Source organism: Scyliorhinus torazame, chromosome X, assembly GCF_047496885.1.
Source record: "Scyliorhinus torazame isolate Kashiwa2021f chromosome X, sScyTor2.1, whole genome shotgun sequence".
NCBI lineage: Eukaryota > Metazoa > Chordata > Chondrichthyes > Carcharhiniformes > Scyliorhinidae > Scyliorhinus > Scyliorhinus torazame.
In genome coordinates this window covers 3985883-4056811 of record NC_092738.1, presented here as the reverse complement: position 1 = coordinate 4056811, position 70929 = coordinate 3985883, and the positions used below count along the sequence as shown (strand labels likewise).

Sequence of the window (70929 nt, the reverse complement as noted above, 5' to 3'; positions counted from 1 at the left end):
CCTCCCTCCGAGTCACCTCCCCTCCCTCCGTGTCACCCCCCTCCCTCCGTGTCACACCTCACTCCGAGTCGCCCCCCCCTCCCTCCGTGTCACACCTTCCTCCCAGTCACACCTCCCCCTCCCTCCGTGTCACCCCCCCCTCCCTCCGTGTCACCCCCCCCCCTCCGTGTCACCCCCCCTCCCTCCGTGTCACACCTCCCTCCGAGTCACACCTCCCTCCGAGTCACACCTCCCCCCTCCGAGTCGCCCCCTTCCTCTGTGTCACCCCTCCCCTCCCCCCTCCGTGTCGCCCCTCCCCCTCCATCCGTGTCACTCCTCCCCCTCCGTCCGTGTCACCCCCCCCTCCCTCCGTGTCACCCCCCCCTCCCTCCGAGTCACATCTCCCCCTCCCTCCGAGTCACACCTCCCCCTCCCTCCGAGTCACACCTCCCCCTCCCTCCGCGTCAACCCCCCTCCCTCCGAGTCACACCTCCCCTCCCTCCGAGTCACACCTCCCCTCCCTCCGTGTCACCCCTCCCCCTCCCTCCGAGTCACACCTCCCTCCCTCCGTGTCACCCCTCCCCTCCCTCCGTGTCACCCCTCCCCCTCCCTCCGAGTCACACCTCCCCTCCCTCCGAGTCACACCTCCCCTCCCTCCGTGTCACCCCTCCCCCTCCCTCCGAGTCACACCTCCCCTCCCTCCGAGTCACACCTCCCCCTCCCTCCGTGTCACCCCTCCCCCTCCCTCCGAGTCACACCTCCCCCTCCCTCCGAGTCACACCTCCCCTCCCTCCGTGTCACCCTCCACTCCCTCCGAGTCACACCTCCTCTCCCTCCGTGTCACCCCTCCCCCTCCCTCCGAGTCACCCCCCCTCCCTCCGAGTCACACCTCCTCTCCCTCCGTGTCACCCCTCCCTCCGTGTCACCCCCCCTCCCTCCGTGTCACCCCCCTCCCTCCGTGTCACCCCTCCCCCTCCCTCCGTGTCACCCCTCCCCCTCCCTCCGAGTCACCCCCCCCCCTCCGTGTCATACCTCCCCTCCCTCCGAGTCACACCTCCCTCCGCATCACCCCTCCCTCTCCCTCCGAGTCACCCCCCCTCCCTCCGTGTCACCCCTCCCCCTCCCTCCGAGTCGCCCCCCTCCCTCCGTGTCACCCCTTCTCCCCTCCCTCCGAGTCACACCTCCCCTGCCTCCGAGTCGCCCCCTCCCTCCGAGTCACCCCTCCCTCCGAGTCACCCCTCCCTCCGTGTCGCCCCCTCCCTCCGTGTCGCCCCCTCCCTCCGTGTCGCCCGTCCCCTCCCCCCTCCGTGTCACACCTCCCCCTCCGTCCGTGTCACCCCTCCCCCTCCGTCCGTGTCACCCCTCCCCCTCCGTCCGTGTCACCCCTCCCCTCCGTCCGTGTCACCCCACCCCTCCATCCGTGTCACCCCTCCCTCCGTGTCACCCCTCCCCCTCCCTCCGAGTCACCCCTCCCCTCCTTCCGGGTCACCCCTCCCCTTCCGCCACTCCCCCTTCCCCCACACTCCCCCCTCCCCCCACTCCCCCTTCCCCCCACGCCCCCTCCCCCCTCTCCCCCCCACTTTCTCCCCCACTCCCTCATCCCCCCCACACCCCCTTCCCCCCACTCCCCCTTCCTCCCCACTTTCCGCTCCCTCCACTCCCGTCTCCCCCCTCCCCTTCCCCCGACTCCCGTCTCCCCCTCCCTTCCCCCCACTCCCGTCTCCCCCCTCCCCTTCCCCCCACTCCCCCTTCGCCCTCACTCCCTCTTCGCCCTCACCCCCTTCCCCACACTCCCCCTTCCCCCACACTCCCCCTTCCCCCCCACTCCCCCTTCCCCCACACTCCCCCTTCCCCCACACTCCCCCTTCCCCCCCACTCCCCCTCCCCACTCCCCCGTCCCCCACTCCCCCCCACTCCCCCTTCCCCCCCACTCCCCCTTCACCCACACTCCCCCTTCCCCACACACTCCCACTTCCCCCACACTCCCCCTTCCCCCACACTCCCACTCCCCCCCCACTCCCCCTTCCCCCCCACTCCCCCTTCCCCCCCACTCCCCCTTCACCCACACTCCCCCTTCCCCACACACTCCCACTTCCCCCCACTCCCCCTTCCCCCCCACTTCCGCCTCCCTCCCCTTTCCTCTCCCCTTCCCCATCCCCATCCCCTTACCCCTCCCCATCCCCCTCCCCTTACCCCCCACCTCCCCCCCACTCCCCCTTCCCCCCCACTCCCCCTTCCCCCCACTCCCCCTTCCCCCCCCACTCCCCCTTCCCCCCCACTCCCCCTTCCCCCCCCACTCCCCCTTCCCCCCCACTCCCCCTTCCCCTCACTTCCTCCTCCCCCACTCCCCCTTCCCCTTTCCCCCTCCCCTTTCCCCCTCCCCTTTACCCTCCCCTTCCCCACCCCCTTCTCTACCACTCCCCCTTCCCCCCACTCCCCCTTTACCCCCGCTCCCCCATCCCCCCCACTCCCCCTTCCCCCAAACTCCCCCTTCCCCCACACTCCCCCTTCCCCACCCACTCCCCCTTCCCCCCCACTCCCCCCCCACTCCCCCTTCCCCCACCCTTCCCCCACCCTCCCCCTTCCCCACCCACTCCCCCTTCCCCCCACTTCCTCCTCCCCCTCCCCTTTCCCTTCCCCCTCCCCTTCCCCCCCACTCCCCCACCCCCCTTCCCCCCACTCCCCCACCCCCCCTTCCCCCCACTCCCCCTTCCCCCCCAACTTCCTCCTCCCCCACTCCCCCTTCCCCTTTCCTTTCCCCCTCCCCTTTCCCCCTCCCCTTCCCCATCCACTCCCCCTTCCCCACCACTCCCCTTCCCCCCACTCCCCCTTCCCCCCCACTCCCCCTTCCCCCCCACTCCCCCTTCCCCCCCACTCCCCCTTCCCCCCCACTCCCTCTTCCCCCCCACTCCCCCTCCCCCCATTCCCCCTCCCCCCATTCCCCCTCACCCCATTCCCCCACTCCCCCCCCACTCCCCTCCCCCCACTCCACCTCCCCCCCACTCCCCCTTCCCCCCTTCTCTCCCTTCCCACCCAACTCCCCCTTCACCCACTCACCCTTCCCCCACTCCCCCTTACCCACCCACTTCCCCCTTCCTCACACTCCCCCTTCCCCCACTCCCCACACTCCCCCTTCCCCCACTCCCCCTACTCCTCCCCAATCCCCCATCGCCCCACTCCCCCTTCCCCCCACTCCCCCTCCCCCCACTCCCCCTTCCCCATACCCCCCACCTCCCCCTTCCACCTCACTCCCCCCCCACTCCCCCTTCCCCCCACTCCCCCTTCCCCCACTCCCCCTTCCCCCCCACTCCCCTCCCCCTTCCCCCACTCCCCCTTCCTCCCACTTCCACCCCACTCCCCCTTCCCCCCCACTCCACATTCCCCCCACTCCCCCTTCCCCCCCACTCCCCCTTTCCCCCACTCCCGCTTTCCCCCACTCCCCCTTCCCCCCCCACTCCCCCTTCCCCCCCCACTCCCCCTTCCCCCCACTCCTCCCCACTCCCCCTTCCCTCACACTCCCCCATCCCCCCCACTCCCCCTCCCGCCCCCACTCCCCCTTCCCCCCCACACCCCCATCCCCCCCACTCCCCCTCCCGCCCCCACTCCCCCCCACTCCCCCTTCCCCCCCACTCCCCCTCCCCCACTCCCCCTTCCCCCCACTCCCCCTCCCCCCCACTCCCCCTCCCCCCCACTCCCCCTTCCCCCCCCACTCCCCCTTCCCCACTCCCCCTCCCCCCACTCCCCCTCCCCCACTCCCCCTTCCCCTCACTCCCCCTTCCCCACACTCCCCCTTCACCCACTCCCCCTTCTCCCACTTCCCCCAGCCCCCACTTCCCCGCCACCCCCTTCCCCCCACCCCCCATACCCCCCACACACCCCTTACCCCCCACTCCCCCTTCCCCCCACTCCCCCTTCCCCCCTCCCCTCCCCTTCCCACCCCCACTCCCCCTTTCCCCCCCACTCCCTTCTCCCCCCCACTCCCGCTCCCCCTTCCCCCCCCACTCCCCCTCCCCCCCCACTCCCCCTCCCCCCCCACTCCCCCTCCCCCCCCACTCCCCCCTTCCCCCCCACTCCCCCTTCCCCCCACTCCCCCTTCCCCCACTCCCCCTTTCCCCCACTCCCCCTTCCCCCCCACTCCCCCTTCCTCCCACTGCCACCCCACTCCCCCTTCCTCCCACTGCCACCCCACTCCCCCTTCCTCCCACTGCCACCCCACTCCCCCTTCCCCCCCCACTCTCCATCTCCCCCCCCTTCCCCCCCACTCCCCCTTCCCCCCCACTCCCCCTTCCTCCCCCTCCCCCCACTCCCCCCCCCCACTCCCCCTTCCCCTCACTCCCCCTCCCCCCCACTCCCCCCCCCACTCCCCCTTCCCCTCACTCCCCCTTCCCCACACTCCCCCTTCACCCACTCCCCCTTCTCCCACTTCCCCAGCCCCCCCTTCCCCCCACCCCCCCCCCACTCCCCCCCACTCCCCCTTCCCCCCCACACCCCCTCCCCCACTCCCCCTTCCCCCCCACTCCCCCTCCCCCCCACTCCCCCTCCCCCCCACTCCCCTCCCCCCCACTCCCCCTCCCCCCCACTCCCCCTTCCCCACTCCCCCTCCCCCCACTCCCCCTTCCCCCCCCACTCCCCCTTCCCCCCCCACTCCCCCTTCCCCCCCTCACTCCCCCTTCACCCACTCCCCCTTCTCCCACTTCCCCCAGCCCCCACTTCCCCCTTCCCCCCACCCCCCATACCCCCCACACACCCCTTACCCCCCACTCCCCCTTACCCCCACTCCCCCTTCCCCCCACCTCCCCTTCCCCCCACCTCCCCCTCGCCCCGCCCCCCCCTCCCCCACCTCCCCTCCCCCACCTCCCCTCCCCCCTCCCCTCCCCCTCCCCCACCTCCCCCTCCCCTTGCCCTCTCCCCTCCCCCTCCCCTTCCCCCCCACTCCCCCTTTCCCCACACTCACCCCCCCACACTCCCCCTTCCCCCCCACTCCCCCTCCCTCCCACTACCCCTCCCCCCACTCCCCCCTTCACCCCCACTCCCCCTTCCCCCAACTCCCCCTCCCCACTCCCCCTTTCCCCCTCACTCCCCCTTCCCCATACCCCCCACCTCCCCCTTCCACCTCACTCCCCCTTCCCCCCCATTCCCCCTCCCCCCACTCCCCCTTCCCCCCCACTCCCCCTTCCCCCCCCACTCCCCCTTCCCCCCCACTCCCCCTTCCCCCCCACTCCCCTCCCCCACTCCCACTTCCCCCCACTCCCCCTTCCACCCCACTCCCCCTTCCCCCACTCCCCTCCCCCACTCCCACTTCCCCCCACTCCCCCTTCCACCCCACTCCCCCTTCCCCCCCACTCCCCTCCCCCACTCCCACTTCCCCCCACTCCCCCTTCCACCCCACTCCCCCTTCCCCCCCACTCCGCCTTCCCCCCCACTCCCCCTTTCCCCCACTCCCCTTTCCCCCACTCCCCCTTTCCCCCACTCCCCCTTCCCCCCACTCCCCCTTTCCCCCACTCCCCCTTCCCCCCACTCCCCCTTCCCCCCAATTCCCCCACTCCCCCTTCCCCCCACTCCCCCTTCCCCACAATTCCCCCTCCCCCACTTCCCCCTCCCCCCCACTTCCCCCTCCCCCACTCCACCCCTTCCCACTCCCCCACTCCCCCCTTCCTCACTCCACCCTTTCCCTTCCCCCACTCCTCCTCCCCCACTCCCCCTCCCCCACTCCCCCTACCCCACTCCCCCTCCCCTACTCCCCCTTCCCTACTCCCCCTTCCCTTTCCCCCCACTCCCCTTCCCCCCCACTCCCCCTCCCCCTCCCCCACTCCCGCTCCCCCTCCCCCACCCCCACTCCCCCTCCCCCACTCCCCCTCCCCACTCCCCCTCCCCCTCCCCTTCCCCCCACTCCCACTTCCCCCCCCACTCCCCCTTCCCCCCCACTCCCCCTTCCCCCCCACTCCCCCTTCCCCCCCACTCCCCCTTCCCCCCCACTCCCACCTCCCCCCACTCCCCCTTCCCCCCACTCCCCCTCCCCCACTCCCACTCCCCCTTCCCTTTCCCCCCACTCCCCCTTCCCCCCACTCCCCCTTCCCCCCACTCCCCCTTCCCCCCCACTCCCCATTCCCCCCACTCCCCCTTCCCCCCACTTCCTCCTCCCCCACTCCCCCTTCCCCCTCCCCTTTCCCCCTCCCCTTCCCCATCCACTCCCCCTTCACCCACTCCCCCTTCCCCCACTCCCCCTTACCCACCCACTTCCCCCTTCCTCACACTCCCCCTTCCCCATACCCCCCACCTCCCCCTTCCACCTCACTCCCCTTCCCCCCCACTCCCCCTTCCCCCCCACTCCCCCTTCCCCCCACTCCTCCTTCCCCCCCACTCCCCCTTCCCCCCACTCCTCCTTCCCCCCCACTCCTCTCCCCTTCCCCCACTCCCCCTTCCTCCCACTTCCACCCCACTCCCCCCCCACTCCACATTCCCCCCACTCCCCCTTTCCCCCCACTCCCCCTTTCCCCCACTCCCGCTTCTCCCCACTCCCCCTTCCCCCCCACTCCCCCTTCCCCCCCACTCCCCCTTCCCCCCACTCCTCCCCACTCCCCCTTCCCTCACACTCCCCCATCCCCCCCACTCCCCCTCCCGCCCCCACTCTCCCCCACTCCCCCTTCCCCCCCACTCCCCCTCCCCCACTCCCCCTTCCCCCCCACTCCCCCTCCCCCCCACTCCCTCTTCCCCCCCCCACTCCCCCTTCGCCTCACTCCCCCTTCCCCACACTCCCCCTTCACCCACTCCCCCTTCTCCCACTTCCCCCAGCCCCCACTTCCCGCCACCCCCCTTCCCCCCACCCCCCATACCCCCCACACACCCCTTACCCCCCACTCCCCCTTCCCCCACTCCCCTTCCCCCCGCCCCCTCCCCCTCCCCCTCCCCTCCCCCTCCCACCCCCACTCCCCCTTTCCCCCCACTCCCCATTCCCCCACTCCCCCTTCCACCCCACTCCCCCTTCCCCCCACTCCCCCTTCCCCCCACTCCCCCTTCCCCCCCACTTCCCCTTGCCCCCTCCCCCTTCCCCCCACTCCCCCTCCCCCTTCCCCCCCACTCCCCCTTCCCCCCACTCCCCCCCCACTCCCCCTTCTCCCCCACTCCCCCTTCCCCCCTACTCCCCCTTCCCCCCCCTACTCCCCCTTCTCCCCCTTCCCCCCCACTCCCCCTTCCCCCCCACTCCCCCTTCCTCTTTCCCCCTCCCCTTTCCCCTCCCCTTCCCCACGCACTCCCTTCTCTACCACTCCCCCTTCCCCCCCACTCCCCCCTTTACCCCCACTCCACCTCCCCCCGCTCCCCCCTTTACCCCCACTCCACCTCCCCCCCGCTCCCCCATCCCCCACACTCCCCCTTCCCCCACACTCCCCCTCCCCCTTCCCCCCCACTTCCCCTTCTCCCCCTTCCCCTCCACTCCCCTTTACCCCCTACTCCCCCTTCCCCCCCCACTCCCCCTTCCCCCACTCCCCCTTCCCCCCCACTCCCCCTTCCCCCCCACTCCCCCTTCCCCCCCCACTCCCCCTTCCCCCCCACTCCCCCTTCCCCCCCACTACCGCCTTCCCCCCCACTCCCCCTTCCCCCCCCACTCCCCCTTCCCCCCACTCCCCCTTCCCCCCACTCCCCCTTCCCCCCCCACTCCCCCTTCCCCCCACTCCCCCTTCCCCCCACTCCCCCTTCCCCCCCCACTCCCCCTTCCCCCCCACTCCCCCTTCCCCCCCACTCCCCCTTCCCCCCCACTCCCCCTTCCCCCGCACTCCCCCTTCCCCCCACTCCCCCTCATTCCCCTTCCCCCTCCCCCCCACTCCCCCCTTCCCCCCACTCCCCCACTCCCCCTTCCCCCCCACTCCCCCTTCCCCCCCACTCCCCCTTCCCCCCACTCCCCCTTCCCCCCCACTCCCCCTTCCCCCCACTCCCCCTTCCCCCCCCACTCCCCCTTCACCCCCCACTCCCCCTTCACCCCCACTTCCCCCCCTTCCCCTCACTCCCCCCTCCCCTTCCCCCCACTCCCCCCTCCCCTTCCCCCCACTCCCCCCTCCCCTTCCCCCCACTCCCCCCTCCCCTTCCCCCCACTCCCCCCTCCCCTTCCCCCCACTCCCCCCTCCCCTTCCCCCCACTCCCCCCTCCCCTTCCCCCCACTCCCCCTCCCCTTCCCCCCACTCCCCCTCCCCTTCCCCCCACTCCCCCCTCCCCTTCCCCCCACTCCCCCCTCCCCTTCCCCCCACTCCCCCCTCCCCTTCCCCCCACTCCCCCCTCCCCTTCCCCCCACTCCCCCCTCCCCTTCCCCCCACTCCCCCCTCCCCTTCCCCCCACTCCCCCCTCCCCTTCCCCCCACTCCCCCCTCCCCTTCCCCCCACTCCCCCGTCCCCTTACCCCCCACTACCCCCTCCCCTTACCCCCCACTCCCCCCTCCCCTTACCCCCCACTCCCCCCTCCCCTCCCCCCCCACTCCCCCCTCCCCTTACCCCCCACTCCCCCCTCCCCTCCCCCCCACTCCCCCCTCCCCTCCCCCTTCCCCTCCCACTCCCCCCTCCCCTCCCCCCTTCCCCTCCCCCCCACTCCCCCTTCCCCCACTCCCCCTTCCCCCACTCCCCCTTCCCCCACTCCCCCTTCCCCCACTCCCCCTTCCCCCACTCCCCCTTCCCCCCTACTCCCCCTTTCACCCCTACTCCCCCATTCCCCCCTACTCCCCCTTTCCCCCCTACTCCCCCTCTCCCCCCTACTCCCCCTTCCCCCCCACTCCCCCTTCCCCCCCTTCCCCCCCCACTCCCCCTTCCCCCCCACTCCCCCTTCCCCCCCCACTCCCCCTTCCCCCCCCACTCCCCCTTCCCCCCCACTCCCCCTTCCCCCCCACTCCCCCTTCCCCCCCACTCCCCCTTCCCCCCCACTTCCCCTTCCCCCCCACTCCCCCTTCCCCCCACTCCCCCTTCCCCCCACTTCCCCTTCCCCCCCACTTCCCCTCACTTCCCCTTCCCCCCCACTTCCCCTCACTTCCCCTACCCCCCCACTCCCCCTCCCCCCACTCCCTCTTCCCCCAAACTCCCCCTCCCCCCACTCCCACTTCCCCCCACTCCCTCTTCCCCCCACTCCCCCTTCCCCCCACTCCCCCCCACTCCCCCTTCCCCCCACTCCCCCTTCCCCCCACTCCCCCCCACTCCCCCTTCCCCCCACTCCCCCCCACTCCCCCTTCCCCCCCACTCCCCCTTCCCCCCCACTCCCCCTTCCCCCCCACGCCCCCTTCCCCCCCACGCCCCCTTCCCCCCCACTCCCCCTTCCCCCCCACTCCCCCTTCCCCCCCACTCCCCCTTCTCCCCCACTCCCCTTTACCCCCCACTCCCCCTTCCCCCCACTCCCCCTTCCCCCCACTCCCCCTTCCCCCACTCCCCCCTCCCCCACTCCCCCTTACCCCACTCCCCCCTCCCCCCACTCCCCCTTCCCCCCCACTCCCCCTTCCCCCCACTCCCCTTTACCCCCTACTCCCCCTTCCCCCCCACTCCCCCTTCCCCCCCACTCCCCCTTCCCCCCACTCCCCCTTCCCCCCCACTCCCCCTTCCCCCCCACTCCCCCTTCCCCCCCCACTCCCCCTTCCCCCCCACTCCCCCTTCCCCCCCACTACCCCCTTCCCCCCCCACTCCCCCTTCCCCCCCCCACTCCCCCTTCCCCCCCCCACTCCCCCTTCCCCCCCCACTCCCCCTTCCCCCCCCACTCCCCCTTCCCCCCCCACTCCCCCTTCCCCCCCCACTCCCCCTTCCCCCCACTCCCCCTTCCCCCCACTCCCCCTTCCCCCCCCCCACTCCCCCTTCCCCCCCCACTCCCCCTTCCCCCCACTCCCCCTTCCCCCCACTCCCCCTTCCCCCCCACTCCCCTTCCCCCCCACTCCCCCTTCCCCCGCACTCCCCCTTCCCCCCACTCCCCCTCATTTCCCCTTCCCCCTCCCCCCCACTCCCCCTTCCCCCCACTCCCCCTTCCCCCCCACTCCCCCTTCCCCCCCACTCCCCCTTCCCCCCCACTCCCCCTTCCCCCCCACTCCCCCTTCCCCCCCACTCCCCCTTCCCCCCCCACTCCCCCTTCCCCCCCCACTCCCCCTTCCCCCCCCACTCCCCCTTCACCCCCACTTCCCCCCCTTCCCCTCACTCCCCCCTCCCCTTCCCCCCACTCCCCCCTCCCCTTCCCCCCACTCCCCCTCCCCTTCCCCCCACTCCCCCCTCCCCTTCCCCCCACTCCCCCCTCCCCTTCCCCCACTCCCCCCTCCCCTTCCCCCCACTCCCCCCTCCCCTTCCCCCCACTCCCCCCTCCCCTTCCCCCCACTCCCCCCTCCCCTTCCCCCCACTCCCCCCTCCCCTTCCCCCCACTCCCCCCTCCCCTTCCCCCCACTCCCCCTCCCCCCACTCCCCCGTCCCCTTACCCCCCACTCCCCCCTCCCCTTACCCCCCACTCCCCCTCCCCTTACCCCCCACTCCCCCTCCCCTTACCCCCCACTCCCCCTCCCCTTACCCCCCACTCCCCCTCCCCTCCCCCCCACTCCCCCCTCCCTTCCCCCCCCACTCCCCCCTCCCCTCCCCCCCCACTCCCCCCTCCCCTCCCCTCCCCCCCCACTCCCCCCTCCCCTTACCCCCCACTCCCCCCTCCCCTCCCCCCCACTCCCCCCTCCCCCCCCTCCCCTCCCCCTTCCCCTCCCACTCCCCCTCCCCTCCCCCCCACTCCCCCTTCCCCCACTTCCCCTTCCCCCACTCCCCCTTCCCCCCCACTCCCCCTTCCCCCCCACTCCCCCTTCCCCCCCACTCCCCCTTCCCCCCCACTCCCCCTTCCCCCCCACTCCCCCTTCCCCCGTCCCCCCACTCCCCCCCTTCCCCCCCACTCTCCCTTTCCCCCCACTCCCCCTACTCCCCCTTCCTCCCCACTCCCCCCCCTTCCCAGTCGTATTATTGCCTCACCCACTCCCACGCAATCCCACTTCCCCCATATCCTTCCCACCCCTCTCCCCCATGAGGGTGTGGACGTAGGGTGGAGGGATGGGGAAATAAGGTGGGGTGTGGGGGTACAGAGTGGAGGAGGGGTGCCTTGGGGAGGAGTTTGGGAGATTGCGGGAGGGGTGTTGATACAGTCCCTCAAGGGGTTAATGCAAGGATTTCTTTTGCTGTCGTTCCCGGGAATGACTGTGCTGGTCAAGAAAAGGTTTTTAAATTTACATTTAGAGGGCCCAGTTTTTCCCAATTCAGGGGCAATTTAGCGTTGCCAATCCACCTGCCCTGCACATCTTTGGGTTGTGGGGGCGAAACCCACGCAGACACGGGGAGAATGTGCAAACTCCACACGGACAGTGACCCAGGGCCGGGATGGGGTCAGGTCGCACCGAGACGCCGTGTCTCACCCGTTTCCCGATCTCCCACCAGGTCCCCTACGCCAGATCGGAAGTGTTCCTGATCGAGCTGCTGGAACGGGTGTGTGAGCACATGACGGAGTACGGCGAGCTGGTCGACCGGGATACACATCGCAGCACTTACGTCCGGGTGCTGACGCGATCGGGAGCCCCGGCCCGCCTCCCCGACACGCTGGTCACCGGGGACATTACCTCCAATCTGAAACGGGCGGTAAGTGTCCACCTCTTGAGTGGATTGGGAAAACCGGGAGCAAGACCCAACTCTGGTAATCAGCTAATGTTTTATATCTTCGCTTCATCATTAAACATACACCCCCTGTACAGAGTCAACACAGCTCCCTCAGCACTGACCCTCCCTCAGCACTGACCCTCCCTCAGCACTGACCCTCCCTCAGCACTGACCCTCCCTCAGCACTGACCCTCCCTCAGCACTGACCCTCCCACAGCACTGACCCTCCCACAGCACTGACCCTCCCACAGTGCAGTGGTCCCTCAGCACTGACCCTCCCACAGTGCGGCGCTCCCTCAGCACTGACCCTCCCACAGTGCGGAGCTCCCTCAGCACTGACCCTCCCACAGTGCGGAGCTCCCTCAGCACTGACCCTCACACAGTGCAGTGGTCCCTCAGCACTGACCCTCCCTCAGCACTGACCCTCCCTCAGCACCGACCCTCCCTCAGCACTGACCCTCCCTCAGCACTGACCCTCCCTCAGCACTGACCCTCCCTCAGCACTGACCCTCCCACAGTGCGGCGATCCCTCAGCACTGACCCTCCCACAGTGCAGTGCTCCCTCAGCACTGACCCTCCCTCAGCACTGACCCTCACACAGTGCGGAGCTCCCTCAGCACTGACCCTCCCGCAGTGCCGCGCTCCCTCAGCACTGACCCTCCCTCAGTGCGGAGCTCCCTCAGCACTGACCCTCCCACAGTGCGGAGCTCCCTCAGCACTGACCCTCCCACAATGCGGAGCTCCCTCAGCACTGACCCTCCCACAGTGCGGAGCTCCCTCAGCACTGACCCTCCCACAGTGTGGTGCTCCCTCAGCACTGACCCTCCCTCAGCACTGACCCTCCCTCAGCCCTGACCCTCCCACAGTGCAGTGCTCCCTCAGCACTGACCCTCCCACAGTGCAGTGCTCCCTCAGCACTGACCCTCCCACAGTGCGGCGCTCCCTCAGCACTGACCCTCCCACAGTGCGGCGCTCCCTCAGCACCGACCCTCCCACAGTGCGGAGCTTCCTCAGCACTGACCCTCCCAAAGTGCGGCGCTCCCTCAGCACTGACCCTCCCACAGTGCGGAGCTCCCGCAGCACTGACCCTCCCACAGTGCGGCGCTCCCTCAGCACTGACCCTCCCACAGTGCGGCGCTCCCTCAGCACTGACCCTCCCACAGTGCGGCGCTCCCTCAGCACTGACCCTCCCACAGTGCGGCGCTCCCTCAGCACTGACCCTTTAACAGTGCGGAGCTCCCTCAGCACTGACCCTCCCACAGTGTGGAGCTCCCTCAGGACTGACCCTCCCACAGTGCGGAGCTCCCTCAGCACTGACCCTCCCACAGTGCGGAGTTCCCTCAGCACTGACCCTCCCACAGTGCGGCGCTCCCTCAGCACTGACCCTCCCACAGTGCGGCGCTCCCTCAGCACTGACCCTCCCACAGTGCGGAGCGCCCTCAGCACTGACCCTCCCACAGTGCGGAGCTCCCTCAGCACTGACCCTCCCACAGTGCGGCGCTCCCTCAGCACTGACCCTCCCACAGTGCGACGCTCCCCCAGCACTACACACAGACTGTCTCTCTTTCTCTCTCTCTGGCTCGCTCTGTCTGTGTCTCTCTGTTTCTGTCTGTGTCTCCCAATTAGTTTCTCTCTCCCCCCGTCTCTCTCTCTGTCTGTGTCTCTCTCTGTCTCTCTCTCTGCCTGTGTCTCTCTCTGGCTGTGTGTCTGTCTCTCAATCCGTCTCTCTCTCTCTCTCTGTCTGTCTCTCTCTCTGTCTGTGTCCCTGACTGTGTCTCTCTGGATCTGTGTCCCTGTCTGTGGGACTCGCTCTCGGTTTCTCTGTCTCCGTCTCTCTCTCTCTGTCTGTCTCTCTCTCTCTGTCTGTCTCTCTCTCTGTCTGTGTCTCTCTCTGTCTGTGTCTCTCTCTGTCTGTCTCTCTCTCTGTCTGTGTCTCTCTCTCTCTGTCTGTGTCCCTGACTGTGTGTCTCTCTCTCTGTCACTCTCTGTCCCGCTCCCTCGCTCTCCGTACCCCTCTCTCGGTGTTGGGGGGCGGGGGGGGGGGGGGGGGGGGGAATCTCCGTGTACTGTTCCAGAAGGCTGACTCTTCCCCTGACCCCCTCTCTCCCAGTGTGAGAAACTCGCCGAGGAGTACGAAGACGAATTCATCGAGTATTTGTCCCGCGACTCCGACAACGTGAAGAACGAGCTGTGCAGCCGGAGGACAGGTGAATAGCCGACTCGTTCAGACAGGGCAGGCGGAGAGCGGGGTGGTGTTACTGTGGCGGGGGGGGGGGGGGGGGGGGGCGGGATGCTCCGGAGAGCCAGGAACCCGGGGAGAGCGAGAGGGTCAGGATCCCGGGGTTGAGGGAGTGACGCCCTGGGCCCCCCCCGGCTCCTCTCTCTGCTAACTCTCCTCTGTCACTCTCTCTCGTCCGCAGACCTGTGCGACCACGCCCTCCACACGCCGCATCACGACGAACTGTGAACGCCCTTCCCGTCTCCCCGGAGCGAGCGAGGGATTGCGTCCGGGAGCATCGGATCTCCACCATCGTAATCCCGCTGCGACCCCCCCCCCCCCCCCCCCCCTCTCTCTCCGGCCCGGAGGGGACAACACGGAGCCAGAACAGAAAGACACTTCCCCGGCTACAAGAACCTCGGACCAACTCAGGAAGCAAATCTTCGGAAGTATATTTTTTAGCGGGAATGTCTCTCCTCCGCCCTCGCGTCTCGCTGCCTTTTGCCAGAGTGTCTCTTGTGAACCCCAATAAATTTGTTTCAGGGACCAATACTCCACTGGATTGGAGGGTAACTTCTTCTGCATTTAGCCAGCGCCTGCCCCTTCCCCTTCCCTCCCTCACCGTGAGACGTCCCACAGCCCTTCAGTTATTGGAGAACTTTTCAAAGGTGCATCACAGTGAACACCAGTCAGTTTTCACACAGCTGGTGCCTGTTAATGCTTCATCGAATGGTGGTCCCTATTCCAGAGCGGAGCTCCCTCAGCACAGACCCTCCCACAGTGCGGCGCTCCCTCAGCACTGACCCTCCCACAATGCGGCACTCCCTCAGCACTGACCCTCCCACAATGCGGCACTCCCTCAGCACTGACCCTCCCACAGTGCGTCACTCCCTCAGCACTGACCCTCCCTCAGCACCGACCTTCCCTCAGCACCGACCCTCCCACAGTGCGGAGCTCCCTCAGCACTGACCCCTCCCTCAGCACCGACCTTCCCTCAGCACTGACCCTCCCACTGTGCGGCGCTCCCTCAGCACTGACCCTCCCACAGTGTGGCGCTCCCTCAGCACTGACCCTCCCACAGTGCGGCGCTCCCTCAGCACTGACCCTCCCACAGTGCGGCGCTCCCTCAGCACTGACCCTCCCACAGTGCGGAGCTCCCTCAGCACTGACCCTCCCACAGTGCGGCGCTCCCTCAGCACTGACCCTCCCACAGTGCGGCGCTCCCTCAGCACTGACCCTCCCACAGTGTAGCGCTCCCTCAGCACTGACCCTCCCACAGTGCGGCGCTCCCTCAGCACTGACCATCTTAAAGTCTGTTGTGCACGTGTTTTTAAAGGCTGATATTCTGTCCTAATTAAAGAATTGCAGGAACACAGCAAGGCCTGCCGAATTCAAAACTTGAGCGCCACCCTTGGCTGGATGGTGTAATTACAGCGTGACATGTTTACTTGGCAATTTCCATCACATAGGTTTACGAAGTTAGTTCTCATAGGGGAAACATTGAATAAAGAATGGACAAAGAGCCATTGAGAGGCAGAATTTTATTAATGTTAGACATTCGAAACATCAATGGAAAATATGCTTAAACCCTCAAAACATAAGACTCGTGGACACTCGGCTCCACACACAGCTATTATTGCTCTGAACTCTCACCCCTCACTATAATACCCATTTTACAGATTGCTTACTGAAGACAGTTTGCACACATCAGATGCCTCACCTACATGTACTTCGTACGCACTGCTCCATCAGACACTCCCTCCCAGGACAGGTACAGCACGGGGTTAGATACAGAGTAAAGCTCCCTCTACACTGTCGCCATCAAACACTCCCAGGACAGGTACAGCACGGGGTTAGATACAGAGTAAAGCTCCCTCTACACTGTCCCCATCAAACACTCCCCGGACAGGTACAGCACGGGGTTAGATACAGAGTAAAGCTCCCTCTACACTGTCCCCATCAAACACTCCCCGGACAGGTACAGCACGGGGTTAGATACAGAGTAAAGCTCCCTCTACACTGTCCCCATCAAACACTCCCCGGACAGGTACAGCACGGGGTTAGATACAGAGTAAAGCTCCCTCTACACTGTCCCCATCAAACACTCCCAGGACAGGGACAGCACGAGGTTAGATACAGAGTAAAGCTCCCTCTACACTGTCCCCATTAAACACTCCCAGGACAGGTACAGCACGGGGTTAGATACAGAGTAAAGCTCCCTCTACACTGTCCCCATCAAACACTCCCAGGATAGGTACAGCATGGGGTTAGATACATAGTAAAGCTCTCTCTACACTGTCCCCATCAAACACTCCCAGGACAGGTACAGCACGGGGTTAGATACAGAGTAAAGCTCCCTCTACACTCTCCCCATCAAACACTCCCAGGACAGGTACAGCACGGGGTTAGATACAGAGTAAAGCTCCCTCTGCACTGTCCCCATCAAACACTCCCAGGACAGGTACAGCACGGAGCTAGATACAGAGTAAAGCTCCCTCTACACTGTCCCCATCAATCACTCCCAGGACAGGTACAGCACGGGGTTAGATACAGAGTAAAGCTCCCTCTACACTGTCCCCATCAAACACTCCCAGGACAGGTACAGCACGGGGTTAGATACTGAGTAAAGCTCCCTCTACACTGTCCCCATCAAACACTCCCAGGACAGGTACAGCACGGGGTTAGATACAGAGTAAAGCTCCCTCTACACTGTCCCCATCAAACACTTCCAGGACAGGTACAGCACAGGGTTAGATACAGAATAAAGCTCCCTCTACACTGTCCCCATCAAACACTCCCAGGACAGGTACAGCACGGGGTTAGGTACAGAGTAAAGCTCCCTCTACACTGTCCCCATCAAACACTCCCAGGACAGGTACAGCACGGGGTTAGATACAGAGTAAAGCTCCCTCTACACTGTCCCCATCAAACACTTCCAGGACAGGTACAGCACGGGGTTAGATACAGAATAAAGCTCCCTCTACACTGTCCCCATCAAACACTCCCAGGACAGGTACAGCACGGGGTTAGGTACAGAGTAAAGCTCCCTCTACACTGTCCCCATCAAACACTCCCAGGACAGGTACAGCACGGGGTTAGATACAGAATAAAGCTCCCTCTACACTGTCCCCATCAAACACTCCCAGGACAGGTACAGCACGGGGTTCGATACAGAGTAAAGCTCCCTCTACACTGTCCCCATCAAACACTCCCAGGACAGGTACAGCACGGGGTTAGATACAGAGTAAAGCTCCCTCTACACCGTCCCCATCAAACATTCCTCGTGTGGACAGAGATGTGTCCGGTTGCAAACTGACTGAAGTGCCCTGAAACCCATGATGAAGTGCTTTGAGAATAAAAGAAAGCAAGAATGTACAGCAGTGCTAATTTGATAAAAATAAGTCAGTGTTGGCGGGGGGGGGGGGGGAGGTGGGGGGGGGGGGGGGGGGGGGGAGAAGAGTAAACACAAAGACGAGAAACAGGCGTGACCCTGCAGGGCTGGGACCCCGCCCCACACAGACCCCCACCCCGCCGAACTGTACAGAGAATCGAGAGACCAGGTTGCGCCCTCTCCTAGATTTCCGCCCCTGCCCGCTCAGGCCTCGCTCTCCCCTGCTGTGGCGTTCTGCACCTCCTCCTCCAGGATCGGCACGATCAGGTTGTCTTTGGACATCAGGTTGTACTTGATGACAAACTTGGTGAAGCGGTGGCAGAGGAAGGTCTCATTCTGCGGGCGGGAAGAAACAGCGGAATATCAGAGCGGGCACGAGTCGCCCCAGAGCTCCACATGCACAAAGGGCGCACGTGCATCGCCCGCGGTTGAGCCGTCTGTTTGGCCGTTTCACCCGACTCACCTCGTAGTCGTCGAAGATCTGGCGGTGGTGGAAGTAGGCGTGGGAGAAGATCCGGTAGATCCTGCGGCAGACGGACCCCAGCTTGGCCACAGACGATTCCTTAATGCTCACCCTAACCGGGGAGGGGAGGACAGAGAAGTGATCAGGACGCAGGCGAATCGGGAGGGGGGGGGGGGGGGACAGCGAGTGAGGGGATTAACACACACACAAACAAACATAAAGCACAGTCGCTGCAGCTAGCACACGACTTGGAATATCACCGGTGCGAGCGACGTGTCGCCGAAGCTTTTCGGCCGCCACTCATCAGGACAAAGACAGGAATGCCGAATTTCAAAACGCCCCGAGAATTTACACCACCGCCGGAAAAGGGGGTCTGATTGGCTGGCGGGTCGACTCTGGTTGGTCCCGCCTTCACATCGAAGCTAACCCCAGCCCCCCCCCCCCGGACCGGGTCCCACGGCTACTCCTCGGTCACCTTACCTGCTGGGGAAATACTTGTTGCTGTTGAGGAGGCAGGCGGCACCGTCCAGCGTGTGGCGGGTGTAGTCGATGGCAGGACACTGAGATTGGGAACGCAGAAAGAGAGAGAAGTCAGGCGAGCTGCGGACAATTTCACGACTGCGCACAGGAGGATCCCACAAGCATCGAGGAGGAGGGCACTCACCTCCTTCGGAGTCTTGTGTGCCGCACAGAGGAATATCCACTGCTCTGTGGCGGTCATCTGGTTACAGGTGTCGGAGTGACACTCGCCCTGCGGAGGACAGAGATCAACATCATCAGGAAACGTGTTCACATTCCCCCCCTTTAACTTTCTCCCCCACTCCCCGTGGGAGCGAGTCCCACATTCTCCCCACTCCCCCCGCGGGAGCGAGACCCACATTCTCCCCCACTCCCCGCGGGAGCGATCCCACATTCTCCCCCCACTCCCCGCGGAAGCGAGCCCCACATTCTCCCCCACTCCCCGCGGGAGCGAGTCCCACATTCTCCCCCACTCCCCGTGGGAGCGAGTCCCACATTCTCCCCCACTCCCCGCGGGAGCGAGTCCCACATTCTCCCCACTCCCCCCCGCGGGAGCGATCCCACATTCTCCCCCCACTCCCCGTGGGAGCGAGTCCCACATTCTCCCCCACTCCCCGCGGGAGCCAGTCCCACATTCTCCCCCACTCCCCGCGGGAGCGTGTCCCACATTCTCCCCCACTCCCCGTGGTTCGAGTCCCGCATTCTCCCCCACTCCCCGTGGGAGCGAGTCCCACATTCTCCCCCACTCCCCGTGGGAGCGAGTCCCACATTCTCCACCACTCCCCGTGGGAGCGAGTCCCACATTCTCCCCCACTCCCCGCGGGAGCGAGTCCCACATTCTCCCCACTCCCCGTGGGAGCGACTCCCACATTCTCCCCCACTCCCCGTGGGAGCGAGTCCCACATTCTCCCCCACTCCCCGCGGGAGCGAGTCCCACATTCTCCCTCACTCCCCGCGGGAGCGAGTCCCACATTCTCCCCACTCCCCGTGGGAGCGACTCCCACATTCTCCCCCACTCCCCGTGGGAGCGAGTCCCACATTCTCCCCCACTCCCCGCGGGAGCGAGTCCCACATTCTCCCCCACTCCCCGCGGGAGCGAGTCCCACATTCTCCCCCACTCCCCGTGGGAGCGAGTCCCACATTCTCCCCCCACTCCCCGCGGGAGCGAGTCCCACATTCTCCCCGTGGGAGCGAGTCCCACATTCTCCCCCGCTCCCCGCGGGAGCGAGTCCCACATTCTCCCCACTCCCCGTGGGAGCGAGTCCCACATTCTCCGCACACACACACACAACGCGCACACACACAACGCGCACACACACAACGCGCACACACACAACGCGCACACACACAACGCGCACACACACAACGCGCACACACACAACGCGCACACACACAACGCGCACACAAAGGTTTAAAAAGCCTCCACCCAGCCAAGGGCTCGACATTCCCACCGACAACGTTTGTGCAGAGGAGATTCACCCACCTGCAGTTTGACCGCCAAATCGTTCAGCTCCAGGCAGAACTGTCTGTAATCAAAAAAAGAAATTGGGAGTTAGCAGCTGAACTGAACAGCGTCTCGGGGCCGAGGCTTCTAACAGAGCTGCCCCGACTGAATGTCCAATCCACCTAACAGCACGTCTTTCAGGACTTGTGGGAGGAAACCGGAGCACCCGGAGGAAACCCACGCAGGCACGGGGAGAACGTGCACACTCCCCACAGACAGTGAGCCAAGCCGGGAATCGAACCCGGGACCCTGGAGCCGTGAAGCAATTGTGCTATCCACAATGCTACCGTGCCGCTCTTAACAAGGACCTGGGGTACTGTGTTAAGTTAGGTGTAACCTGCTCCAGCCCCCCTACACCCCTCCCTATCTCTGTAACTTCCTCCAGCCCCCTACACCCCCTCCCTATCTCTGTAACCTCCTCCAGCCCCCCTACACCCCTCCCTATCTCTGTAACCTCCTCCAGTCCCCTACACCCCTCCCTATCTCTGTAACCTCCTCCAGTCCCCTACACCCCTCCCTATCTCTGTAACTTCCTCCAGCACCTACACCCCTCCCTATCTCTGTAACCTCCTCCAGCCCCTACACCCCTCCCTATCTCTGTAACCTCCTCCAGCCCCCTACACCCTCCCTAACTCTGTAACCTCCTCCAGCCCCTACAACCCTCCCTATCTCTGTAACCTCCTCCAGTCCCCTACACCCCTCCCTATCTCTGTAACCTCCTCCAGCCCCTACACCCCTCCCTATCTCTGTAACTTCCTCCAGCCCCCTACACCCCCTCCCTATCTCTGTAACCTCCTCCAGCCCCCTACACCCCTCCCTATCTCTGTAACCTCCTCCAGCCCCCTACACCCCTCCCTATCTCTGTAACCTCCTCCAACCCCCTACAACCCTCCCTATCTCTGTAACCTCCTCCAGTCCCCTACACCCCTCCCTATCTCTGTAACCTCCTCCAGTCCCTACACCCCTCCCTATCTCTGTAACCTCCTCCAACCCCCTACAACCCTCCCTATCTCTGTAACCTCCTCCAGTCTCCCTACACCCCTCCCTATCTCTGTAACCTCCTCCAGCCCCTACAACCCTCCCTATCTCTGTAACCTCCTCCAGCCCCTACAACCCTCCCTATCTCTGTAACCTCCTCCAGCCCCCTACACACCTCCCTATCTCTGTAACCTCCTCCAGCCCCCTACACCCCCTCCCTATCTCTGTAACCTCCTCCAGCCCCCTACACCCCTCCCTATCTCTGTAACCTCCTCCAGTCCCCTTCACCCCTCCCTATCTCTGTAACCTCCTCCAGTCCCCTACACCACTCCCTCTCTCTGTAACCTCCACCAGCCCCCTACACCCCTCCCTATCTCTGTAACCTCCTCCAGCCCCCTACACCATCCCTATCTCTGTAACCTCCTCGTCCCCTACACCCCTCCCTATCTCTGTAACCTCCTCCAGCCCCCCTACACCCCTCCCTATCTCTGTAACCTCCTCCAGCCCCTACACCCCTCCCCATCTCTGTAACCTCCTCCAGTCCCCTACACCCCTCCCTATCTCTGTAACCTCCTCCAGCCCCTACACCCCTCCCCATCTCTGTAACCTCCTCCAGCCCCCTACACCCCTCCCTATCTCTGTAACCTCCTCCAGCCCCCTACACCCTCCCTATCTCCGTAACCTCCTCCAGCCCCCTACACCCCTCCCTATCTCTGTAACCTCCTCCAGTCCCCTACACCCCTCCCTATCTCTGTAACCTCCTCCAGTCCCCTACACCCCTCCCTATCTCTGTAACCTCCTCCAGCCCCCTACGCCCCTCCCTATCTCTGTAACCTCCTCCAGCCCCCTACAACCCTCCCTATCTCTGTAACCTCCTCCAGCCCCCTACACCCTCCCTATCTCTGTAACCTCCTCCAGCCCCCTACACCCTCCCCATCTCTGTAACCTCCTCAAGTCCCCTACACCCCTCCCAATCTCTGTAACCTCCTCCAGCCCCCCTACACCCCTCCCAATCTCTGTAACCTCCTCGAGTCCCCTACAACGCTCCCTATCTCTGTAACCTCCTCGAGTCCCCTGCACCCCTCCCAATCTCTGTAACCTCCTCCAGCCCCCCTACAACCCTCCCTATCTCTGTAACCTCCTCCAGCCCCTACACCCCTCCCTATCTCTCTAACCTCCTCCAGCCCCTACACCCCTCCCTATCTCTGTAACCTTCTCCAGCCCCCTACAACCCTCCCTATCTCTGTAACCTCCTCGAGTCCCCTACACCCCTCCCAATCTCTGTAACCTCTTGAGTCCCCTACAACGCTCCCTATCTCTGTAACCTCCTCGAGTCCCCTACAACCGTCCCTATCTCTGTAACCTCCTCCAGCCCCCTACGCCTCTCCCTATCTCTGTAACCTCCTCCAGCCCCTACAACCGTCCCTATCTCTGTAACCTCCTCCAGCCCCCTACACCCCTCCCAATCTCTGTAACCTCCTCGAGTCCCCTACAACCGTCCGTATCTTGTAACCTCCTCCAGCCCCTACAACACTCCCTATCTCTGTAACCTCCTCGAGTCCCCTACACCCCTCCCAATCTCTGTAACCTCCTCCAGCCCCCCTACAACCCTCCCTATCTCTGTAACCTCCTCCAGCCCCTACACCCCTCCCTATCTCTCTAACCTCCTCCAGCCCCTACACCCCTCCCTATCTCTGTAACCTTCTCCAGCCCCCTACAACCCTCCCTATCTCTGTAACCTCCTCGAGTCCCCTACACCCCTCCCAATCTCTGTAACCTCTTGAGTCCCCTACAACGCTCCCTATCTCTGTAACCTCCTCGAGTCCCCTACAACCGTCCCTATCTCTGTAACCTCCTCCAGCCCCCTACGCCCCTCCCTATCTCTGTAACCTCCTCCAGCCCCTACAACCGTCCCTATCTCTGTAACCTCCTCCAGCCCCCTACACCCCTCCCAATCTCTGTAACCTCCTCGAGTCCCCTACAACCGTCCGTATCTTGTAACCTCCTCCAGCCCCTACAACCCTCCCTATCTCTGTAACCTCCTCCAGCCCCCTACAAACCTCCCTATCTCTGTAACCTCATCCAGCCCCTACAACCGTCCCTATCTTGTAACCTCCTCCAGCCCCCTACACCCTCCCTATCTCTGTAACCTCCTCCAGCCCCCTACACCCCTCCCTATCTCTGTAACCTCCTCCAGTCCCCTACACCCCTCCCTATCTCTGTAACCTCCTCCAGTCCCCTACACCCCCTCCCTATCTCTGTAACCTCCTCCAGCCCCTACAACCCTCCCTATCTCTGTAACCTCCTCCAGCCCCCTACACCCTCCCTATCTCTGTAATCTCCTGCAGCCCCTACAACCCTCCCTATCTCTGTAACCTCCAGCCCCCTACAAACCTCCCTATCTCTGTAACCTCATCCAGCCCCTACAACCGTCCCTATCTTGTAACCTCCTCCAGCCCCTACACCCCTCCCTATCTCTGTAACCTCCTCCAGCCCCCGACAACCCTCCCTATCTCTGTAACCTCCTCCAGCCCCCTACAACCGTCCCTATCTTGTAACCTCCTCCAGCCCCTACACCCCTCCCTATCTCTGTAACCTCCTCCAGCCCCCGACAATCCTCCCGATCTCTGTAACCTCCTCCAGCCCCCTACACCCTCCCTATCTCTGTAACCTCCTCCAGTCCCCTACACCCTCCCTATCTCTGTAACCTCCTCCAGTCCCCTACACCCCTCCCTATCTCTGTAACCTCCTCCAGCCCCTACAACCTTCCCAATCTCTGTAACCTCATCCAGCCCCAACACCCCTCCCAATCTCTGTAATCTCCTCCAGCCCCCTACACCCTCCCTATCTCTGTAACCTCCTCTAGCACCTACACCCCTCCCTATCTCTGTATCCTCCTCCAGCCCCCTACACCCCTCCCTATCTCTGTAACCTCCTCCAGTCCTACACCCCTCCCCATCTCTGTAACCTCCTCCAACCCCCTACACCCCTCCCTATCTCTGTATCCTCCTCCAGCCCCCTACACCCCTCCCTATCTCTGTAACCTCCTCCAGCCCCCTACACCCTCTCTATCTCTGTAACCTCCTCCAGCCCCCTACACCCCTCCCTATCTCTGTAACCTCCTCCAGCCCCCGACACCCTCCCTATCTCTGTAACCTCCTCCAGTCCCTACACCCCTCCCTATCCCTGTAACCTCCTCCAGCCCCCTACACCCCTCCCTATCTCTGTAACCTCTTCCAGCCACTGCCTAAGTCAGAGTGCACAAAGCAGTCGCGCACATCTTACCTGAGGTGTTCGTACTTCCAAACTCCCTCGTCCTGACCTTCTGGAGGCTCTAGAATCTTCTCAATGTCTGAGGCGTCGGCCCTGACGCTCTGCTGGATATACTGGGGGGGGGGGGGGTGGGGGAGAAGAGTCGAGAGTTGTTGTTCAGACAGAGTGGCCATGAAGGCGAGCCGAAGTCGCATGAGAAAAATAACTACTCACTCCATTCCCACACACATCGATGTCTCAGTCCGAATCCCTCAGGGTTACTTGTGGGGGACTCCTGTACCCCAGGGTCTGAATGGCAAAGGCATTTACACCACCGATTTGTGGATACAATCGAGGGACACGGAGACGGGGACTGTGCACGGTGCTCCGAGTGTGGGTCTGACCGAGGGATACGGAGACCGGGACTGTGCACGGTGCTCCGAGTGTGGGTCTGACCGAGGGACACGGAGACCGGGACTGTGCACGGTGCTCCGAGTGTGGGTCTGACCGAGGGACACGGAGACCGGGACTGTGCACGGTGCTCCGAGTGTGGGTCTGACCGAGGGACACGGAGACCGGGACTGTGCACGGTGCTCCGAGTGTGGGTCTGACCGAGGGACACGGAGACCGGGACTGTGCACGGTGCTCCGAGTGTGGGTCTGACCGAGGGACACGGAGACCGGGACTGTGCACGGTGCTCCGAGTGTGGGTCTGACCGAGGGACACGGAGACCGGGACTGTGCACGGTGCTCCGAGTGTGGGTCTGACCGAGGGACACGGAGACCGGGACTGTGCACGGTGCTCCGAGTGTGGGTCTGACCGAGGGACACGGAGACCGGGACTGTGCACGGTGCTCCGAGTGTGTGTCTGACCGAGGGACACGGAGACCGGGACTGTGCACGGTGCTCCGAGTGTGGGTCTGACCGAGGGATACGGAGACCGGGACTGTGCACGGTGCTCCGAGTGTGGGTCTGACCGAGGGACACGGAGACCGGGACTGTGCACGGTGCTCCGAGTGTGGGTCTGACCGAGGGATACGGAGACCGGGACTGTGCACGGTGCTCCGAGTGTGGGTCTGACCGAGGGACACGGAGACCGGGACTGCGCACGGTGCTCCGAGTGTGGGTCTGACCGAGGGACACGGAGACCGGGACTGTGCACGGTGCTCCGAGTGTGGGTCTGACCGAGGGATACGGAGACCGGGACTGTGCACGGTGCTCCGAGTGTGGGTCTGACCGAGGGACACGGAGACCGGGACTGTGCGCGGTGCTCCGAGTGTGGGTCTGACCGAGGGACACGGAGACCGGGACTGTGCACGGTGCTCCGAGTGTGGGTCTGACCGAGGGACACGGAGACCGGGACAGTGCACGGTGCTCCGAGTGTGGGTCTGACCGAGGGACAGGGAGACCGGGACTGTGCACGGTGCTCCCAGTGTGGGTCTGACCGAGGGACACGGAGACCGGGACTGTGCACGGTGCTCCGAGTGTGGATCTAACCGAGGGATACGGAGACCGGGACTGTGCACGGTGCTCCGAGTGTGGGTCTGACCGAGGGATACGGAGACCGGGACTGTGCATGGTGCTCCGAGTGTGGGTCTGACCGAGGGATACGGAGACCGGGACTGTGCACGGTGCTCCGAGTGTGGGTCTAACCGAGGGATACGGAGACCGGGACTGTGCACGGTGCTCCGAGTGTGGGTGTGACCGAGGGATACGGAGACCGGGACTGTGCATGGTACTCAGAGTGACGGGGAGGAACCTCACCTGCTGTACAGCCAGGGTACTGTCCATCTCATCCAGGGATTCATCTGGCCAGCTGTAAAACTCCTAGAGGCAGGGGAGTAACACAAGAACACACATCAGACCAGAAGTACATCCTGTTCCGCACGTTAAAAAGACACAGCATCTCAGCACAGGAAGGTTCATCATTCAAAACCACCCTCAGAAAGATTTACTCTGTATCTAACCCTGTGCCCTCAGCCTTTCCTCATAAGATTTTCCCTCCATACCAGGCAACATCCTGGTGAATCTCCTCTGCACCCGCTCCAAAGCCTCCACGTCCTTCCTATAATGCGGTGACCAGAACTGTACGCAATACTCCAAATGCGGCCGTACCAGAGTTTTGTACAGCTGCAACATGACCTCACAGCTCCGAAACTCAATCCCTCTACCAATAAAAGCTAACACACCGTACGCCTTCTTAACAACCCTCTCAACCTGGGTGGCAACTTTCAGGGATCTATGTACATGGACACCGAGATCTCTCTGCTCATCCACACTGCCAAGAATCTTACCATTAGCCCAGTACTCTGTCTTCCTGTTATTCCTTCCAAAATGAATCACCTCACACTTTTCTGCATTAAACTCCATTTGCCACCTCTCAGCCCAGCTCTGCAGCTTATCTATGTCCCTCTGTAACTTGTAACATCCTTCCGCACTGTCCACAACTCCACCGACTTTAGTGTCATCTGCAAATTTACTCACCCATCCTTCTACGCCCTCCTCCAGGTCATTTATAAAAATGACAAACAGCAGTGGCCCCAAAATAGATCCTTGTGGTACACCACTAGTAACTGGACTCCAGTCTGAACATTTCCCATCAACCACCACCCTTTGTCTTCTTCCAGCTAGCCAATTTCTGATCCAAACTGCTAAATCACCCTGAATCCCATTCTTCCGTATTTTCTGTAGTAGCCTACCCTGGGGAACCTTATCAAACGCTTTACTGAAATCCATATACACCACATCAACTGCTTTACCCTCATCCACCTGTTTGGTCACCTTCTCAAAGAACTCAATAAGGTTTGTGAGGCACGACCTACCCTTCACAAAACCGTGTTGACTATCTCTATTCAAATTATTCCTTTCCAGATGATTATACATCCTATCTCTTATAAACCTTTCCAAGACTTTGCCCACAACAGAAGTAAGGCTCACTGGTCTATAGTTACCGGGGTTGTCTCTACTCCCCTTCTTGAACAAGGGGACAACATTTGCTATCCTCCAGTCTTCTGGCACTATTCCTGTAGACAAAGATGACTTAAAGATCAAGGCCAAAGGCTCAGCAATCTCCTCCCTAGCTTCCCAGAGAATCCGAGGATAAATCCCATCCGGCCCAGGGGACGTATCTATTTTCACACTTTCCAGAATTGCTAACACCTCCTCCTTATAAACCTCAAGCCCTTCTAGTCTAGTAGACTGAATCTCAGTATTCTCCTCGACAACATTATCTTTTTCCTGTGTGAATACTGACAAAAAATATTCATTTAGCACCTCTCCTATCTCCTCGGACTCCAAGCACAACTTCCCTGTCCTTGACTGGCCCTACTCTTACCCTAGCTTTACTCTGTATCTAACCCTGTGCTGTACCTGTCCTGGGAGTGTTTGATGGGGACAGTGTAGAGGGAGCTTTACTCTGTATCTAACCCCGTGCTGTACCTGTCCTGGGAGTGTTTGATGGGGACAGTGTAGAGGGAGCTTTATTCTGTATCTAACGCTGTGCTGTACCTGTCCTGGGAGTGTTTGATGGGGGACAGTGTAGAGGGAGCTTTACTCTGTATCTAACCCCGTGCTGTACCTGTCCTGGGAGTGTTTGGTGGGAGACAGTGTAGAGGAGGCTTTACTCTGTATCTAACCCCGTGCTGTACCTGTCCTGGGAGTGTTTGATGGGGACAGTGTAGAGGGAGCTTTACTCTGTATCTAACCCCGTGCTGTACCTGTCCTGGGAGTGTTTGATGGGGACAGTGTAGAGGGAGCTTTACTCTGTATCTAACCCCGTGCTGTACCTGTCCTGGGAGTGTTTGATGGGGACAGTGTAGAGGGAGCTTTACTCTGTATCTAATCCCGTGCTGTACCTGTCCTGGGAGTGTTTGATGGGGGACCGCGATCCTTTTTTTATTTTAGTGTACCCAATTATTTTCTTTTACCAATTAAGGGGCAATTTAGCGCGGCCAACCCACCTACCCTGCATATCTTTGGGTTGTGGGGGTGAAACCCACGCAAAGTCGCTGCCGGAGGAGGTGGTGGAAGCAGGGACGATAGTGACGTTTAAGGGGCATCTTGACAAATATATGAATAGGATGGGAATAGAGGGATACGGACCCAGGAAGTGTAGAAGATTGTAGTTTAGTCGGGCAGCATGGTCGGCACGGGCTTGGCGGGCCGAAGGGCCTGTTCCTGTGCTGTACTTTTCTTTGTTCTTTGTTCAAACACGGGGAGACTGTGCAAACTCCACACGGACAGTGACCCAGAGCCGGGGTCGAACCCGGGACGTCGGTGCCGCGAGGCAGCAGTGCTAACCACTGCTCCGCCCTGCCGCCCCCGGTCCGCAATCCTTGAACGGGCCTCGTTATGCCCGAAGAGGTCCAAATATGGCCGCCCTCGGCCCCTCGCGCTGTGCCGTCAGCCTCCCCCACCCGCCCACGTCCTTTTAAAGCAATTGAAGAGCGTCCAAAGGCCCGGGGAAAGGGTGGGTTCGAGCCGAGGCCGTTCCGTAATCGCCGCCCCCTGCTACCCCTTTAACTCAAGTCACAGGCCCTTCCCTGACGGACAGCCGCGGTGGCCAATCACAGAGCGCCCCACCCCTGAGTGACGTCGGCCAATGACGGAGCACTTACCCTCCTGACTGACAGCCACGGCGGCCAATCACAGGGTATCCTCGAACAATGATGGAGCGCCCGCCCCCTGGCTGACGTCGGCCAATGACAGAGCGCCCACCGTCCTGACTGACAGCCACGGCGGCCAATCACAGGGTATCCTCCAACAATGATGGAGCGCCCGCCCCCGGCTGACGTCGGCCAATGACAGATCGCCCACCCTCCTGACTGACAGCCACGCCGGCCAATCACAGGGTATCCTCCAACAATGATGGAGCGCCCGCCCCCTAAATGACATCGGCCAATGACAGAGCGCCCACCCTCCTGACTGACAGCCACGCCGGCCAATCACAGGGTATCCTCCAACAATGATGGAGCGCCCGCCCCCTAAATGACATCCGCCAATGACAGATCGCCCACCCTCCTGACTGACAGCCACGGCGGCCAATCACAGGGTATCCTCCAACAATGATGGAGCGCCCGCCCCTTAAATGACATCCGCCAATGACAGATCGCCCACCCTCCTGACTGACAGCCACGGCGGCCAATCACAGGGTATCCTCGAACAGTGATGGAGCACCCGCCCCCTAAATGAAATCGGCCAATGACAGATCGCCCACCCTCCTGACTGACAGCCACGCCGGCCAATCACAGGGTATCCTCGAACAGTGATGGAGCGCCCGCCCCCTGGCTGACGTCGGCCAATGATGGGGAGTCCGCCCCCTGGCTGATGTCAGCCAGTGACGGATTGCCCGATTGGCTGACAGCCGCGGCCGCCAATCACAGAGCGCCCGCCCCCTGACTGACAGCAGGCCAATGAGGCGCGCACTGCCCTCTAGATGACGTCGGCCAATGACAGAGCGCCCGCCGCCTGACTGACATCCCGCGCGGCCAATCAGCGAGCGGACCACCCCTATGACGCGCAGCCGTCTCGGACCAATCACGCAGCGCGCCCAGTGGTGGGGGCGGCCCGCCTGCCTCTGATTGACGGCGGCGCGGGCCAATGGGAGGCCGCGCCCGGCTGACTGACGGCGGCGCGGGCCAATGGGAGGCCGTGGGGGGTGGGATGGACGGCTGCGAGCGGGGGGCCATGGGGAGAGAGGTTTCCTCACCCGGGGACGGTGAGAGCGGTGGGGGGGGGTTGGGGGTTGAAAGTTGCCGCCCCCCCCGCCCCGTTCCCGGGCCCCCCCCCCCTCCTCACCTGGGCTCTCGTCCCCGGCCGGTTCCTCCGCAGCAGGACGGTGGCCGCCATCTTGGGTGAGGCGAGGTGAGGGCGGGGCCGGGGAGCCCGGATGTAATTAAAGGCGCCGCCTCCACCACCATTTTCCGTCGGCGGACAGAACACAACAGGCGTCTTAAAGGGGACGCCACCATTTCTGGAACCCCCCCCCCCCGGCACCCCCAAACCAATCCATCCACACCCCCCCCCCCCCCCCTCTCAGCCCGTTCCCTCCCTCCATCCCAGCGCCAACCCTCTCCGAACCCCTCGCCACGACGCCCTTCCCTCATTCAGGAGACCCATACCGTCCACACGACCGAACCGATGATCTATGTCCCCCCCCCCAACCCTCTCCGAACCCCTCGCCACGACACCCTTCCCTCATTCAGGAGACCCATACCGTCCACACGACCGAACCGATGATCTATGCCCCCCCCCCCAACCCTCTCCGAACCCCTCGCCACGACGCCCTTCCGTCATTCAGGAGACCCATACCGTCCGCACGACCGGGTCTGCACCGGCCCTTGGGAAGAGCACCCCAACCCAAGCCCACGCTTCCACCCTACGGCCGCAACCCAGTCACCCCCACCCAACCATTTTTCGACACTTAAGTGGCAATTCAGCCTGGCCAGTCCACCGAACCGGCACGTCTGTCGGGACTTGTGGGCGGAAACCGGAGCCCCCGGAGGAAGCCCACGCAGGCACGGGGAGAACCTGCAGACTCCGCACAGACAGTGCCCCAAGCCGGGAATCGAACCTGGGACCCCGGAGCTGTGAAGCAACTTTGCTAACCACTGTGCCGCCTTGCTCCTTAGTTGGAAAAAAAAAGAACTGGGTTCTTTACTTTTTTTAAAAAATATTGCCCCTGGGTCTAAAGCGATCAAAGGGGGTGGAGGAAGGCGGGATCAGGGTATTGAACCTGATGATCGGCCGTGATCGGAATGAATGGTGGAGCAGGGCCGAGTGGCCTCCTTCTGCTTCTATTTTCCATGTATGACAGTAGAGGGCTGTCGGCGAGACCGCATCTGGGACAACTGTGTCCCGGTGATGCCTCCCTATTTGAGGAAGATGGTGGAGGCACTGGAGGAGGAGGAGGTGCACCGGATATCATCCGGGGCGAAAGGGGCTGACGTGCGAGGAGGGATTGCACAGCTTGGGCCCGCGCTGGCCGCAGCTTAGAAGGCTGGGAGCGGGTCCGATCGAGGTGCATAAAGTGCTGAGAGGGATTGGTAAAGTACAATGTGGACCAAGTGTCCCCCCTGGCGGGGCAATCTCCAACGAGAGACGGCGGATTATCGGTTGAGATTTAGAACTGAGATGAGGAGGAACTACTTCTCGCAGAGGGTGGTGAATTTGTGGAACTCGCTGCCCCCATAATGCGGTGGAATCTGAGTCATTAAATGGTTTCAGGATGGAGATAGATATATTTCTGATTAAAAAACGGGTTAAAGGGATATGGGGCACAGGATGTGAGACCAGGAGGAGATCAGCTATAATCTTATTGCAAGTTACAGAGGGACATTGATAAGCTGCAGAGCTGGGCTGAGTAGTGGCAAATGGAGTTTAATGCAGAAAAGTGTGAGGTGATTCATTTTAGAAGGAATAACAGGAAGACAGAGTACTGGGCTAATTTTAAGATTCTTGGCAGTGTGGATGAGCAGAGAGATCTCGGTGTCCATGTACACAGATCCCTGAAAGTTGCCACCCAGGTTGAGAGGGTTGTTAAGAAGGCGTACGGTGCGTTAGCTTTTATTGGTAGAGGGATTGAGTTTCGGAGCCATGAGGTCATGTTGCAGCTGTACAACACTCTGGTGCGGCCGCATTTGGAGTATTGCATGCAATTCTGGTCGCCGCATTATAGGAAGGATGTGGAAGCATTGGAAAGGGTGCAGAGGAGATTTACCAGGATGTTGCCTGGTATGGAGGGAAGATCTTATGAGGAAAGGCTGAGGGACTTGAGGCTGTTTTCGTTAGAGAGAAGAAGGTTAAGAGGTGACTTAATTGAGGCATACAAGATGATCAGAGGATTGGATAGGGTGGACAGTGAGAGCCTTTTTCCTCGGATGGTGATGTCTAGCACGAGGGGACGTAGCTTTAAATTGAGGGGAGATAGATATAGGACAGATGTCAGAGGTAGGTTCTTTACTCAGAGTAGTAAGGGCGTGGAATGCCCTGCCTGCAACAGTAGTGGAATCGCCAACACTAAGGACATTCAAATGGTCATTGGATAGACATATGGACGATAAGGGAATAGTGTAGATGGGCTTTAGAGTGGTTTCACAGGTCGGCGCAACATCGAGGGCCGAAGGGCCTGTACTGCGCTGTAATGTTCTGTGTTCTATGATTGAATGGGGTGCAGGCTGGATAGAGTTTTGTTTTATTCATAGTTTTATTCATATAGGTGCTGGTTGAATGCTTGTAGCTAAGAGGTGTAGCCATCTTGATTTGTTATGTTGTAGGTGCAACATAAGCGGCTTCCTTGTGGTGCTCTTGACAAAGGAAGGTTCAGACGTGGAGATAACTTCAACACGTTTATTAAACTATTTACACTTCTATTACCCGGGTTCGACACTACTGCTAATCCTACTATCGCTACCCAGACTGACTAACCAGTTGCTGCAATCCACGTGGTGGGTGTAATATTGAATCAACCCTGTGTCTGTACTCACTGACTGTCTCCAGTGGAAAGAGGCAGATCATGTGTGTGGTGTCCTTTATATATGGGTTGGTGTAATGCCCCCCTGTGGTGGTGTCACCTGTGTGTGTATCGTCAGTGTCCATTGGTCGTGTCCTATCTAACTGATCTATTGGTTGAGTGTGTGTGTGTGTGTGTGATGTTTCTGGTGCTCCCTCTAGTGTCTGGCTAGCCTACATGTATTTACATTAATCCCCCGTGTATCCACAGTGATGCACATCACCACATCCCCCCTTTTTTATATGTTACATATTTTCTGTACGCTTTAAGAAAATTGAACAAAAAACAGGTAGATAGGTTAAGGTATATACCAGTCATGGGAACAGTGATTAAACAATAAGTCCAAATCATTCGTGTGAGTCCATAAACCATCAATCATCATGGTCAAATGTCTCTCTTGGTTATGAACGCCATCAACGTCCCTGTGCCACAGGAACCAAGAAGCGGTCAAATCACTTCGCTGTCTGATTTGGGATTTGGAGACCCTTTCTTTTCCGATGTTTGTGATGGTGCTGTCGGATGGCATCTTGTGGATGATAAGGTGTTGACGTTGAAGAGGTACCATCGACAGTATCATTCGAGGTCATGGATGTGGCAGATGTTGAAGTTGGATAAGACTGTGCATATTGGTTCTGGCCACGTGCTGTGCAGGAAGGGTGATTCTGCTGAGAAGCGTTGAAGCTTGTCGAATTGGAAACAGAATTGCTGCTCGCATAAATACCTGGTGATGGTGTGAAACTAGAACCTTGCGTCTGATAGGAACATGCCGTCTGGCCAGGCTGGGGTGCAGCAAATCCTGGGCTGTAACTAAGGCATCCAGTCTGTGGTGCAGATTGCGCTGGTGGTAGTCCTCCTTCGGTCTTGATTCCATTAGTGGGCAATCCGTAGTGCTGGCCTGTTTGAGAATATGCTGCATAGACTGCTGGCTGCTGCAGGCCTGAATACTGGGTCTGTCCAGCATGAGCTGTCATTGGCCGCACTGTCGGTGTGGAACAAATGTGTGGACATAGCTGTGGTGAAAATTGGTGTATTCCTCTTGGACTGTAGCTGCTGCTTGTTATTGCTGACCCAGTGTAATTGTTAAGTGATCCATCTCCTGTCGTTGTGGCATCTGCTGTCACCCTGAGCGTGCCATCACTGAGGTTGCGGCACTCCCTGTGTGGAGTAAAGTCCGGCTTACGTGAGTCAGAGTCGGCGTTTGGTTGCTCCCCATCTGGAGTCTGGTCTGTTTTAACTGAATCAGTGTTGGTTTGTTGATGCTCCCCGTCCGGAGTCTTAGCAGGTTCACTGGAGTCAGCTGAGATTTCTTGAAGCTGCACGTCTGGAGTCGGAACATGCAGGAATGCATTGACTTGTGGAGCGGCTCGAGCGAATGAGGGTGGAAGTATCGTGGTGTCACCGGAGTCACCAGTGGTCTCACAGTGATCGGCGAGTGCCTCTGTACACACTAGCTGAGGTCTGTCACTTTGCACATCTTGCATGGGAAGTGGGATGCTGTCGTCACTCGTCTCACATAGAACATAGAAAATACAGCACAGAACAGGCCCTTCGGCCCACGATGTTGTGCCGAACCTTTGTCCTAGATTAATCATAGATTATCATAGAATTTACAATGCAGAAGGAGGCCATTCGGCCCATCAAGTCTGCACCGGCACTTGGAAAGAGCACCCTACCCAAGGTCAACACCTCCATCCAACACTAAGGGCAATTTAGCATGGCCAATCCACCTAACCTGCACATCTTTGGACTGTGGGAGGAAATCGGAGCACCCGGAGGAAACCCACGCAGACACGTGGAGGATGTGCAGACTCCGCACAGACAGTGATCCAAGCCGGAATCGAACCTGGGACCCTGGAGCTGTGAAGCAATTGTGCTATCCACAATGCTACCGTGCTGCCCTTAAGAACAAATAAATCTACACTATATCATTTTACCGTAATCCATGTACCTATCCAATAGCTGCTTGAAGGTCCTGTAGCGCACAAAGACTCCCGAGAGACGAATAGAGGTGAAGTCGATGAGGCTTTATTAAGCGTGACTTGTTCCCCGCAGTTCAGTAACAGACTGGCCTGCGGGGGAGAACTCCTGGTTCTTATACTCCGCCTTCAGGGCGGAGCTAGAGGTCAACAGCCAACCAGGACCCGGGATCTGTCAGCCAATGACATCACGGCTTCACAGTCCCACATGACCCCTAATGCATACTACCACATTCACCCCTTGTTAACAATGAACCCGGCGGGGTGGTGCTTCGCATGGTGGTAGAGGTTTACAAGGCTGGTCCTGGGAGGAAAAACTTTTGCATGTCATCACAGTATGTACAGGGTTTTTTTTTTTTGTTTTGAACTATTTACAGTATTCGTAAGAGGGAAAAAGGGGAAAAAATTCTCGTTAAAGTCCACAACATTCTAGTGTTACACCGATGCCACAAGTCGGTCGGGCGGTCTGGTCGTCCTTGTCGATCGCCTCGGCCCCGGTGGTGGTGGTGCTTGTTCCAGTGTTGTCGCCTCTGGGAGCTTTACGGTTTCTGCTTCAGCTTCACTTCTGGTCGGACCTGGGAGGAGGACCGATCCTCCCGGGAAGGGGGCTGTCGCGGGGTGCGCCGGTGGCAGGGAGGGGGTGATTGGTGTCGGGGGGGTGTGCGTGTTGCCGGCGAGCGCCAGATCTCGCAGGGAGACCGTGTCCTGTCGGCCGTCGGGGTACTCCACGTAGGCGTACTGCGGGTTCGCGTGGAGGAGGTGAACCCTCTCGACCAACGGGTCCGACTTGTGCGCCCGCACATGTTTCCGGAGCAAGATGGGTCCTGGGGCCGCCAGCCAGGTCGGCAGCGACGTTCCGGAGGAGGACTTCCTGGGGAAGACAAGGAGGCGCTCATGAGGCGTTTGGTTAGTAGTGGTACACAGTAGCGACCGGATGGAGTGGAGGGCGTCCGGGAGGACCTCCTGCCACCGTGAAACTGGGAGATCCCTGGACCGTAGGGCCAGTAGGACGGTCTTCCAGACCGTGCCGTTCCCCCTCTCTACTTGCCCGTTCCCCCGGGGGTTGTAGCTGGTCGTCCTGCTCGAGGCTATGCCCTTACTGAGCAGGAACTGGCGCAGCTCGTCACTCATGAAGGAGGACCCCCTGTCGCTGTGGACGTATGCGGGGCAACCGAACAGTGTGACTATGGTGCTAAGGGCTTTAATGACTGTGGCCGCTGTCATGTCAGGGCAGGGGATGGCGAAGGGGAAACGGGAGTACTCGTCCACCACGTTCAGGAAGTATGCGTTGCGGTCGGTGGAGGGGAGGGGCCCTTTGAAATCCAGACTGAGGCGTTCAAAGGGGCGGGAAGCCTTGATCAGGTGCGCACCATCCGGCCTGAAAAAGTGCGGTTTGCACTCTGCGCAGATGTGGCAGTTCCTTGTGACTGTACGGACCTCCTCCACGGAGTAGGGGAGGTTGCGGGACTTTATAAAATGGTAGAACCGAGTGACCCCCGGGTGGCAGAGGTCCTCGTGGAGGGCTTGGAGGCGGTTAATTTGTGCGTTGGCACATGTGCCGCGGGATAGGGCATCGGACGGCTCGTTCAGCTTTCCGGGACGGTACAAGATCTCGTAGTTGAAGGTGGAGAGCTCGATCCTCCACCTTAAGATCTTGTCGTTTTTGATTTTGCCCCGCTGTGCATTATCGAACATGAAGGCTACCGACCGTTGGTCCGTGAGGAGAGTGAATCTCCTGCCGGCCAGGTAATGCCTCCAATGTCGCACAGCTTCCACTATGGCTTGGGCTTCGTTTTCCACTGAGGAGTGGCGGATTTCTGAGGCGTGGAGGGTTCGGGAGAAGAAGGCCACGGGTCTGCCCGCTTGGTTAAGGGTGGCCGCTAGAGCTACGTCGGAGGCGTCGCTCTCGACCTGGAAGGGGAGGGACTCGTCGATGGCGCGCATCGTGGCCTTTGCGATATCCGCTTTGATGCGGCTGAAGGCCTGGCAAGCCTCTGTCGACAGAGGGAAGGTCGTGGTCTGTATTAGGGGGCGGGCCTTGTCTGCGTACTGGGGGACCCACTGGGCGTAGTATGAAAAGAACCCCAGGCAGCGTTTCAGGGCCTTTGAGCAGTGCGGGAGGGGAAATTCCATGAGGGCGCGCATACGTTCGGGGTCGGGGCCTATTATCCCATTGCGCACTACATATCCCAAGATGGCTAGCCGGTTTGTGCTAAAAACGCACTTGTCCTCGTTGTACGTGAGGTTCAAGGCTTTAGCGGTCTGGAGGAATTTTTGGAGGTTGGCGTCGTGGTCCTGCTGATCGTGGCCGCAGATGGTTACATTGTCGAGGTACGGGAACGTGGCCCGCAACCCGTGTTGATCAACCATTCGGTCCATCTCTCATTGGAAGACCGAGACCCCGTTTGTGACGCCAAATGGGACCCTTAGGAAATGGTATAATCGCCCGTCTGCCTCGAAGGCTGTGTACTTGCGGTCACTTGGGCGGATGGGGAGCTGATGGTAGGCGGACTTGAGGTCCACGGTGGAGAAGACCTTATATTGGGCAATCCGATTGACCATGTCGGATATGCGGGGGAGAGGGTACGCGTCTAGTTGTGTGTACCTGTTGATGGTCTGACTGTAGTCTACGACCATCCTTTGCTTCTCCCCTGTCTTTACTACTACCACCTGTGCTCTCCAGGGACTATTGCTGGCCTGGATTATGCCTTCCTTTAGTAGCCGCTGGACTTCGGACCGAATGAAGGTCCGGTCCTGTGCGCTGTACCGTCTGCTCCTAGTGGCGACGGGTTTGCAATCCGGGGTGAGGTTTGCAAACAAGGACGGGGGTTGCACCTTGAGGGTTGCGAGGCCGCAGATAGTGAGTGGGGGTATTGGGCCGCCGAATTGGAAAGTTAGGCTCTGCAGGTTGCACTGGAAATCTAATCCCAGTAATGTGGGGGCGCAGAGTTGGGGAACGACGTAGAGCCTGTAGTTTTTAAACTCCCTCCCTTGCACCGTTAGGGTCACTATGCAGAAGCCTTTGATCTCTACGGAGTGGGATCCTGCAGCTAGGGAAATCTTTTGCGCGCTGGGATAGGTGGTCAAAAAAAACAGCGTCTTACCGTGTCGGGGTGAATGAAGCTTTCTGTGCTCCCGGAGTCGACCAGGCATGGTGTCTCGTGCCCGTTGATCAGCACCGTTGTTGTCGTCGTCTGGAGCATCCGGGCCGTGCTTGGTCCAGCGTCATTGAGGCCAGACGTGGTCGTAGTGCTTCAGCGTCTTCCTCGAACCCCGTTGAGCCGTCGATGCTGGGGTCCTCTGTTGTCGTCCAAGATGGCGGCGGGGGTGAACAAAATGGCCACCCCCATGCATCGCACATGGCTGGGGGGTCACAAGATGGCGGCGGGGGTGGACAAAATGGCCACCCCCATGCATCGCACATGGCTGGGGGGTCACAAGATGGCGGCGGGGGTGGACAAAATGGCCGCCCCCATGCGTCGCACAGGGCTGGGGGGTCCCAAGATGGCGGCGCCCCTCCTCCCCTCGTGGTGGCCGGGACCCAAAATGGCGGCGCCTGCGGGTCGCACATGGGGCGCTGGGGGGGTTGGGGAGCGTTTGAAACGCGCAGGACTCCTTGTTCTCCGGGGACAGCGGTGGCCGGGACCCAAAATGGCTGCGCCTGCGGGTCGTACATGGGGCGCTGGGGGGGGGGTTGGGGAGCGTTTGAAACGCGCAGGACTCCTTCTTCTCCTGGGACAGCGGCGACCTCCCGGGACTGGCACACAGCCGCGAAATGGCCCTTTTTCCCGCAGCTCTTGCAAAGCGCTGCGCGGGCCGGGCAGCGCTGCCGGGGGTGTTTCGCCTGGCCGCAGAAATAGCAGCGGGCCCCCCCGGGACGACTTGGCGTCTGAACCGCGCAAGCCTGTGGGGTGGGGGGGGGTTGTCACGACGGGGGTCCACGGAGCCCAAGGGGCTGCCGCGCGGTCGGGGCCGTAGGCGCGGGCGTTTTGCGCGGCCACATCTAGGGAGGCTGCGAGGGTCCGTGCCTCTGAGAGTCCTAGCGACTCTTTTTCTAAAAGTCTTTGGCGGATTTGGGGAGAGTTCATACCTGCCACGAACGCATCGCGAATTAACATGTCCGTGTGTTCAATCGCGTTTACCGGCGGGCAGCTGCAGGCCCGTCCCAAAATTAGCAGCGCGGCGTAGAATTCGTCTATCGATTCTCCGGGACTTTGCCGTCTCGTTGCGAGTTGGTAGCGTGCGTAGATCTGGTTCACTGGGCGAACATAGATGCTCTTTAGTGCTGCGAACGCCGTCTGGAAATCCTCTGCGTCTTCTATGAGAGGGAAAATTTCCGGGCTTACCCTCGAGTGCAGGACCTGTAGTTTCTGGTCTTCTGTGACCCGGCCGGGGGCCGTTCGGAGGTAGCCTTCGAAACAAGTCTGCCAGTGTTTAAAAACTGCTGCTGAGTTCACTGCGTGGGGGCTGATCCTCAGGCATTCCGGGATGATCCTGAGCTCCATAGTCCTTTAAGCACGCTTAATAAATTGTAGCGCACAAAGACTCACGAGAGACGAATAGAGATGAAGTCGATGAGGCTTTATTAAGCGTGACTTGTTCCCCGCAGTTCAGTAACAGGCTGGCCTGCGGGGGAGGACTCCTGGTTCTTATACTCCGCCTTCAGGGCGGAGCTAGAGGTCAACAGCCAACCAGGACCCAGGATCTGTCAGCCAATGACATCACGGCTTCACAGTCCCACATGACCCCTAATGCATACTACCACAGGTCCCTAATGTTTCCGACTCAACTACTTCCACAGGCAGTGCATTCCATGCCCCCGATACTCTCTGGGTAAAGAACCTACCTCTGACATCCCCCCTATATCTTCCACCATTCACCTTAAATTTATGTCCCCTTGTAATGGTGTGTTCCACCTGGGGAAAAAGTCTCTGACTGTCTACTCTATCTATTCCCCTGATCATCTTATAAACCTCTATCAAGTCGCCCCTCATCCTTCTCCGCTCTAATGAGAAAAGGCCGAGCACCCTCAACCTTTCCTCGTAAGACCTACTCTCCATTCCAGGCAACATCCTGGTAAATCTTCTTTGCACCTTTTCCAGAGCTTCCACATCCTTCCTAAAATGAGGCGACCAGAACTGTACACAGTACTCCAAATGTGGCCTTACCAAAGTTTTGTACAGCTGCATCATCACCTCACGGCTCTTAAATTCACTCCCTCTGTTAGTGAACGCGAGCACACCATAGGCCTTCTTCACAGCTCTATCCACTTGAGTGGCAACTTTCAAAGATGTATGAACATAGACCCCAAGATCTCTCTGCTCCTCCACATTGCCAAGAACTCTACCGTTAACCCTGTATTCCGCATTCACATTTGTCCTCCCAAAATGGACCACCTCTCACTTTTCAGGGTTAAACTCCATCTGCCACTTCTCAGCCCAGCTCTGCATCCTATCTAGGTCTCTTTGCAGCCGCCAACAGCCCTCCTCACTATCCACAACTCCACCAATCTTCGTATCGTCTGCAAATTTACTGACCCACCCTTCAACTCCCTCATCCAAGTCATTAGTGGGTGGAGCCTCAGTAGCTGCTTGTTGTTCACTTGGGTTGGGTAAATTGTCAGAGTCTTCATCTGGTGGCGCAAACAATGTGGGTGGGCTGTCATTGACTTGCTGTTGTCCTTCATTTGGGCTTGGACTGTCATCGTCGCTTTGTCCTTCACTGTAGCATGATAGACCGTCATGGTCGTCCTGCTGTGCAGTGGAGCGTGGTAGACTGTTGTAGTCTTCTTGCTGTTTACGTGAGCATGGCAGACTTGTATCGTCTGCCGCTAGTTGGTCAGAGGAGGTTGCTGGACCCTCATGGTCTTGTTCCTGCAAGGACTGCGCGTCGGAGTCTTGCGTTGCTTCTGTCGTGGAGGCTGTCCACGAGCTCGCTGCGGAGGCTTGTGACACTGGAGTCACGTCTTGTTCGTGCAAGGACTGCGCTCTGGGGTCTTGCGTTTCTGCAATTGTGGAGTCTGTCCACGAGCTCGCTGCGGAGGCTTGTGACACCGGAGTCACGTCTTGTTCCTGCAAGGACTGCGGCGTGGAGTGTTGCGTGTCTTTCGTAGAGTCGGGAACCCTGAGCGGGGCGTGGACCACTCTCTGTGTGACAGCAGGCCGCTCTCTGTGGGCTTGTACCGCTCTCTGTCTCTTGGTGTCAGGCTGCAGCATATTCCTGCACTCACGGGTCGGGATGTCCTATCTGCAGGGCTGAAGACCCATTAGTCCGAAGAACGAATCTGCATCGGATTCCGTACGGGGGTCGCCATTTCTAATGAAAAAACCTTTGTCCGAGTCGTAGTCCTCTAGGACCATCTCATCACTGTTTGCGTCGGAGCTGGCATTGGGCTCGCGAGGTCCAGAGAAAATGTAAAGGTCGGTTTCGAAGTATTCAAGGTCGGAATCATCGGTTTGGGCCTAGGTAACTGCTTGTTGCAGGGTTCTTCGGAGGTTAATTTCATTTCCTGGTTCAATTTGAGGCTTTGTGCTGTCATTCCAGGTGAAGGAAGGTTCCTTTACGGCTTTAAAATATTTTTTTCTTTGATTTGGGACGTTTCCCCTTTAAATGGGCGTGGTCCGGGGCCTCTGACGTCATGACGCATGTGACATCATACGTAGGAAACGTTTGCCCCTGCGCAAATCACTGTTCCTGTACCGGCGGCCGTTTTCGTGATTGCGCATGCGCAGACGGGCCTTTCCGTTCTGTGCGCTTCTCGCGCAACTGCGCAAGTGCAGTCCCTGCAGAAAGATGGCCGCCGATCACCATTGTTCTCTGCTCCGGGATCTCGGCCTCGAGGCGAGTACTGGCGCTTCTCTTACCTTTTCTTGCTGGTTGGAGTGTGTTTTCCTCACAGTATTTGCCGAATTTGTCCAGGACTGCCTGGAAGTCGCTCCTGTTTTGCCCTTTGGAGAGCTTGAATCTTGTAAAGATTCCTTCTGCTCTGGCACCGGCGATGGTGAGGACTAAGAATGTATCGTTCTCTGCCCAATCAATAATCAGTTCTAGCAAATTCTCCCGACAAGCTGTGTAACGTGGAAAGTGTGAGAAACATATCCAGTCCTTTTTCTCAGACCGCGCGCACAGACGCTGAGCTGGTTTTGATAGGCACCAGTCGATCTGAAGCAACATGCAATATTTGATTAACAAATCGCCCTCTAAGTAACGATTTCATTTGAACAAACCCGGAGGTCTCCGCTGAGAATTAGAAGCCAATGAGAGTAAATGAGGGATTAAACCAGAGATAAAAGCATTCCCTTAAAAGTTGGACCTCGTGGTCGAGATCTTTGTTCCTGAATGCTTGAATCATCTATCTGTTTGTAGGCGTTTAACTCAATTTCTTTTTGTGCTTTTGCTTTTTGCCATTTGTTTGCCGTTTTGACATATTGTTGGATATTTCGTTTTTAAGTTTTTGTTCGGTTCCTATCCAAGTGAGTAATTAACACTAATATCATCATTAATAATTGTCATATCAGTAGCCAGTTAAAAAGAGCAACATTATTGGCGTCTCCCGTGTGAATAAAGTTAGGGGTTAGGTTACAGGGTGTTGTTGCTGGGGTGGGGTGGGGGGGGGGGGGGGGGGAGGGGGGTAGTTGATCTGCTGACGAGGGAGGGACTTGGGTTCGGGAACATGGAGGAGGTCGGAGGTGGGGGCCGCCAGGAGAAGCGCAACACGGGGGCTAGGGGCGGCCCAAGAAAGCAGATGGTTGATCGGCGGGCGGGGTGGGGGTGGGGGGGGGGGGGGCACGGTGACCCCCCAATCAGGCCGTTCGCCTGGAACGTTAGAGGGTTAAGCGGGCCGGTAAAGAGGGCATGTGTGTTCTCGCAAATGAGGGCGCTGAAGGCAGACGTAGTAATGCTTCAGGAGACCCGTCTGAAAGTGGCTGACTGGTCAGCTTGAGGAAGGGCTGGATCAGCCAGGGCTTCCACTCGGGGCTGGACACTAAAACCAGGGGGGGGGGGTCGCGATTTTGGTTAACAAACGGGTGCAATTCGAGGTGGGCAGCACAATCCCGGATGGGGGAGGCAGATTTGTCAGGGTGAGTGGCAAGCTCGAGGGGATGAGGGTAGTTTTGGTCTATGTACATGCCCCAAATTGGGACGGTGTGGGTTTTATGGAGAGACTGCTGGGGAAGGTACCGGACCTGGACTCGCACAGGCTGACTATGGGAGGGGATTTTAACACAGTCCTTGACCCCCGGCCTAGACCGCTCGTGATCAAAAACGGGTAGGGTGCCAGCAATGGCAAAAGAACTGAGGGGGTTTATGGAGCCAATGGGGGGGGGCTGACCCATGGAGGGCTAGTCGGCCAATGGGGAAGGAATTTTCGTTCTATTCACATGTCCACAAGGTGTATTTCCGAATCGATTTTTTCATCATGAGCAGGGACTTGCTGGCGGGGGTGACGGACGTAGAATATTCGGCGATCGCGATTTCGGACCATGCTCCACACTGGGTTGATCTGCGGGTCTGTAAGGAAAGCTTTCAGCCCCCTCAATGGAGGCTAGAGATGGGTCTGTTGGCGGACGAGGCGGGGTGTGAGAGGGTGAGGAAATGTATGCAGGACTACCTGCAGGCCAATGATACGGGTGAAGTCTCCGCTGCGGTGCTCTGGGGGGCGCTGAAGGCAGTGGTGAGAGGGGAGCTGATTTCGATCAGAGCACAGAGGGACAGGGTAGAGACGGACCAACTGGTAAGGGGGATCATACAGACAGACAGGAGATATGCGGAGACCCCCAGGGCAGAGCTATTAAGGGAACGACGAGGGCTACAGACTGAGTTTGGGGTGTTGTCCACAGGGCAGCATGGTGGTTAGCACAATTGCTTCACAGCTCCGGGGTCCCGGGTTCGATTCCCCGCTGGGTCACTGTCTGTGCGGAGTCTGCACATCCTCCCCGTGTGTGCGTGGGTTTCCTCCGGGTGCTCCGGTTTCCTCCCACAGTCCAAAGATGTGCAGGTTAGGTGGATTGGCCATGATAAATTGCCCTTAGTGTCCAAAATTGCCCTGAGTGTTGGGTGGGGTTGCTGGGTTATGGGGATAGGGTGGAGGTGTGGACCTTGGGTAGGGTGCTCTTTCCAAGAGCCGGTGCAGACTCGGTGGGCCGAATGGCCTCCTTCTGCACTGTAAATTCTACGTAAGGCTGTGGAACAGCTGAGGAAGGCGAGGGGCGCGATCTACGGGCGCGGGGAGAAAGTCAGTAGAATGCTGGCACAGCAGCTGAGGAAGAGGGGGGGGCAGCTAGAGAAATAGGGAAGGTAGTCGACGGGGGCGGGCGGGGGGGGGGGGGGGGGGGCGGTGCGTGGTAGGAGATCCGGCAAGGTGAACAAAGTGCTCAGGGACTTCTTCTCTGGTAAGCTTTGTACCTCGAAACGCACCGCAGGGGCGGAGGGGATGAATTGCCTAATTCTGCTCGTTATTCCTATGTTCCCATCGCAATGTTCCTACTTTATTATCGAACCACAAACCGCGAGTATGTTTGTTGTATTGACCACACAACCAGTAAGACAGTTTATTATTCTACACAAGACTTATCTCTCTGTGCAATGATACACGCGGCTACGCGTTGAACTGCACCGACCAACTAAGATGGCCTTTACTTAACTTCTGGGTGACCGGCTCTGTGCAGGTAGATAAGTCCCCACGTGTGTCGGCTGGAAGTCGTCAGGTTCGCCTCGGCCCAGGTAGCGATCGCGGGCCTTGAACCCGGCTGGTCCCCGTGCTGCGATGGGAGTGGGCACAGGCCGGTCCCAAAAGAGGCCGATCCCGGGTGCGCAAGGATCTCTGATCCTTCTCCTCCTTCCTGCCCTTTTGGGCGGGGTTACCTCCGGATCCAATGGATTGATACGGTAGCGATCACTCTGAACGATACCGGCCAATTCGGGGCGGGTACCTCGAAGGCTGGGCGGGTCCGAGTCACCATTGTTCCAACTACGCCGGCCTTTCCAAATAAGGGGGAGCGGCGCCGGGGAGTCTGCTACTGTCGCTATTCCTTGATTTGAGTCTGTTGTCCTGGGGAAATGGGTGATTGACTTTTAACAGGTGCAAGTTTCAATTCGGTCTGGTTTTTCCTTTGCTCGATACACAGGGGCTGTGGACTGTCTGTGTCCCGACTTGACCACAATTCCCATTACCCTTTGCAGGCGGCCATTTTAGATGGCCACGCCTGGATACGACCCTCTGGCAACGCATGCACTGCGACACCCAGGTCCCTCTGCAAGGAGAATTCGAGGCGCGTTGGGGTTTCCTCCGGGTGCTCCGGTTTCCTCCCGTGGTCCAAAGATGTGCGGGTCAGGTGGACTGGCGGTGTCCGAAAGGTTAGTTTGGCGATAGGGCAAGGGGTGGGGGGGGAGTGGGTCTAGCTGAGGGCTGCCTTTCGGAGGGTCGGGACAGACTCCCTGGGGCGGATGGCGTCCTCCAACGCTGCCGGGAATCTACGATCAATGGGCGGGTGAGAGAGCCTCGATGCGGCGGGGAGATACGAGCACATCGCGATTCCAAGGTCACCTTGGCCACCCCAGTCACGATGTCTCAAACTGCTCACCAACACTGGATTTGCCGGAACGAGAGATGAATGGTTTGTTTAGCTCGAAGGCGACCTTCAAGCAGTTTGGGGCTCGATTCTGCACACTCAGCGCGTTCTGCAACAGCGGCCACGCACATGGCCAGCATTAATTTATTGTTTTGCTAATGGATCCGCAATCCTTCTCGTCGGGCGAGGAGAAGTGTACATTAATCTAATCCAGGGTGACCTCACTCTGGGTTGTGGAGGTTTACAGCACAGGCAGGTTGTTCAGTCATCATATCTGGGCTAGTTAAGTGTGACAGCCACTGCCCCGCTCTCTCCCCATAGCTCTGTATCAATCCCCAAACGAATCCTGCTGTCCCACTCTCTCCCCATAGCCCTGTATCAAACCCCAAACAAATCGCACTGCCCCGCTCTCTCCCCATAGCCTTGTGTCAATCCCAAACTAATCTCACTGCCCCACTCTCTCTCCATACGCCTGTATCAGTCCCCAAACTAATCACACTGCCCCGTTCTCTCCCCGTACACCTGTATCAATACCCAAACTAATCCCACTGCCCCGCTCTCCCCATAGCCCTGTATCAATCCCCAAACTAATCCCACTGCCCCACTCTCTCCCCATAGCCCTGTATCAATCGCCAAACTAATCCCACTGGCCCGCTCTCCCCGTAGCCCTGTATCAATCCCAAACTAATCCCACTGCCCCACTCTATCCCCATAGCCCTGTCTCAATCCCCAACTAATCCCACTGCCCCGATCTCCCCATAGCCGTGTGTAAATCCCCAACTAATCCCACTGCCCGCTCTCTCCCCGTACCCCTGTATCAATCCCCAAACTAATCCCACTGTCCCGCTCTCCCCATAGCCCTGTATCAATCCCCAAACTAATCCCACTGCCCCGCTCTCTCCCCATAGCCCTGTATCAATCCACAAACTAATCCCACTGCCCCGCTCTCTCCCCGTAGCCCTGTATCAATCCCCAAACTAATACCACTGCCCCACTCTCTCCCCATAGCCCTGTATCAATGCCCAACTAATCCCACTGCCCCGCTCTCCCCAAAGCCCAGTATCAATCCCGAAACTAATCACACTGCCCCGTTCTCTCCCCACAGCCCTGTATCAATCCCCAACTAATCCCACTGCCCCGCTCTCTCCCCGTAGCCCTGTATCAATCCACAACTAATCCCACTGCCCCGCTCTTTCCCCATAGCCATGTATCAAACCCCAAACTAATCCCACTGCCCCGCTCTCTCCCCATAGCCCTGTATCAATCCCCAAACTAATCCCACTGGCCCCCTCTCCCAGTAGCCCTGTATCAATCCCAAACTAATCCCACTGCCCCGCTCTATCCCCATAGCCCTGTCTCAATCCCCAACTAATCACACTGCCCCGCTCTCCCCATAGCCCTGTGTCAATCCCCAAACCAATCCCACTGCCCCACTCTCTCCCCATAGCCCCGTATCAATGCCCAACTAATCACATTGCCCCGCTCTCTCCCCATATCCCTGTATCAATCCCCAATCTAATTGCACTTCCCCGCACTCCCCCCATAGCCCTGTATCAATCCCCAAACCAATCCCACTGCCCCACTCTCTCCCCAAAGCCCAGTATCAATCCCGAAACTAATCCCACTGCCCCGTTCTCTCCCCACAGCCCTGTATCAATCCCCAACTAATCCCACTGCCCCGCTCTCTCCCCGTAGCCCTGTATCAATCCCCAACTAATCCCACTGCCTCGCTCTCTCCCGATAGCCCTGTATGAATCCCCAAACTAATCCCACTGCCCCGCTCTCTCCCCGTACCCCTGTATCAATCTCCAAACTAATCCCACTGCCCCAGGCTTTTCCCCAGGGTAGAGGGGTCAATTACTAGGGGGCATAGGTTTAAGGTGAGAGGGGCAAAGTTTAGAGTAGATGTACGAGGCAAGTTTTTTACGCAGAGGGTAGTGGGTGCCTGGAACTCGCTGCCGGAGGAGGTAGTGGAGGCAGGGACGATAGGGACATTTAAGGGGCATCTTGACAAATATATGAATAGGATGGGAATAGAAGGATACGGACCCAGGAAGTGTAGAAGATTGTAGTTTAGTCGGGCAGTATGGTCGGCACGGGCTTGGAGGGCCGAAGGGCCTGTTCCTGTGCTGTACATTTCTTTGTTCTTTGTTCTTTGTTCTTTGCCCCGCTCTCTCCCCATAGCCCTGTATCAATCCCAAACTAATCCCACTGCCCCGCTCTCTCCCCATAGCCCTGTATCAATCCCAAACTAATCCCACTGTCCATCTCTCTCCCCGTACCCCTGTATCAATCCCCAAACTAATCCCACTGCCCCACTCTCTCCCCATAGCCCGGTATCAATCCCCAAACTAATCCCACTGCCCCACTCTCTCCCCATAGCCCTGTATCAATCCCAAACTAATCCCACTGTTCCGCTATCTCCCCATAGCCCTGTGTCAATCCCCAAACTAATCCTGCTGTCCCACTCTCTCCCCATAGCCCTGTATCAATCCCCAAACAAATCGCACTGCCCCGCTCTCTCCCCATAGCCTTGTGTCAATCCCCAAACTAATCTCACTGCCCCACTCTCTCCCCATAGCCCTGTATCAATCCCCAAACTAATCTCACTGCCCCACTCTCTCTCCATACGCCTGTATCAATCCCCAAACTAATCACACTGCCCCGTTCTCTCCCCGTACACCTGTATCAATACCCAAACTAATCCCACTGCCCCGCTCTCCCCATAGCCCTGTATCAATCGCCAAACTAATCCCACTGGCCCGCTCTCCCCGTAGCCCTGTATCAATCCCAAACTAATCCCACTGCCCCGCTCTATCCCCATAGCCCTGTCTCAATCCCCAACTAATCCCACTGCCCCGTTCTCCCCATAGCCGTGTGTAAATCCCCAACTAATCCCACTGCCCGCTCTCTCCCCGTACCCCTGTATCAATCCCCAAACTAATCCCACTGTCCCGCTCTCGCCCCATAGCCCTGTATCAATACCCAAACTAATCCCACTGCCCCGCTCTCCCCATAGCCCTGTATCAATCCCCAAACTAATCCCACTGCCCCGCTCTCTCCCCATAGCCCTGTATCAATCCACAAACTAATCCCACTGCCCCGCTCTCTCCCCGTACCCCTATATCAATCACTAATCTAATCCCACTGCTCCGCTCTCTCCCCATAGCCCTGTGTCAATCCCCAAACCAATCCCACTGCCCCACTCTCTCCCCATAGCCCTGTATCAATCCCCAAACTAATACCACTGCCCCACTCTCTCCCCATAGCCCTGTATCAATGCCCAACTAATCCCACTGCCCCGCTCTCCCCATAGTCCTGTGTCAATCCCCAAACTAATCACACTGCCCCGCTCTCTCCCCATATCCCTGTATCAATCCCCAAACTAATTGCACTTCCCCGCACTCCCCCCATAGCCCTGTACCAATCCCCAAACTAATCCCACTGCCCCACTATCTCCCCAAAGCCCAGTATCAATCCCGAAACTAATCCCACTGCCCCGTTCTCTCCCCACAGCCCTGTATCAATCCACAACTAATCCCACTGCCCCGCTCTTTCCCCATAGCCATGTATCAAACCCCAAACTAATCCCACTGCCCCGCTCTCTCCCCGTACCCCTGTATCAATCTCCAAACTAATCCCACTGCTCCGCTCTCTCCCCATAGCCCTGTATCAATCCCCAAACTAATCCCACTGGCCCCCTCTCCCAGTAGCCCTGTATCAATCCCAAACTAATCCCACTGCCCCGCTCTATCCCCATAGCCCTGTCTCAATCCCCAACTAATCCCACTGCCCCGTTGTCCCCATAGCCGTGTGTAAATCCCCAACTAATCCCACTGCCCGCTCTCTCCCCGTACCCCTGTATCAATACCCAAACTAATCCCACTGCCCCGCTCTCCCCATAGCCCTGTATCAATCCCCAAACTAATCCCACTGTCCCACTCTCCCCATAGGCCTGTATCAATCCACAACGAATCCCACTGCCCCGCTCTCTCCCCGGAGCCCTGTATCAATCCCCAACTAATACCACTGCCCCGCTCTCTCCCCATAGCCCTGTATCAATCCCCAAACCAATCCCACTGCCCCACTCTCTCCCCAAAACCCAGTATCAATCCCGAAACTAATCCCACTGCCCCGTTCTCTCCCCACAGCCCTGTATCAATCCCCAACTAATCCCACTGCCCCGCTCTCTCCCCGTAGCCCTGTATCAATCCCCAACTAATCCCACTGCCTCGCTCTCTCCCGATAGCCCTGTATGAATCCCCAAACTAATCCCACTGCCCCGCTCTCTCCCCGTACCCCTGTATCAATCTCCAAACTAATCCCACTGCCCCAGGCTTTTCCCCAGGGTAGAGGGGTCAATTACTAGGGGGCATAGGTTTAAGGTGAGAGGGGCAAAGTTTAGAGTAGATGTACGAGGCAAGTTTTTTACGCAGAGGGTAGTGGGTGCCTGGAACTCACTACCGGAGGAGGTAGTGGAGGCAGGGACGATAGGGACATTTAAGGGGCATCTTGACAAATATATGAATAGGATGGGAATAGAAGGATACGGACCCAGGAAGTGTAGAAGATTGTAGTTTAGTCGGGCAGTATGGTCGGCACGGGCTTGGAGGGCTGAAGGGCCTGTTCCTGTGCTGTACATTTCTTTGTTCTTTGTTCTTTGTTCTTTGCCCCGCTCTCTCCCCATAGCCCTGTATCAATCCCCAACTAATCCCACTGCTCCGCTCTCTCCCCATAGCCCTGTATCAATCCCAAACTAATCCCACTGCCCCGCTCTCTCCCCATAGCCCTGTATCAATCCCAAACTAATCCCACTGTCCATCTCTCTCCCCGTACCCCTGTATCAATCCCCAAACTAATCCCACTGCCCCACTCTCTCCCCATAGCCCGGTATCAATCCCCAAATTAATCCCACTGCCCCACTCTCTCCCCATAGCCCTGTATCAATCCCAAACTAATCCCACTGTTCCGCTATCTCCCCATAGCCCTGTGTCAATCCCCAAACTAATCCTGCTGTCCCACTCTCTCCCCATAGCCCTGTATCAATCCCCAAACAAATCGCACTGCCCCGCTCTCTCCCCATAGCCTTGTGTCAATCCCAAACTAATCTCACTGCCCCACTCTCTCTCCATACGCCTGTATCAATCCCCAAACTAATCACACTGCCCCGTTCTCTCCCCGTACACCTGTATCAATACCCAAACTAATCCCACTGCCCCGCTCTCCCCATAGCCCTGTATCAATCGCCAAACTAATCCCACTGGCCCGCTCTCCCCGTAGCCCTGTATCAATCCCAAACTAATCCCACTGCCCCGCTCTATCCCCATAGCCCTGTCTCAATCCCCAACTAATCCCACTGCCCCGTTCTCCCCATAGCCGTGTGTAAATCCCCAACTAATCCCACTGCCCGCTCTCTCCCCGTACCCCTGTATCAATCCCCAAACTAATCCCACTGTCCCGCTCTCGCCCCATAGCCCTGTATCAATACCCAAACTAATCCCACTGCCCCGCTCTCCCCATAGCCCTGTATCAATCCCCAAACTAATCCCACTGCCCCGCTCTCTCCCCATAGCCCTGTATCAATCCACAAACTAATCCCACTGCCCCGCTCTCTCCCCGTACCCCTATATCAATCACTAATCTAATCCCACTGCTCCGCTCTCTCCCCATAGCCCTGTGTCAATCCCCAAACCAATCCCACTGCCCCACTCTCTCCCCATAGCCCTGTATCAATCCCCAAACTAATACCACTGCCCCACTCTCTCCCCATAGCCCTGTATCAATGCCCAACTAATCCCACTGCCCCGCTCTCCCCATAGTCCTGTGTCAATCCCCAAACTAATCACACTGCCCCGCTCTCTCCCCATATCCCTGTATCAATCCCCAAACTAATTGCACTTCCCCGCACTCCCCCCATAGCCCTGTACCAATCCCCAAACTAATCCCACTGCCCCACTATCTCCCCAAAGCCCAGTATCAATCCCGAAACTAATCCCACTGCCCCGTTCTCTCCCCACAGCCCTGTATCAATCCACAACTAATCCCACTGCCCCGCTCTTTCCCCATAGCCATGTATCAAACCCCAAACTAATCCCACTGCCCCGCTCTCTCCCCGTACCCCTGTATCAATCTCCAAACTAATCCCACTGCTCCGCTCTCTCCCCATAGCCCTGTATCAATCCCCAAACTAATCCCACTGGCCCCCTCTCCCAGTAGCCCTGTATCAATCCCAAACTAATCCCACTGCCCCGCTCTATCCCCATAGCCCTGTCTCAATCCCCAACTAATCCCACTGCCCCGTTGTCCCCATAGCCGTGTGTAAATCCCCAACTAATCCCACTGCCCGCTCTCTCCCCGTACCCCTGTATCAATACCCAAACTAATCCCACTGCCCCGCTCTCCCCATAGCCCTGTATCAATCCCCAAACTAATCCCACTGTCCCACTCTCCCCATAGGCCTGTATCAATCCACAACGAATCCCACTGCCCCGCTCTCTCCCCGGAGCCCTGTATCAATCCCCAACTAATACCACTGCCCCGCTCTCTCCCCATAGCCCTGTATCAATCCACAAACTAATTCCACTGCCCCGCTCTCTCCCCGTGCCCCTATATCAATCGCTAAACTAATCCCAATGCTCCGCTCTCTCCCCATAGCCCTGTATCAATCCATAACTAATCCCACTGCTCCGCTCTCTCCCCATAGCCCTGTATCAATCCCAAACTAATCCCACTGCCCCACTCTCTCCCCATAGCCCTGTATCAATGCCCAACTAATCACACTGCCCCGCTCTCCCCATAGCCCTGTGTCAATCCCCAAACCAATCCCACTGCTCCGCTCTCTCCCCATAGCCCTGTATCAATCCCAAACTAATCCCACTGCTCCGCTCTCTCCCCATAGCCCTGTATCAATCCCCAAACTAATCCCACTGCCCCACTCTCTCCCCATAGCCCTGTATCAATCCCCAAACTAATCCCACTGCCCCACATCTCCCCATAGTCCTGTATCAATCCCCAACTAATCCCACTGCCCCGCTCTCCACATAGCCCTGTATCAATCCCCAAACTAATCCCACTGCCCCACATCTCACCATAGTCCTGTATCAATCCCAAACTAATCCCACTGCTCCGCTCTCTCCCCATTGCCCTGTGTCAATCCCCAAACTAATCCTGCTGTCCCACTCTCTCCCCATAGACCTGTATCAATCCCCAAACAAATCCCACTGCCCCGCTCTCTCCCCATAGCCCTGTATCAATCCCCAAACTAATCCCACTGCCCCGCTCTCTCCCCATAGCCCTGTATCAAACCCCAAACTAATCCCACTGCCCCGCTCTCTCCCAATAGCCTTGTGTCACTCCCAAACTAATCTCACTGCCCCACTCTCTCTCCATACGCCTGTATCAATCCCCAAACTAATCCCACTGCCCCGTTCTCTCCCCGTACACCTGTATCAATCCCCAAACCAATACCACTGCCCCGCTCTCTCCCCATAGCCCTGTATCAATCCCCAAACTAATCCCACTGTCCCGCTCGCCCCATAGCCCTGCATCAATCACCAAACTAAACCCTCTGCCCCACTCTCTCCCCACAGCCCTGTATCAATCCCCAAACTAATCCCACTGTCCTACTCTCTCCCCATAGCCCTGTATCAATCCCCAAACTAATCCCACTGTCCCGCTCGCCCCATAGCCCTGCATCAATCCCCACACTAACCCCACTGCCCCGCTCTATCCCCATAGCCCTGTATCAATCCCCAACTAATCCCACTGTCCTACTCTCTCCCCATAGCCCTGTGTCAATCCCGAAACTAATCCCACTGCCCCACTCTCTCCCTATAGCCCTGTATTAATCCCCAACTAATCCCACTCCTCTGCTCTCTACCCATAGCCCTGTATTAATCCCCAACTAATCCCACTCCTCTGCTCTCTCCCCGTAGCCCTCTGTCAATCCCAAACTAATCCCACTGCCCCGCTCTCGCCCCGTAGCCCTGTATCAATCCCCAAACTGATCTCACTCCCCCGCTCTATCCCCATAGCCCTGTCTCAATCCCCAACTAATCCCACTGCCCCGTTCTCCCCATAGCCGTGTGTAAATCCTCAACTAATCCCACTGCCCGCTCTCTCCCCGTACCCCTGTATCAATACCCAAACTAATCCCACTGCCCCGCTCTCCCCATAGCCCTGTATCAATCCCCAAACTAATCCCACTGCCCCGCTCTCACCCCGTACCCCTATATCAATCACTAAACTAATCCCACTGCTCCGCTCTCTCCCCATAGCCCAGTATCAATCCAAAACTAATCCCACTGCCCCACTCTCTCCCCATAGCCCTGTATCAATGCCCAACTAATCCCACTGCCCCGCTCTCCCCATAGCCCTGTGTCAATCCCCAAACTAATCACACTGCCCCACTCTCTCTCCATACGCCTGTATCAATCCCCAAACTAATCCCACTGCCCCGCTCTCTCCCCATATCCCTGTATCAATCCCCAAACTAATTGCACTTCCCCGCACTCCCCCCATAGCCCTGTATCAATCCCCAAACTAATCCCACTGCCCCACTATCTCCCCAAAGCCCAGTATCAATCCCGAAACTAATCCCACTGCCCCGTTCTCTCCCCACAGCCCTGTATCAATCCCCAATTAATCCCACTGCCCCACTCTCTCCCCGTAGCCCTGTATCAATCCACAACTAATCCCACTGCCCCGCTCTTTCCCCATAGCCATGGATCAAACCCCAAACTAATCCCACTGCCCCGCTCTCTCCCCGTACCCCTGTATCAATCTCCAAACTAATCCCACTGCTCCGCTCTCTCCCCATAGCCCTGTATCAATCCCCAAACTAATCCCACTGGCCCCCTCTCCCAGTAGCCCTGTATCAATCCCAAACTAATCCCACTGCCCCGCTCTATCCCCATAGCCCTGTCTCAATCCCCAACTAATCCCACTGCCCCGTTGTCCCCATAGCCGTGTGTAAATCCCCAACTAATCCCACTGCCCGCTCTCTCCCCGTACCCCTGTATCAATACCCAAACTAATCCCACTGCCCCGCTCTCCCCATAGTCCTGTATCAATCCCCAAACTAATCCCACTGTCCCACTCTCCCCATAGGCCTGTATCAATCCCCAACGAATCCCACTGCCCCGCTCACTCCCCGGAGCCCTGTATCAATCCCCAACTAATACCACTGCCCCGCTCTCTCCCCATAGCCCTGTATCAATCCACAAACTAATCCCACTGCCCCGCTCTCTCCCCGTACCCCTATATCAATTACTAAACTAATCCCACTGCTCCGCTCTCTCCCCATAGCCCTGTATCAATCCAAAACTAATCCCACTGCTCCGCTCTCTCCCCATAGCCCTGTGTCAATCCCCAAACCAATCCCACTGCCCCACTCTCTCCCCATAGCCCTGTATCAATGCCCAACTAATCACATTGCCCCGCTGTCCCCATAGCCCTGTGTCAATCCCCAAACCAATCCCACTGCCCCACTCTCTCCCCATAGCCCTGTATCAATGCCCAACTAATCACACTGCCCCGCTCTCTCCCCACATCCCTGTATCAATCCCCAATCTAATTGCACTTCCCCGCACTCCCCCCATATCCCTGTATCAATCCCCAAACCAATCCCACTGCCCCACTCTCTCCCCAAAGCCCAGTATCAATCCCGAAACTAATCCCACTGCCCCGTTCTCTCCCCACAGCCCTGTATCAATCCCCAACTAATCACACTGCCCCGCTCTCTCCCCGTAGCCCTGTATCAATCCCCAACTAATCCCACTGCCCCGCTCTCTCCCCATAGCCCTGTATGAATCCCCAAACTAATTCCACTGCCCCGCTCTCTCCCCCTACCCCTGTATCAATCTCCAAACTAATCCCACTGCCCCGCTCTCCCCATAGCCCTGTGTCAATCCCCAAACTAATCCCACTGCCCCACTCTCTCCCCATAGCCCTGTATCAATCCCCAAACTAATCCCAATGCCCCGCTCTCTCCCCGTACCCCTGTATCAATCTCCAAACTAATCCCACTGCTCCGCTCTCTCCCCATAGCCCTGTATCAATCCCCAAACTAATCCCACTGCCCCGCTCTCTCCCCATAGCCATGTATCAATCCCCAACTAATCCCACTGTCCCACTCTCTCCCCATAGCTCTGTATCAATCCCAAACTAATCCCACTGCTCCGCTCTTTCCCCATAGCCCTGTATCAATCCCCAAACTAATCCCACTGCCCCACATCTCCCCACAGTCCTGTATCAATCCCCAACTAATCCCACTGCCCCGCTCTCTCCCCATAGCCCTGTATCAATCCCAAACTAATCCCACTGCCCCGCTCTCTCCCCATAGCCCTGTATCAATCCCCAAACTAATCCCACTGCCCCACTCTCTCCCCATAGACCTGTATCAATCCCCAAACTAATCCCACTGCCCCACATCTCACCATAGTCCTGTATCAATCCCAAACTAATCCCACTGCTCCGCTCTCTCCCCATAGCCCTGTATCAATCCCCAAACTAATCCCACTGCCCCGCTCTCTCCCCATAGCCCTGTATCAATCCCCAAACTAATCCCACTGCCCCGCTCTCTCCCCATAGCCCTGTATCAAACCCCAAACTAATCCCACTGCCCCGCTCTCTCCCAATAGCCTTGTGTCACTCCCAAACTAATCTCACTGCCCCACTCTCTCTCCATACGCCTGTATCAATCCCCAAACTAATCCCACTGCCCCGTTCTCTCCCCGTACACCTGTATCAATCCCCAAACCAATACCACTGCCTCGCTCTCTCCCCATAGCCCTGTATCAATCCCCAAACTAATCCCACTGTCCCGCTCGCCCCATAGCCCTGCATCAATCACCAAACTAAACCCTCTGCCCCACTCACTCCCCACAGCCCTGTATCAATCCCCAACTAATCCCACTGTCCCACTCTCTCCCCATACCCCTGTATCAATCACCAAACTAATCCCACTGTCCCACTCTCTCCCCATAGCCCTGTGTCAATCCCAAAACTAATCCCACTGCCCCACTCTCTCCCTATAGCCCTGTATTAATCCCAAACTAATCCCACTGCCCCGCTCTCGCCCCATAGCCCTGTGTCAATCCCCAAACTAATCCCACTCTCTCCCCATAGCCCTGTATCAATCCCCAACTAATCCCACTCCTCTGCTCTCTCCCCATAGCCCTCTGTCAATCCCAAACTAATCCCACTGCCCCGCTCTATCCCCGTAGCCCTGTATCAATCCCCAAACATATCTCACTCCCCCGCTCTATCCCCATAGCCCTGTCTCAATCCCCAACTAATCCCACTGCCCCGTTCTCCCCATAGCCGTGTGTAAATCCTCAACTAATCCCACTGCCCGCTCTCTCCCCGTACCCCTGTATCAATACCCAAACTAATCCCACTGCCCGCTCTCTCCCCGTACCCCTGTATCAATACCCAAACTAATCCCACTGCCCCGCTCTCCCCATAGCCCTGTATCAATCCCCAAACTAATCCCACTGCCCCGCTCTCACCCCGTACCCCTATATCAATCACTAAACTAATCCCACTGCTCCGCTCTCTCCCCATAGCCCAGTATCAATGCCCAACTAATCCCACTGCCCCGCTCTCCCCATAGCCCTGTGTCAATCCCCAAACTAATCACACTGCCCCACTCTCTCTCCATACGCCTGTATCAATCCCCAAACTAATCCCACTGCCCCGCTCTCTCCCCATATCCCTGTATCAATCCCCAAACTAATTGCACTTCCCCGCACTCCCCCCATAGCCCTGTATCAATCCCCAAACTAATCCCACTGCCCCACTATCTCCCCAAAGCCCAGTATCAATCCCGAAACTAATCCCACTGCCCCGTTCTCTCCCCACAGCCCTGTATCAATCCCCAATTAATCCCACTGCCCCACTCTCTCCCCGTAGCCCTGTATCAATCCACAACTAATCCCACTGCCCCGCTCTTTCCCCATAGCCATGGATCAAACCCCAAACTAATCCCACTGCCCCGCTCTCTCCCCGTACCCCTGTATCAATCTCCAAACTAATCCCACTGCTCCGCTCTCTCCCCATAGCCCTGTATCAATCCCCAAACTAATCCCACTGGCCCCCTCTCCCAGTAGCCCTGTATCAATCCCAAACTAATCCCACTGCCCCGCTCTATCCCCATAGCCCTGTCTCAATCCCCAACTAATCCCACTGCCCCGTTGTCCCCATAGCCGTGTGTAAATCCCCAACTAATCCCACTGCCCGCTCTCTCCCCGTACCCCTGTATCAATACCCAAACTAATCCCACTGCCCCGCTCTCCCCATAGTCCTGTATCAATCCCCAAACTAATCCCACTGTCCCACTCTCCCCATAGGCCTGTATCAATCCCCAACGAATCCCACTGCCCCGCTCACTCCCCGGAGCCCTGTATCAATCCCCAACTAATACCACTGCCCCGCTCTCTCCCCATAGCCCTGTATCAATCCACAAACTAATCCCACTGCCCCGCTCTCTCCCCGTACCCCTATATCAATTACTAAACTAATCCCACTGCTCCGCTCTCTCCCCATAGCCCTGTATCAATCCAAAACTAATCCCACTGCTCCGCTCTCTCCCCATAGCCCTGTGTCAATCCCCAAACCAATCCCACTGCCCCACTCTCTCCCCATAGCCCTGTATCAATGCCCAACTAATCACATTGCCCCGCTGTCCCCATAGCCCTGTGTCAATCCCCAAACCAATCCCACTGCCCCACTCTCTCCCCATAGCCCTGTATCAATGCCCAACTAATCACACTGCCCCGCTCTCTCCCCATATCCCTGTATCAATCCCCAATCTAATTGCACTTCCCCGCACTCCCCCCATATCCCTGTATCAATCCCCAAACCAATCCCACTGCCCCACTCTCTCCCCAAAGCCCAGTATCAATCCCGAAACTAATCCCACTGCCCCGTTCTCTCCCCACAGCCCTGTATCAATCCCCAACTAATCACACTGCCCCGCTCTCTCCCCGTAGCCCTGTATCAATCCCCAACTAATCCCACTGCCCCGCTCTCTCCCCATAGCCCTGTATGAATCCCCAAACTAATTCCACTGCCCCGCTCTCTCCCCCTACCCCTGTATCAATCTCCAAACTAATCCCACTGCCCCGCTCTCCCCATAGCCCTGTGTCAATCCCCAAACTAATCCCACTGCCCCACTCTCTCCCCATAGCCCTGTATCAATCCCCAAACTAATCCCAATGCCCCGCTCTCTCCCCGTACCCCTGTATCAATCTCCAAACTAATCCCACTGCTCCGCTCTCTCCCCATAGCCCTGTATCAATCCCGAAACTAATCCCACTGCCCCGCTCTCTCCCCATAGCCATGTATCAATCCCCAACTAATCCCACTGTCCCACTCTCTCCCCATAGCTCTGTATCAATCCCAAACTAATCCCACTGCTCCGCTCTCTCCCCATAGCCCTGTATCAATCCCCAAACTAATCCCACTGCCCCACATCTCCCCACAGTCCTGTATCAATCCCCAACTAATCCCACTGCCCCGCTCTCTCCCCATAGCCCTGTATCAATCCCAAACTAATCCCACTGCCCCGCTCTCTCCCCATAGCCCTGTATCAATCCCCAAACTAATCCCACTGCCCCACTCTCTCCCCATAGACCTGTATCAATCCCCAAACTAATCCCACTGCCCCACATCTCACCATAGTCCTGTATCAATCCCAAACTAATCCCACTGCTCCGCTCTCTCCCCATTGCCCTGTGTCAATCCCCAAACTAATCCTGCTGTCCCACTCTCTCCCCATAGACCTGTATCAATCCCCAAACAAATCCCACTGCCCCGCTCTCTCCCCATAGCCCTGTATCAATCCCCAAACTAATCCCACTGCCCCGCTCTCTCCCCATAGCCCTGTATCAAACCCCAAACTAATCCCACTGCCCCGCTCTCTCCCAATAGCCTTGTGTCACTCCCAAACTAATCTCACTGCCCCACTCTCTCTCCATACGCCTGTATCAATCCCCAAACTAATCCCACTGCCCCGTTCTCTCCCCGTACACCTGTATCAATCCCCAAACCAATACCACTGCCTCGCTCTCTCCCCATAGCCCTGTATCAATCCCCAAACTAATCCCACTGTCCCGCTCGCCCCATAGCCCTGCATCAATCACCAAACTAAACCCTCTGCCCCACTCACTCCCCACAGCCCTGTATCAATCCCCAACTAATCCCACTGTCCCACTCTCTCCCCATACCCCTGTATCAATCACCAAACTAATCCCACTGTCCCACTCTCTCCCCATAGCCCTGTGTCAATCCCGAAACTAATCCCACTGCCCCACTCTCTCCCTATAGCCCTGTATTAATCCCAAACTAATCCCACTGCCCCGCTCTCGCCCCATAGCCCTGTGTCAATCCCCAAACTAATCCCACTCTCTCCCCATAGCCCTGTATCAATCCCCAACTAATCCCACTCCTCTGCTCTCTCCCCATAGCCCTCTGTCAATCCCAAACTAATCCCACTGCCCCGCTCTATCCCCGTAGCCCTGTATCAATCCCCAAACATATCTCACTCCCCCGCTCTATCCCCATAGCCCTGTCTCAATCCCCAACTAATCCCACTGCCCCGTTCTCCCCATAGCCGTGTGTAAATCCTCAACTAATCCCACTGCCCGCTCTCTCCCCGTACCCCTGTATCAATACCCAAACTAATCCCACTGCCCCGCTCTCCCCATAGCCCTGTATCAATCCCCAAACTAATCCCACTGCCCCGCTCTCACCCCGTACCCCTATATCAATCACTAAACTAATCCCACTGCTCCGCTCTCTCCCCATAGCCCAGTATCAATCCAAAACTAATCCCACTGCCCCACTCTCTCCCCATAGCCCTGTATCAATGCCCAACTAATCCCACTGCCCCGCTCTCCCCATAGCCCTGTGTCAATCCCCAAACTAATCACACTGCCCCGCTCTCTCCCCATATTCCTGTATCAATCCCCAAACTAATTGCACTTCCCCGCTCTCTCCCCATAGCCCTGTATCAATCCCCAAACCAATCCCAGTGCCCCACTCTCTCCCCTAAGGCCACTTTCAATCCCGAAACTACTCACACTACCCCGTTCTCTCCCCACAGCCCTGTATCAATCCCCAACTAATCACACTGCCCCGCTCTCTCCCCATAGCCCTGTATCAATCCCCAAACTAATCCCACTGCCCCACTCTCTCCCCATAGGCCTGTGTCAATCCCCAACTAATCCCACTGCCCCGCTCTCTCCCCGTAGCCCTGTATCAATCCCCAACTAATCCCACTGCCCCGCTCTCTCCCCAAACTAATCCCACTGCCCCGCTCTCTCCCCGTCCCCCTGTATCAATCTCTAAACTAATCCCACTGCTCCGCTCTCTCCCCACAGCCCTGTATCAATCCCGAAACTAATCCCACTGCCCCACTCTCTCCCCATAGCCCTGTATCAATCCCCAAACTAATCCCAATGCCCCGCTCTCTCCCCGTAGCCCTGTATCAATCCCAAACTAATCCCACTGCCCCGCTCTCTCCCCGTAGCCCTGTATCAATCTCCAAACTAATCCCACTGCTCCGCTCTCTCCCCATAGCCCTGTATCAATCCCAAACTAATCCCACTGCTCTGCTCTCTACCCATAGACCTGTGTCAATCCCAAACAAATCCCACTGCCCCACTCTCTCCCCATAGCCCTGTGTCAATCCCAAACAAATCCCACTGCCCCACTCTCTACCCATAGCCCTGTGTCAATCCCAAACAAATCCCACTGCCCCGCTCTCTCCCCATACCCCTGTGTCAATCCCCAAACTAATCCCACTGCCCCGCTCGCTCCCCATAGCCCTGTATCAATCCTCAAACTAATCCCACTGCCCCACATCTCACCCCATAGCCCTGTATCAATCCCCAAACTAATCCCACTGCCCCGCTCTCTCCCCATAGCCCTGTATCAATCCCCAAACTAATTCCACTGCCCCACATCTCACCATAGTCCTGTATCAATCCCAAACTAATCCCACTGCTCCGCTCTCTCCCCATAGCCCTGTGTCAATCCCCAAACTAATCCCACTGTCCCACTCTCTCCCCATAGCACTGTAGCAATCCCCAAACTAATCCCACTGCCCCGCTCTCTCCCCATAGCACTGTAGCACTTCCAAACTAATCCCACTGTCCCACTCTCTCCCCATAGCACTGTAGCACTTCCAAACTAATCCCACTGGCCCAGTCTCTCCCCATAGCCCTGTATCAATCCCCAAACTAATCCCACTGCCCCGCTCTCTCCCCATAGCCCTGTGTCAATCCCCAACTAATCCCACTGGCCCGCTCTCCCCATAGCCCTGTATCAATCCCCAAACTAATCCCACTGCCCCGCTCTCTCCCCAGAGCCCTGTATCAATCCCCAACTAATCCCACTGTCCCACTCTCTCCCCATAGCCCTGTATCAATCCCCAAACTAATCCCACAGTCCGCTCTCTCCCCATAGCCCTGAATCAATCCCCAAACTAATCCCACTGCCCCGCTCTCTCCCCATAGCCCTGTATCAATCCCCAACTAATCCCACTGCCCCGCTCTCTCCTCATAGCCCTGTGTCAATCCCCAAACTAATCCCACTGCCCCACTCTATCCCCATAGCCCTGTATCAATCCCCAACTAATCCCACTCATCTGCTCTCTCCCCATAGCCCTGTATCAATCCCCAAACTAATCCCACTGCCCCGCTCTCTCCCCATAGCCCTGTGTCCATCCCCAAACTACTCCCACTGCCACGCTCTATCCATAGCCCTGTGTCAATCACCAAACTAATCCCACTGCCCAACTCTCTCCCCATAGCCCTGTATCAATCCCCAAACTAATCCCACTGCCCCGCTCTCCCCATACCCCTGTATCAATCCCAAACTAATCCCACTGCCCCGCTCTATCCCCATAGCCATGTATCAATCCCAAACTAACCCCACTGTCCTACTCTCTCCCCGTACCCCTGTATCAATCCCCAAACTAATCCCACTGACCCGCTCTCCCCACAGCCCGGGATCAATCCCAAACTAATCTCACTGGCCCTCTCTCGCCATAGCCCTGTATCAATCCTCAAACTAATCCCACTGGCCCGCTCTCTCCCCATAGCACTGTATCAATCCCAAAACTAATCCCACTGCTCCGCTCTCTCCCCATAGCCCTGTGTCAATCCCCAAATTAATCCCACTGTCCCACTCTCTCCCCATAGCACTGTAGCAATCCCAAACTAATTCCACTGGCCCACTCTCTCCCCATAGCCCTGTATCAATCCCCAAACTAATCCCACTGCCCCGCTCTCTCCCCATAGCCCTGTGTCAATCCCCAAGTAATCCCACTGGCCCGCTCTCCCCATAGCCCTGTATCAATCCTCAAACTAATCCCACTGCCCCGCTCTCTCCCCATAGCCCTGTGTCAATCCCCAAGTAATCCCACTGGCCCGCTTTCCCCATAGCCCTGTATCAATCCCCAAACTAATCCCACTGCCCCGCTCTCTCCCCATAGCCCTGTATCAATCCCCAACTAATCCCACTGTCCCACTCTCTCCCCATAGCCCTGTATCAATCCCCAAACTAATCCCACAGCCCGCTCTCTCCCCATAGCCCTGAATCAATCCCCAAACTAATCCCACTGCCCCGCTCTCTCCCCATAGCCCTGTATCAATCCCCAACTAATCCCACTGCCCCGCTCTCTCCCCATAGCCCTGTATCAATCCCCAACTAATACCACTGCCCCGCTCTCTCCCCATTGCCCTGTATCAATCCACAAACTAATCCCACTGCCCCGCTCTCACCCCGTACCCCTATATCAATCACTAAACTAATCCCACTGCTCCGCTCTCTCCCCATAGCCCTGTATCAATCCCCAAACTAATCCCACTGCCCCGCTCTCCCCATACCCCTGTATCAATCCCAAACTAATCCCACTGCCCCGCTCTCTCCCCATAGCCCTGTATCAATCCCAAACTAACCCCACTGTCCTACTCTCTCCCCGTACCCCTGTATCAATCCCCAAACTAATCCCACTGACCCGCTCTCCCCACAGCCCGGGATCAATCCCAAACTAATCTCACTGGCCCTCTCTCCCCATAGCCCTGTATCTATCCTCAAACTAATCCCACTGGCCCACTCTCTCCCCATAGCCCTGTATCAATGCCCAACTAATCCCACTGCCCCGCTCTCCCCATAGCCCTGTGTCAATCCCCAAACTAATCACACTGCCCCGCTCTCTCCCCATATTCCTGTATCAATCCCCAAACTAATTGCACTTCCCCGCTCTCTCCCCATAGCCCTGTATCAATCCCCAAACCAATCCCAGTGCCCCACTCTCTCCCCTAAGGCCACTTTCAATCCCGAAACTACTCACACTACCCCGTTCTCTCCCCACAGCCCTGTATCAATCCCCAACTAATCACACTGCCCCGCTCTCTCCCCATAGCCCTGTATCAATCCCCAAACTAATCCCACTGCCCCACTCTCTCCCCATAGGCCTGTGTCAATCCCCAACTAATCCCACTGCCCCGCTCTCTCCCCGTAGCCCTGTATCAATCCCCAACTAATCCCACTGCCCCGCTCTCTCCCCAAACTAATCCCACTGCCCCGCTCTCTCCCCGTCCCCCTGTATCAATCTCTAAACTAATCCCACTGCTCCGCTCTCTCCCCACAGCCCTGTATCAATCCCGAAACTAATCCCACTGCCCCACTCTCTCCCCATAGCCCTGTATCAATCCCCAAACTAATCCCAATGCCCCGCTCTCTCCCCGTAGCCCTGTATCAATCCCAAACTAATCCCACTGCCCCGCTCTCTCCCCGTAGCCCTGTATCAATCTCCAAACTAATCCCACTGCTCCGCTCTCTCCCCATAGCCCTGTATCAATCCCAAACTAATCCCACTGCTCTGCTCTCTACCCATAGACCTGTGTCAATCCCAAACAAATCCCACTGCCCCACTCTCTCCCCATAGCCCTGTGTCAATCCCAAACAAATCCCACTGCCCCACTCTCTACCCATAGCCCTGTGTCAATCCCAAACAAATCCCACTGCCCCGCTCTCTCCCCATACCCCTGTGTCAATCCCCAAACTAATCCCACTGCCCCGCTCGCTCCCCATAGCCCTGTATCAATCCTCAAACTAATCCCACTGCCCCACATCTCACCCCATAGCCCTGTATCAATCCCCAAACTAATCCCACTGCCCCGCTCTCTCCCCATAGCCCTGTATCAATCCCCAAACTAATTTCACTGCCCCACATCTCACCATAGTCCTGTATCAATCCCAAACTAATCCCACTGCTCCGCTCTCTCCCCATAGCCCTGTGTCAATCCCCAAACTAATCCCACTGTCCCACTCTCTCCCCATAGCACTGTAGCAATCCCCAAACTAATCCCACTGCCCCGCTCTCTCCCCATAGCACTGTAGCACTTCCAAACTAATCCCACTGTCCCACTCTCTCCCCATAGCACTGTAGCACTTCCAAACTAATCCCACTGGCCCAGTCTCTCCCCATAGCCCTGTATCAATCCCCAAACTAATCCCACTGCCCCGCTCTCTCCCCATAGCCCTGTGTCAATCCCCAACTAATCCCACTGGCCCGCTCTCCCCATAGCCCTGTATCAATCCCCAAACTAATCCCACTGCCCCGCTCTCTCCCCAGAGCCCTGTATCAATCCCCAACTAATCCCACTGTCCCACTCTCTCCCCATAGCCCTGTATCAATCCCCAAACTAATCCCACAGCCCGCTCTCTCCCCATAGCCCTGAATCAATCCCCAAACTAATCCCACTGCCCCGCTCTCTCCCCATAGCCCTGTATCAATCCCCAACTAATCCCACTGCCCCGCTCTCTCCTCATAGCCCTGTGTCAATCCCCAAACTAATCCCACTGCCCCACTCTATCCCCATAGCCCTGTATCAATCCCCAACTAATCCCACTCATCTGCTCTCTCCCCATAGCCCTGTATCAATCCCCAAACTAATCCCACTGGCCCGCTCTCTCCCCATAGCACTGTATCAATCCCAAAACTAATCCCACTGCTCCGCTCTCTCCCCATAGCCCTGTGTCAATCCCCAAACTAATCCCACTGTCCCACTCTCTCCCCATAGCACTGTAGCAATCCCAAACTAATTCCACTGGCCCACTCTCTCCCCATAGCCCTGTATCAATCCCCAAACTAATCCCACTGCCCCGCTCTCTCCCCATAGCCCTGTGTCAATCCCCAAGTAATCCCACTGGCCCGCTCTCCCCATAGCCCTGTATCAATCCTCAAACTAATCCCACTGCCCCGCTCTCTCCCCATAGCCCTGTGTCAATCCCCAAGTAATCCCACTGGCCCGCTTTCCCCATAGCCCTGTATCAATCCCCAAACTAATCCCACTGCCCCGCTCTCTCCCCATAGCCCTGTATCAATCCCCAACTAATCCCACTGTCCCACTCTCTCCCCATAGCCCTGTATCAATCCCCAAACTAATCCCACAGCCCGCTCTCTCCCCATAGCCCTGAATCAATCCCCAAACTAATCCCACTGCCCCGCTCTCTCCCCATAGCCCTGTATCAATCCCCAACTAATCCCACTGCCCCGCTCTCTCCCCATAGCCCTGTATCAATCCCCAACTAATACCACTGCCCCGCTCTCTCCCCATTGCCCTGTACCAATCCACAAACTAATCCCACTGCCCCGCTCTCACCCCGTACCCCTATATCAATCACTAAACTAATCCCACTGCTCCGCTCTCTCCCCATAGCCCTGTATCAATCCCCAAACTAATCCCACTGCCCCGCTCTCCCCATACCCCTGTATCAATCCCAAACTAATCCCACTGCCCCGCTCTCTCCCCATAGCCCTGTATCAATCCCAAACTAACCCCACTGTCCTACTCTCTCCCCGTACCCCTGTATCAATCCCCAAACTAATCCCACTGACCCGCTCTCCCCACAGCCCGGGATCAATCCCAAACTAATCTCACTGGCCCTCTCTCCCCATAGCCCTGTATCTATCCTCAAACTAATCCCACTGGCCCGCTCTCCCCAGAGCCCTGTATCAATCCCAAACTAATCCCACTGCTCCGCTATCTCCCCATAGCCCTGTGTCAATCCCCAAACTAATCCTGCTGTCCCACTCTCTCCCCATAGCCCTGTATCAATCCCCAACTAATCCCACACCTCTGCTCTCTCCCCATAGCCCTCTGTCAATCCCAAACTAATCCCACTGCCCCGCTCTATCCCCGTAGCCCTGTATCAATCCCCAAACTGATCTCACTCCCCCGCTCTATCCCCATAGCCCTGTCTCAATCCCCAACTAATCCCACTGCCCCGTTCTCCCCATAGCCGTGTGTAAATCCTCAACTAATCCCACTGCCCGCTCTCTCCCCGTACCCCTGTATCAATACCCAAACTAATCCCACTGCCCCGCTCTCCCCATAGCCCTGTATCAATCCCCAAACTAATCCCACTGTCCCACTCTCCCCATAGGCCTGTATCAATCCCCAACGAATCCCACTGCCCCGCTCTCTCCCCATAGCCCTGTATCAATCCCCAAACTAATCCCACTGTCCCACTCTCCCCATAGCCCTGTATCAATCCCCAAACTAATCCCACTGCCCCGCTCTCTCCCCATAGCCCTGTATCAATCCCCAACTAATACCACTGCCCCGCTCTCTCCCCATTGCCCTGTATCAATCCACAAACTAATCCCACTGCCCCGCTCTCACCCCGTACCCCTATAGCAATCACTAAACTAATCCCACTGCTCCGCTCTCTCCCCATAGCCCAGTATCAATCCAAAACTAATCTCACTGGCTATCTCTCGCCATAGCCCTGTATCAATCCTCAAACTAATCCCACTGGACCGCTCTCTCCCCATAGCACTGTATCAATCCCAAAACTAATCCCACTGCCCCGCTGTCTCCCCATAGCCCTGTATCAATCCCCAAACTAATTCCACTGCCCCACATCTCACCATAGTCCTGTATCAATCCCAAACTAATCCCACTGCTCCGCTCTCTCCCCATAGCCCTGTGTCAATCCCCAAACTAATCCCACTGTCCCACTCTCTCCCCATAGCACTGTAGCAATCCCAAACTAATTCCACTGCCCCGCTCTCTCCCCATAGCCCTGTATCAATCCCCAACTAATACCACTGCCCCGCTCTCTCCCCATTGCCCTGTATCAATCCACAAACTAATCCCACTGCCCCGCTCTCACCCCGTACCCCTATAGCAATCACTAAACTAATCCCACTGCTCCGCTCTCTCCCCATAGCCCAGTATCAATCCAAAACTAATCCCACTGCCCCACTCTCTCCCCATAGCCCTGTATCAATGCCCAACTAATCCCACTGCCCCGCTCTCCCCATAGCCCTGTGTCAATCCCCAAACTAATCACACTGCCCCGCTCTCTCCCCATATTCCTGTATCAATCCCCAAACTAATTGCACTTCCCCGCACTCCCCCCATAGCCCTGTATCAATCCCCAAACCAATCCCAGTGCCCCACTCTCTCCCCTAAGGCAACTTTCAATCCCGAAACTACTCACACTACCCCGTTCTCTCCCCACAGCCCTGTATCAATCCCCAACTAATCCCACTGCCCCGCTCTCTCCCCGTAGCCCTGTATCAATCCCCAACTAATCCCACTGCCCCGCTCTCTCCCCAAACTAATCCCACTGCCCCGCTCTCTCCCCACAGCCCTGTATCAATCCCCAAACTAATCCCACTGCCCCACTCTCTCCCCATAGCCCTGTAGCAATCCCAAACTAATCCCACTGCCCGGCTCTCTCCCCGTAGCCCTGTATCAATCTCCAAACTAATCCCACTGCTCCGCTCTCTCCCCATAGCCCTGTATCAATCCCAAACTAATCCCACTGCTCTGCTCTCTACCCATAGCCCTGTGTCAATCCCAAACAAATCCCACTGCCCCGCTCTCTCCCCATACCCCTGTGTCAATCCCCTAACTAATCCCACTCTCTCCCCATAGCCCTGTATCAATCCCCAACTAATCCCACTGCCCCACTCTCTCCCCATAGCCCTGTATCAATCCCCAAACTAATCCCACTGTCCCACTCTCTCCCCATAGCCCTGTATCAATCGCCAACTAATACCACTCCCCGCTCTCCCCATAGCCCTGTGTCAATCCCCAAACTAACCCCACTGCCCCGCTGTCTCCCCATAGTCCTGTATCAATCCCCAAACTAATCCCACTGCCCCACATCTCACCCCATAGCCCTCTATCAATCCCCAAACTAATTCCACTGCCCCACATCTCACCATAGTCCTGTATCAATCCCAAACTAATCCCACTGCTCCGCTCTCTCCCCATAGCCCTGTGTCAATCCCCAAACTAATCCCACTGTCCCACTCTCTCCCCATAGCACTGTAGCACTTCCAAACTAATCCCACTGGCCCAGTCTCTCCCCATAGCCCTGTATCAATCCCCAAACTAATCCCACTGCCCCGCTCTCTCCCCATAGCCCTGTGTCAATCCCCAACTAATCCCACTGGCCCGCTCTCCCCATAGCCCTGTATCAATCCCCAAACTAATCCCACTGCCCCGCTCTCTCCCCAGAGCCCTGTATCAATCCCCAACTAATCCCACTGTCCCACTCTCTCCCCATAGCCCTGTATCAATCCCCAAACTAATCCCACAGCCCGCTCTCTCCCCATAGCCCTGAATCAATCCCCAAACTAATCCCACTGCCCCGCTCTCTCCCCATAGCCCTGTATCAATCCCCAACTAATCCCACTGCCCCGCTCTCTCCTCATAGCCCTGTGTCAATCCCCAAACTAATCCCACTGCCCCACTCTATCCCCATAGCCCTGTATCAATCCCCAACTAATCCCACTCATCTGCTCTCTCCCCATAGCCCTGTATCAATCCCCAAACTAATCCCACTGCCCCGCTCTCTCCCCATAGCCCTGTGTCCATCCCCAAACTACTCCCACTGCCACGCTCTATCCATAGCCCTGTGTCAATCACCAAACTAATCCCACTGCCCAACTCTCTCCCCACAGCCCTGTATCAATCCCCAAACTAATCCCACTGCCCCGCTCTCCCCATACCCCTGTATCAATCCCAAACTAATCCCACTGCCCCGCTCTATCCCCATAGCCATGTATCAATCCCAAACTAACCCCACTATCCTACTCTCTCCCCGTACCCCTGTATCAATCCCCAAACTAATCCCACTGACCCGCTCTCCCCACAGCCCGGGATCAATCCCAAACTAATCTCACTGGCTATCTCTCGCCATAGCCCTGTATCAATCCTCAAACTAATCTCACTGGCCCGCTCTCTCCCCATAGCACTGTATCAATCCCAAAACTAATCCCACTGCCCCGCTGTCTCCCCATAGCCCTGTATCAATCCCCAAACTAATTCCACTGCCCCACATCTCACCATAGTCCTGTATCAATCCCAAACTAATCCCACTGCTCCGCTCTCTCCCCATAGCCCTGTGTCAATCCCCAAACTAATCCCACTGTCCCACTCTCTCCCCATAGCACTGTAGCAATCCCAAACTAATTCCACTGGCCCACTCTCTCCCCATAGCCCTGTATCAATCCCAAACTAATTCCACTGGCCCACTCTCTCCCCATAGCCCTGTATCAATCCCCAAACTAATCCCACTGCCCCGCTCTCTCCCCATAGCCCTGTGTCAATCCCCAAGTAATCCCACTGGCCCGCTCTCCCCATAGCCCTGTATCAATCCCCAAACTAACCCCACTGCCCCGCTCTCTCCCCAGAGCCCTGTATCAATCCCCAACTAATGCCACTGCCCCGCTCTCTCCCCAGAGCCCTGTATCAATCCCCAACTAATCCCACTGTCCCACTCTCTCCCCATAGCCCTGTATCAATCCCCAAACTAATCCCACAGCCCGCTCTCTCCCCATAGCCCTGAATCAATCCCCAAACTAATCCCACTGCCCCGCTCTCTCCCCATAGCCCTGTATCAATCCCCAACTAATCCCACTGCCCCGCTCTCTCATCATAGCCCTGTATCAATCCCCAACTAATCCCACTCATCTGCTCTCTCCCCATAGCCCTGTATCAATCCCCAAACTAATCCCACTGCCCCGCTCTCTCCCCATCGCCCTGTGTCCATCCCCAAACTACTCCCACTGCCACGCTCTATCCATAGCCCTGTGTCAATCACCAAACTAATCCCACTGCCCAACTCTCTCCCCATAGCCCTGTATCAATCCCCAAACCATTCCCACTGCCCCGCTCTCCCCATACACCTGTATCAATCCCAAACTAATCCCACTGCCCCGCTCTCTCCCCATAGCCCTGTATCAATCCCAAACTAACCCCACTGTCCTACTCTCTCCCCGTACACCTGTATCAATCCCCAAACTAATCCCACTGACCCGCTCTCCCCACAGCCCGGGATCAATCCCAAACTAATCTCACTGGCCCTCTCTCCCCATAGCCCTGTATCTATCCTCAAACTAATCCCACTGGCCCGCTCTCCCCAGAGCCCTGTATCAATCCCAAACTAATCCCACTGCTCCGCTATCTCCCCATAGCCCTGTGTCAATCCCCAAACTAATCCTGCTGTCCCACTCTCTCCCCATAGCCCTGTATCAATCCCCAACTAATCCCACACCTCTGCTCTCTCCCCATAGCCCTCTGTCAATCCCAAACTAATCCCACTGCCCCGCTCTATCCCCGTAGCCCTGTATCAATCCCCAAACTGATCTCACTCCCCCGCTCTATCCCCATAGCCCTGTCTCAATCCCCAACTAATCCCACTGCCCCGTTCTCCCCATAGCCGTGTGTAAATCCTCAACTAATCCCACTGCCCGCTCTCTCCCCGTACCCCTGTATCAATACCCAAACTAATCCCACTGCCCCGCTCTCCCCATAGCCCTGTATCAATCCCCAAACTAATCCCACTGTCCCACTCTCCCCATAGGCCTGTATCAATCCCCAAACTAATCCCACTGTCCCACTCTCCCC

At 58.4% G+C, this 70929-nt stretch overlaps 2 protein-coding genes across 2 annotated transcripts; one reads left to right on the top strand and one right to left on the bottom strand.

Moving 5' to 3' along the window:
* The first annotated feature begins 11377 nt into the window (after window positions 1-11377).
* LOC140405363 (protein canopy homolog 2-like) lies at window positions 11378-14373 on the top strand. The gene is made up of 3 exons (XM_072493679.1): window positions 11378-11585; window positions 13714-13810; window positions 14024-14373. The coding sequence occupies exons 1-3, from the start codon at window positions 11448-11450 to the stop codon at window positions 14068-14070; spliced, it is 282 nt and encodes a 93-aa protein (XP_072349780.1). The 5' UTR covers window positions 11378-11447; the 3' UTR covers window positions 14071-14373.
* Window positions 14374-17316: 2943 nt separating this feature from the next.
* Window positions 17317-29809, bottom strand: mob4 (MOB family member 4, phocein). Its single transcript, XM_072493677.1, has 8 exons — window positions 29724-29809; window positions 25692-25754; window positions 23962-24062; window positions 19678-19720; window positions 18340-18426; window positions 18156-18235; window positions 17676-17787; window positions 17317-17548 (listed from the first exon to the last, which is right to left on the bottom strand). The coding sequence occupies exons 1-8, from the start codon at window positions 29772-29774 to the stop codon at window positions 17417-17419; spliced, it is 669 nt and encodes a 222-aa protein (XP_072349778.1). The 5' UTR covers window positions 29775-29809; the 3' UTR covers window positions 17317-17416.
* Between the last annotated feature and the right edge of the window lie 41120 nt (window positions 29810-70929).

What these genes read in the sequence shown, in the direction of transcription:
- LOC140405363 (XM_072493679.1), top strand. Translation starts at nt 11,448, where the DNA reads ATGACGGAGTACGGCGAGCTGGTCGACCGGGATACACATCGCAGCACT. An exon ending in CCTCCAATCTGAAACGGGCG is followed by an intron (nt 11,586 to 13,713) that starts GTAAGTGTCCAC and finishes CCTCTCTCCCAG; the next exon opens with TGTGAGAAACTCGCCGAGGA. An exon ending in GCTGTGCAGCCGGAGGACAG is followed by an intron (nt 13,811 to 14,023) that starts GTGAATAGCCGA and finishes TCTCGTCCGCAG; the next exon opens with ACCTGTGCGACCACGCCCTC.
- mob4 (XM_072493677.1), bottom strand. Translation starts at nt 29,774, where the DNA reads ATGGCGGCCACCGTCCTGCTGCGGAGGAACCGGCCGGGGACGAGAGCC. An exon ending in TGGAAGTACGAACACCTCAG is followed by an intron (nt 19,721 to 23,961) that starts GTAAGATGTGCG and finishes TTTTGATTACAG; the next exon opens with ACAGTTCTGCCTGGAGCTGA. An exon ending in CACACAAGACTCCGAAGGAG is followed by an intron (nt 18,236 to 18,339) that starts GTGAGTGCCCTC and finishes TCCCAATCTCAG; the next exon opens with TGTCCTGCCATCGACTACAC.